General features: G+C 41.0%; 1 protein-coding gene across 1 annotated transcript; it reads left to right on the top strand.

Annotated features, from left to right (window-relative positions):
* The first annotated feature begins 3,800 nt into the window (after positions 1-3,800).
* zswim6 (zinc finger, SWIM-type containing 6) lies at positions 3,801-51,391 on the top strand. Its single transcript, XM_044096718.1, has 14 exons — positions 3,801-4,621; positions 31,511-31,867; positions 32,909-33,057; positions 33,728-33,878; positions 35,341-35,520; positions 36,714-36,890; positions 37,253-37,399; positions 37,623-37,763; positions 39,547-39,807; positions 42,784-42,919; positions 43,868-44,025; positions 45,213-45,376; positions 45,462-45,543; positions 48,531-51,391. The coding sequence occupies exons 1-14, from the start codon at positions 4,189-4,191 to the stop codon at positions 49,391-49,393; spliced, it is 3,399 nt and encodes a 1,132-aa protein (XP_043952653.1). The 5' UTR covers positions 3,801-4,188; the 3' UTR covers positions 49,394-51,391.
* The last annotated feature ends 12,486 nt before the right edge of the window (positions 51,392-63,877 follow it).

The following is a 63,877-nucleotide window of genomic DNA, read 5'->3' as shown; positions in this document are numbered from 1 at the left end:
AGTATCTGGGAGGCTTTGAGATTCGTTTTTAGTTTTTTAAATTTTTATTTCAATTCATAGTATTTAATTTTCCAATTGTATTGTGTATTGTTCCACGTTGCTGAATTCTAGTGGCATGCCACACAAAGTGGTATGCCACTTAAATTTGTGTGTTTTTGCCTTTTTGGTTTTGCAGCTGAGCTGCTGTAAGATAGTTCCACTGCAGATGAGCAACCCACATGTATTTCTACTGACATTTAAACTGGAATAAGGTTTTGCTCGACTTCCTTCAGCTTTATACCCCTCAGTCTCATGATATGCGGGTTTTTTAAACTTTGGGTATTATTTGCTTTCCTGTTTTGATCATTTCTGTGTTGCTATTGCCAATATACTTTGATCATACCATTTTACTTCATTCCTTCGTGTTAGCTTCTGTTATACATTTATTCTTACCATTTGCGCATTGGACTCATTTCCTTAGATTTGTGTTCGCTCTACTTATGTTAGTATCAGGTAAGAATACAAAGAGATAAAAAAAAACTGTAATGTGCATGCAAACAAATCAATTCAATTCCGATAATGAAAAAAAAACCAACATTGGAAACTCCTTGACAGGGAAATAAAGGTGATCCTGATGGAAAGACCAATTAATTGCACTGTTTAATGAAGGGTTACAAGACCAAGGTGACATCTGTGAAAGCATTCAGGAGCGAGAAAACAGAGATAGGAACGGAAAAGGCTGAAGATGGTATAGATGGTACGTAGGCAAGCGTGTACATGTAAAAATCGTAAAGATAGATCAGAATAATTAAGACTTTGAAATTAAAATCAAAGCGAGACAGAATCAAATGAAACGAATGATTAAAAACAGTAACACGTCAAAAAACCTTAATGAAACACTCACTTAGATGAGAATATCTTTCGCTAATTTTTAAATGAGTCCAGACTCTTCAAGTCAGTAATACAGAAAAATGTTTGACCTGGTATGACCCTGAAATCTACAGGCAAGGAGGAGATAAAGACATGAATAATCACCTCAGTTACTTTATCTATTCACTTTCCAAATTTGTTTTAGGCATTCAGACAGCTTCAAAACTGGTGAAAAGTAAATATATTGTGTATTAAAGTGATGGAGGATGTTATGACAGTTATTAATAGTCTGCCCAAGAGGGTGAATATATATAAAAGAGGAAGTGGGCCTACAGCATGGCCTTGTGGTACCCCACACATTAGAGCAGCAGATTCAGCAGAAACACTACAGTTTCTATTTTACAAGTTAAGATCTAAACCACAAAAACGGCTCTGGAGAACCTCACCAAGTTATGAAGTGTGTCACGTCACTGGACACTTTTAAGCAAAGCAGTTTCTGTTGAGCGCACTTTACAAAAAAAGATAAAATGAAATAAATTGCTTTTTATCAACAGTTTCATGTCGCTCCAGAAAAGAAATCAGTTGCTCGGCCTCAGCCTTTTAAAAGATTTTGGAAAATGAAAAGAAATGTGAAAATGACCCCCGTTTTATTTGGCCATGAGGAGTTCGCTGGATTTCTTAAAAAGAAGACTAAAGTACACAGGGTTTAAAGGGACAGTATTATGTAGAATCAACTTTTTTGAGCTTTACATCACTTTGTAACATTATTCCCTCATCAAAAGGCCTTGACTCCTTCATGCATGTTTAAGAAATCCTTAAATCTCCCGTGGCAACCGTTCAGCTGTGCAAAGCGCCTGGTGTGACCAAGCTCCGCCTTCGAGTCTCAGCTCCTCCTTGGAGCCTCGGCTTCCATGCTGCCGCCTCCCAGAGCTTTTCCACTCGGCTCCTTCAGACTAGCCAGAAGCAATTAGCAAACACTTGGTGGGACTGCACATCAGCTGAACTCATTACAGGAGCTACTTCTCAGTAGAAAGGCTGGTAAAAATGTTGCTAAAGTGTTAATAGAGGAGCCATGTTCTAATGACTTCCTGAAGGCGGAGTCTCTGGTAGGGCAGGAGTTTTTAAAGAGACAGAGGACCAATACCAAGGCGTTAAATTACAAAATCAAATTTCTTTTAAGTCATATTTTTACAGCTGAAGGTAACATAGTAACTTGCTTATGCTTTAAATTAGCCCCTTGTGCCTGGAAAACCCATAATACTGTCCCTTTAAAATGTCTCTTTGTTTCATCTAATTTCTACTTGATGCCAGCAGAAAGATTTTAAACCTTATTCTTGCAATGAACGACTGAATTTTAAACGTATCGCGGTACGAAACGGATCAATCCAAACGCCACAAAGTCAGAATTCGAAGGCTGCTTTTACCCGGGTTTGTGTGTCTGCTCTGCCGTCCAACTGTTCCCACCACGCTGAGTGAATAGGCTCAGTCATTACTGTGCTTCTTCCGAGCTGTCTGCAGGGCAAAATGAGACAGCAGTCAAGTTTTCCAACATGGGAGCCTAAATCGTTCACGCAGCATGGAGCAAGTGTGCCGAAATGGGGCTGGTGATGATGCTGTCCTGCAGCAGCAGCAGCAGGTGGTACTGTAAATGGAAGAGAAAACGACAAATAAACTCATTATGCTGGAGGAGAATGTTGTCTTTACGCGCGCTGGAACTGCTTGGAATTGTCTTTGGAAATGTTCCCCCGGCGCTGATAAAAAGGGGGTAAATACTTCTTTGAATAAAGGGAGTTTAATGGTTTTTGCTCGGAGCAGAGCACTGCTCCAGAAGGACAGGCTGGGGAAGGGCGTCGTGTTTACGGGAATGTATTATTTTTGTTTTTGCAAAGGGCTTTTGGGGTGGCATCTGCTGTGAATTGGCACTACTGAGCCGAATTGAATTGATGCTCATTTAAGTGGATTTGGGTTTGAATACTACAGGCTTCTGTCATGCTAAGCTGTTGGAGCTTAGCATGTTTAATAAGTTGTTTTTTTTTTTTTTTTTGCTTACTGCAGTTTTTTTAATGTCACAGACATTTAAAAAAATATATGTTCCTTTATGTTTCTTTTAAAATTTCATCATCTGAATTTTACTATTGTATTTTAACATCAAATTCATATTTTTCTTCAGTGCATTATTTGATATATTGATAGGATATGAAAAGACATCCAATAAATGTTCCATATTCAGTAAATTAGAAATTTAACAAAAAATTTATTTATTTCAGTAACTCAATTCACTAAGTGAGATATATTACATAGATTAATTGCATGCAGAATGATGTTTTCAAACTCTTATTTATGTTATTTAAAAGGTTATAAGTGTAATATAGAAGCATTGTATTTCATTGAAATGCAGTTTTTAACATAACAAACTCAATATGTAAACACAATTCCACACGAAATCCAAGTAAAGGCATTTTGAAAAAGATGTTGTGGCCTGTATTCAAAGTGAACAAGCAGGAAACTGGAAGACAGAAGAGGGGAAAACATGCAGTAAAGGTCTCAAGGTTAAAGCAAACCCTGCATTGAGGACTAATCGTCTGTTTATGAAGTATATACCAATCTCTGTCCTCAAATTTTACATTTAAATACAGTTTACATCATGCTCTGTAAAGCATGTTTTCTTTTCCACATTTTTAAATAGTTGAAAAATTCTGTTCTGTTTGCTTCTGACCAACTTATTATTATGGTTTGTACATTTTATCTATATTCTTCTCACTTGCAGTCATAATATAAATTCTTTTTTTTATTATTATTATTATTGGCACTAAAGGGCCTCCACGTTTCCCATAAAGATATGTATTTTCTTGAAACGTTTCACATTCCAGTGGAGCATAAATGTCACGGGGCGGTGCTACGTTCACTGCCCCCTCCCCCTTAAAAACCACGAGGCTCCAGTGTTGACAGGCCGATAACCTCCTACAGGCACTCAGCATCCAGCTCGCTGCCAGACAAAGACTGCTCTCTCTTCCGACCGGCTGAACTATCGCCTGAAAACTCCTCCTTTTTGACGTTAATAGCTTTTAAAAGCTTTATTTTAAAGTGTGTCGATCAAGATAAAGCGTCCGTTCGGACCTTGTCCCCCCCCTTGTAGTGCAGGACAAACCAACCAGACTCCGCCTTCGCTTAATTTGTCAACAAAGGGGTTTGACAAGCTCGGAAAGCCCTGCCCCCATGTTTCCATAAAAGGATGATTTGGGTTTACACGGCCAACAATCAAACCCTGGCTAACCTTTTCTTTTCACCATCCACTTCATATGGTGCGTTGACTTCCTCCGGCGCTGTGAAAGCGGAGCTATGATGGCGGAGCGCGTGCAGCAGCCCCCGGCCAAGCGGCTCTGCTGTCGGCCGGGCTTCGGTGCAACATGTAGGCAAGGCCAGCGGGCCGCTGGGGCTCTGTGCGGCGGCTCGGCTGCCTCCCAGGGCGAGTCGAGCCGAACCCAGAGCCCGGAGTCTCTCCTGGACATCGCGGCGAGGAGAGTCGCGGAGAAGTGGCCGTTTCAGCGTGTGGAGGAGCGCTTCGAGCGGATCCCGGAGCCCGTTCAGAGACGGATAGTGTACTGGTCCTTCCCGAGGAGCGAACGGGAAATCTGCATGTACTCGTCGTTCAACACCGGCGGCGGGGAGGAAGTCGGAAGTGGCTGCGAGAGTGGCGACGAGACGCGGCTGCCGTTCCGACGCGGCATCGCTCTGCTGGAGAGCGGCTGCGTTGACAACGTATTGCAAGTCGGTGAGTAGGGGAGACGAGACCGGGCGTAAAAGTGTTGGGAAATTAACACCCCTTACAAAAGGAAACAACAGAATGACCACAGCAGTGGTGACAAGGTGCAGATAAAGTGACAACAAAAGGGAGACAAAGGGGCTTTAAATCGGCTGGGCGCGTGAATGTGAATGTATGACTGGGGTATTTAAATCCTGTTTAGTTCAGGTCCGGTGGGAATTTAAAAAGCTTCCAAGGCTTCATTCTATTTCCCAGAACTTACTGTGAAACTTTGTCAGAATGACAAATAAATAAATAAATAAATCTCCGATTTACTGTAGGTGACACAAAACATGTTAAGCGATTCATAGCGAAAGCGTCCAGTGTGCTTCACTGTTTATTTTAGTTTCGTACACATTTCAGTCGGACGTGCGAAATCAGTTTTAGACAATTCTAACTATTGAGTAATAAGGGAAGTGTGTAGGGTGGGTCTCAACTGACGCGTTACATTTCAATGAGTTGTTCTGCGTGTTGTGGTAATTAAAAAAAATGCTTTGTTGCTCCGTCAGCACGGGAGGAGTTTGATCAACAGACACGGGGAGATACAGACCGGCGGAGAAGTCAAATATGCTCTGTTTGTGTTGCAAAATTAGATCCGGGGAAGTGCCTGGAATGTTTCTAGCTCTGAAGCAAACGTCCTCTTCTTCCTAAAAGGAGGGGGGAGATGAGAACAAGCCCCGGGGGTTATCATATGTCTGCTTGTTCATACCTCACTGACAGCGTGTGGAACAGGAACAGACACCTGTGTGCTTGTGTTTGACAACTGCAGGCGTTCAGTGGCATGAATCAGAGCGTTCTTTGTGTGTCACCTCCCCCCTCCTCCTCCTTAAAGAAACCGTGCAAGTTGTGTTTTTCTTTCTTTTTTTCTTTTCCCCCCCCCTCTCCACCAAATGATTAATGGTGACGATACAAACACGGCTCTGTCATGAAGCTGGGAGGATTTCACAAAAATGCAATTTTAAAAAGGGAATGAAACAAGAACTTAATTAGGTTTTCTGTTTATCTGGTTTGATGACATTACGAGAGATCGGCTAAGGCGAGCTGGCTAACTTTGAAAGATTTCAAAGATGCACCAACCAAATCAAAAGTCGTCCAGTTTTCTCCCATATCGCCTCCAATTAGCAGGTCAAATAATAATTTTTCCTGTCCATTAAGCGCACCAAGACCAAGAACTTTCTTGTTTTATTTATTTTTACTTTCCTTGCCACTGATAAAGCCAATCGGTGTCAAGGAAACTAAATGGCACTTCTGGATTGGCTGCTTTGCGAACGCCAGCCAATAAATAGCACAAGAAGTAGGATTTCAGCATCCCAAGCTGTCATTTAAAATATTTTTTACTAAGAATATTGCAACTGCATAGAAACTTTCTTTCTTTATTTATTTGTTCCTGCTGATAAATTTTCATTTTAATAACAATTTACAACAAAAAAGCTGACTGTATGCTGTTCTATAGGTGACAAAATGCAAAACAAAGTTTGTATACTTTTTTTTTAACATGTCCCTTTAAAGGAGACCTTCTGTTGGATTTTAACACACCGGCCTCTGAACATGTTAAGTGCAATGATTTTTTTATTATTATTTTTTTAAATTATGACTTTATTTTTTATTCCCCCACATTTATGTGTTTATTTGTGTATTTCAAGCTCCCTGTTGGCTCCAACCAAACAAAAGCAGCATTTCATTCTCTTTATAAGCAGAAACCATTTGGGTTAAGGAACTATTTTTTGTGAAGTTTGGGTCCTCCACTGCTCTTTCAATCGGGTCTCGATTCACACCAATCCCCCAATCACCAGTTGGTGAGTCAGAAATCGCCGCCATGCAGGGGCTGGAGCCGATGTCTAGAGCCGATGTCTAGAGCCGATGTCTAGAGCCGATGTCTAGAGCCGATGTCTAGAGCCGATGTCTAGAGCCGATGTCTAGAGCCGATGGAGACGGTTGTGGCTTCACAGCCGCTGTCCTGACGCTATCCGTCCTTGGGGGCTTTGACTGTGTCGCCATCGGTCACCGGTCACCAAGCCACCCGTGTGCTGTGGGAGTTTGATTCTAGTGGTTGGGTAACCTTGAGTAAAAATACAACAATTTAATGTATTAACATGAAGTAAAAAATGGAAAAGAAAATACTTTTATTTGAAATGGAAAAACCCCCCCAATAATTTCTGATGCTGCTATAATGATCCGAGGGATTGGTTATAACACTAATCCTACATGCTACTCTGTTATTTTGATTTTGATACGTAAACTTACGGATAGATGTCGAAAAGGCAGCTTTATTGCTTAACAGTTTTTAAGTAATAGTGAATATTACCTTTTTGTATAAATTGCACTATATCCAGTTCAATATTTAAACAATATATTTGAAAACAATTGTGTTTTCACAAACACAATAAAAGTTTACAGGGATGCACGATATATTGGCACCAACGGCGATATCAGCTGATATTTGTCAAATTTTAACATATCGGTCCAATCAAAACAAAAACTGGGCTGATATGAACAACCAATATTTATTTTTTATCTGATTCTGGTTTCTGGAAACAAAGGTTTCGAAATGTTAGTGAAATATATATAATATTGGTTACCAGCTATAATAGCAATATTAATATCAGATATCAATATTAGCCCCTTTTTTTTTTTTTGCATTGTTACATCCGTAAAAGTTTTATAAATTTCAAACTCTGTTATCAGTAACACGTGGGCGTCTCTTTGGGCTAGCCAGCAAACTGTCATTGTGACATCATAATTTCAAGCTCTACTTCCTGTCTTATTTCAAAGTAAGAGTTTCAAGCAACCTTGAAGCTCTTCATATCGGGACAATAACATTAGCTTGGACTAAAACTACTTCAGAAATCAGACTTCATTTGAACAATAAATGCCATTGATGTTTTAATGCTTTAGAGTTCCTTTCTTGATTCCGAGGGTATCGGCCAATCAGTATCAGTTACTAAACCGTATCAGGTATCGGTATCAGAAGTGACAAAAGTGGATCGGTTGATCCCTACGTCTGTGTTAATCGTAAAACGGCTGCCACTGTGCATGTCCATGAATACTGGCTTGTATTCAGGTGTTTGAATTATTAAAATGGGGAGTTTGAAGAGTTTCTAGAGGAAATCTCAAATATCCACAGTTTTCAGCTATTTCTTAAACCCTCGCAAATACTGGAAGTCCAGAGTATATTTGCAATCCCGGTAATGTCAGTATATTATCTCAGCAGGTTCAAGGACTCTCCCTGGCCTTGATTGCTACATGTACTTTAGATGTTAATGCCTGAGCCCACAGTGATTGGTCAGGACATCTGGATAATGGAAAGGAAAATAGAAGAGCGATGAAAATTGATCTCATCAACACAAATATTCCGCGGCAACATCACAACAGCATATATTTCCAAACACCGTGCCGCCAGTAGATAGAGCAGGGAAATGTGTGTGAAGGGTCTGAAACTAAATCTGGCCTCCATCCGTCTTCCGAAGAGGAACAACAGTAGTCCACAAACACAGGGAGGGTTTCTTGGCTTTATTGGACTCCAGCCTGGAATTTGCTAGAATAACAGAGCCGGGGAGTGATAAATAAAAGATGTAATCTCCCCACGTGTGGGCCGCACCGGAGGAGGGAGGTTTTTCTCACAGTAGACCTTGAGGAAATGAACTGGCACACACACACGTGCTGCAGGCCCCACCAGCTCCACCAGTCCCACAACAAACCCGCCCTGTGAAATCAGCGCTCAATCCCATTTTATTCCCCGGCGATAGCCGCCATGACAGTCTGCAAACCCTGTTATCCAACTGTGAGCAGGAAGTGTGCTGGTTTTTAAATGAACTTTGGCGGTTGCCTTCCCGTGCAATTCAACTCGAGAGAAATTCTCGAACGATGACGATACGTTGACTTCTGCGATGTTTTCAAATTGTAGTTTTAGAAATGGCGGAGGAAGTGAACAAAGCCGTTTTGGCTACAACTTTAAATCTTGGCTTAACATTTAACACCCACCTAGTTTGGCGTTTACGTAAAACCTAAACAGACCCCACTCCTTCGGGAAGCAATCATTTCTCCACAGCTGAGAGCCCAGACCCTCTGGGCGAAGCAAAGCGTAGAACAAGATTTACTTCTAAACCTTTGGGTAAAGAGGTTTTTGACGGCGAAGTTCCACAGTTCAGATGTTAGATGAAAACCTCTATTTTGGATAAAAAATATTCAGAAATTGCCCCATAAATAAGGTAATTATTGTATTATTCCCTTGTAAAAATTGTATTTGGTCTAAGATAAGAAGTTGTTTTTTGTCCTTTACAAACAAACTCAGCTGATGAGACGTCGTCGTCGCTGCCTGTGTTGGTTTCATGCTTTTTGTCTGATGCCGGTTGCATTCAGGGTCACAAACAAGAAACACATCCTGTGTTTTTTTTGGGTTTTTTTAGAGCATCACAGGGTAAAATCTGCAGCCAATCAAGCAGAGGGGATTCAGAACAACGACTTTCTGTGGCTCGACACGTTTATTCTAACTGTTCCAAACAAAGCGCCAGTGGTAAAAATATTCACACCTCTTGATCGTTTTCACATTCTTCTTTCAGCGCTTTTATTTGGATTCTGTGTGATGGGCCAACACAAAAACACAGAGCAGCAGCACACTGTTGTATTGTGACACGACAATTTAAAAGTCAAATCCTTTTACAGCTTTCATAAGACTAGTCAGTCTTATGAAAATAATGTTTATGTATACCGGTCTAAATAAAATATTCCTCCCTACCTCGGTTTATGGAAACTGTATCCAGTTTTTCTTTTGCCGTACATTTTAGAATCATAGTAAAATGAAATCATTCGAATTTTAAGCTCTGTGGAAGAAACCTTTTTTTTTGTTGAGAAATCGATGTTTCATCTAATGTGGGACAAATACGGCAATGAGAATGGAGTATTTCAAATATGTTGGAATATTTTGTTGTCTGGCAACTAATTCCAATAAAAAACATAACATTTTTCTTTGCAAAACATGTAAAGTTTAAGAGTTACTTTAAATTTTGATGGTTGTGGACAGGAAAGATCTCCTGTAGCAGCCTGTATTACAGTGCCTTTGAAGAAGCCTCTGACCTAAGACTTTTTAAAAAAATTATTATTTTTTTTTATTTCTCAACCTCAGTGACTGTGGTATTCTCCTTATATGTTCATTTACCTCCAGTGAAACACAACAGAGCACTCCCTGTTTTTCTATTGTTCTTTCATGGTTTAAAAAAAAAAAAAAAAGGAAATCTGAGAATTAGCAGAAGCAGTCATGTTTGTTTTGGCTATCATCGCACATCAGCTTAATGCAGTGGCCTTCTTTGGAAGCAAATAAAACTAAAAGCCCAGAATAACCTTTCACAAGTTAAAAACTGCACTACAAAAGCACAAAATCTTACCAAGTGTTTCAGGTTTTGTTTCTAGTGCAAATATCTTAGTACACTGAGAGACAAAACTGATTTACAAGTAACTTTTCAGTGAGAAATAAGAGCTCATTTTAAGACAAAAATTCTTTAAAATCAATGAAAAGTAAAACTTCCACTGGCAGATTATTTAACTTACAGCTAGTACAATTTCATCAACTCAAAAAAAAAAAATATTAAGCTCATATTTCTTGCTGAAACGTTACATTTCAGTTAGTTTAGTCTTACTTCATGTGTGCTAAGATATTTGGACTAGAAACTAGACCAAAATATGCTGAAATTTGGCCAACCTTTCCATCCACACCTTTCGCTGCTGTTCCTACACGAGTGTGTTGGTGTGTAGGCTTCGTCTGAATTACAGGTTTGAGCTGAAGTATAGGCTGCAGTGATTATAGAGGCCATGAACGTGGCTATTTTAGGAGGGGGGGAGAAAAAAGAAAAAGGAATGATGTAAACATAATGTTTACCTGGGCAGGACGGCGCACGGTTCCTGCATGCAGAAAAGAAAACATATGGCGTCATGTGTTTGCCACCCTGAGGTCACGTTTAAGCCGTTTGCACTTTACAGAAGGTCAAGGGTGTTCTCTGGCTGCCAGCGCCTCCCACTGATCCCTGCCGACTTGCTTCCATATGCTACAGAGGCGCGGGGTCGAAGGTTGCTGCAAAATGTCTGAAATGTCACCAGAGTGCACGGGAACTTTTAAACAGACGGTGTGATAGTAAATTGACTTTTTAAGGCTTTACATCATCTTGATCAACAACATACCTGAAGAGTTGCCTACGTTCTTTCATGCATGCTTGGCAAATCCTCTAATCTCCCATGGCGACCGTTCAGCTGTGCAAAACGCCTGGGTGGACCTAGCCCCGCCTTCAAGGACACAGCTCCTCCTCTGAACTGCACTTCCAAGCTTCTGCCTCACAGAGCAGCTTTTCCCTCCCCTTCAGACTAGCCAACAGCGATTAGCAAACCCCTGGTGGAACGGAGCATCTGCTGAACTCATTATAGGAGCTTCTTTTTATTACCCTAGTGAAAACTTTGTTAAAGGGTTAATAGAGGAGCCATGTTGTGATGACTTTCTGAAGGCGCAGTTTTTAAAGAGACAGAGACCCAATTTCAGGGAGTTAAAATACAAAGTAAAAATTCTTTCAAATCCTGAAGGTAACATTGTGCCATAAGATGATACTATGTGGCTGGAAAGTGCATAAGGTATATATAATATCATCTTTTCCTGCAATTCACATAAGGCAGACGTGCGGTCTTCAAAAGTTATGAAGTTGATTAAAAAAAGAAGCACCTAATCCTGGGCACACCTTTAGTATGAGAAATATTTTTTTAAAAGTCTATGAAACAACATGAACTGTGATAAACATGGCTAAAAGAGGAACCTTGTTTATCTCGCCATTGCATACAGTATAGGAAATCGTTGAAGTATGCGACGCTATCCAATGTGCAGAAATGTACTTAAACGTCATACGATGTCACATGGCAAAGCAGATACAGAATCTTGCGACTTTGTCAAACAATAGATTACGATAGGAAAAGACATTTCAATATAGAGGTTGGAGTTGGTTTGGGCCAAATTCTGCTGAGTCCCTTCAAGCAATCAGGTTTGGACCATCAGATAATAAAGATATATCATATATCTTTAAATGATATATTGATACTTTTACAACCTTCTATTTTTTTCAAAACTTCTCTTGAAACACTTTATTTTCTGTTCATTTGTTATTCAGGTGAATGTGGGGAGATACAGTGCTGACTTGAGCAGTTTAGAGCACACACACACACCCACACACACAGGCACTCAGCCCTATGTGAACGCTTAAAGATTCTGTGTGCACTGATTACTGCTTCTCATCTACAAGTTTATAAAGAATCGATGAATCGGCGTGCGCCTACTGAATCATGCAGAACTCCAAGTGTGTGCAGAGGGACGACCTCGCTCAGCCTGTCAGCTGGCTGGCTAGGATTAATGGTGTGTGTGTGTGTGTGTGTGTGTGTGTGTGTGCAGGACTTGCCACGCCGATGCTCCGCGAGATCAATTTTTATCATAGCAACATCAGGTGCGTGCTTTGAGAGCAGCTATTGGCAAAACCTGCCATTTTGAAAAATGGTTTTGCATTACTGCAAGCATACCTGCATAAAATTAAAAGAAAGAAAAGAAAGCCACCACCCTTTGCTGCCGGTCGGAGGTTCTGCCTAGTTGTTGTTTTTTTGTGTGTTTGTCGAAGCGGATGGAAGGTGACCTGCTCACTGCCGTTTGCTACCAGGTTTGTTTTTTTTTCGCGACGTTTTTATTTGCAATTTAGATAAAAAACCAGAATACAGGTTGGAGGGTCTTCGTGATTTCCTGAAGTCAAAATAAAAAACTTTTTTTTTTTTGACTTCATTCAGAATTGGAACGATATAAACGAGCTTGCAGCAGATCCTAAGAGGCCCGGCCTTTCGTGTACGTCTCCCTGTCCTGTGTTTATCTGCTGCTTCCCTTCATCATTAACCTTCAGCTGGGAGCGGAGCGGCGGACAGAGGAGGAGGAGGGGAGGAACTCATTTTCCATCGCTTTCCCTCGATTAGCTCAATAAATCCTGGTTTGTTCTTGAAGTTTCTCTCCTGGCCCAGAATGCCGCATGATGGCGGTCCTTGTTCCTCATTAAAAATCAAATCAGATATTTCCCATTTGGAGGGGGGAAAACAAACTAGTCAGTTTCTCTTGACGTTTCTTGTTTGTTTGTTTTTTTTCCCTCTCTTGCCTAGTGATGATGTGTCCATGTTTTTAACCTGAAGTGATTAATAGACGTTGTTTAGTCATGTTAAGATGTAGCTGAAATTAACGTGCAGAAACTCAGTCAATTAAACTAAAAGAGAAGTTTGGGTAAGTGGAAACCTTTGCAAAGTTTGGAGGGGAAAAAAAGCCCTCAAAAAAAGGGAAACAAATCCAGTCAACTGATTAGTTTCACTTACATTAAATTATTTTAGAGAACATTTAGCAGTTTGAATGTCTCATAAGATTTGTAATTGCTCCTCATATTTTTGAAATCTGCTTGTCATGTCAAGAACCAATTTATTCCAAGGTTTTATACAGTCCTCTTGGGACAAGCTGACGAGAGAAGACAATGCATGAGAGTTCATAAGATAAATAAATGCTTGTATTTTTACATTATTTTAGTAAAAACAAATTGGGTAGAAGGATTAAAGATTTTATTGTCCTTTAAAAAATCTGTAATGTTTGATACTTTCAAAGTTTATCCTAATACCAAAAAGCCACGGCTAAAGCTCTTTGTAGCTTTTGTTAATAGGTTAAAGATTTTATAAATCTCCAAGTGGATTTAATAAAACATCTGTTCAATCCAGAATGAACAAAGTCAGGTTTGACCAGCCTTTTAAATAGCCCAACTCATTAAAAAATAACATTGCTAGCCTTCTAACAGGAAACTATGAAGCAGATGCTAAGTTTAGCTTTGCTAGCAGCTAACGGTTAGCCAGTCACTGTTTTCTCGCACTGCTTCCAGAGCTCACGTCTTGACAGTAACGTTTTTTTGTTTCAATTTTTACATCCTTCATTGTTTCAAAACGTAATTATTTTAAAAGTAGCTAAAACATTTCTGCTGTTTTTGTAACTCAAGAGTTGTTAGCCACCCCGAAAAGAAGTCGTTAATGGTCTGTCTGAACAAGGCAACTCAAGTCTGTCTGAACAAGGCAACTCAAGATCTATTTACTTTCTTACACAAACATAATGTTTAAAGCTTAAACCAATCTCAGATTTTCAAACTCTTTTGTTTTTCACCAGACGAATCTCTTGCTCACACCAGCAAAATGAGGTGAGAATTATTCTGGCATTTTAACATTGTGCAGTCAGGTTACTCCCCTAACAGTTATGGTTTAATCATTGCTAGCATTCACTTCATACCATTGTTTGGGTGTAAAAGTTGTTTTAGTACCAATGCTGAAGAAAGTCCCACACCATAGAGTAAGGTAGCCAATGCCAGCTTGTAATACTAAAGAACGTAGCAGCTAAAAAGAATAGCGCTCTTCACAATGGACTCTGAATATCGTAGATTTTTTTTATTCTCAAAGTCTCAAGTCAGAACGATTCAGGAAGGTAATGCTTAACATTATCGTAGCTGTATTATGCAGTGTTTTATTTTGGCGACAGTTTGTTGAGTTTCTATTTTCAACAATAGTAATTAGACTTTATTGGAAAAAAAATTGCCTTAAAGCTGCAGTATGTAACTTTAATTTAAAAAAGTTTTTTAACATATTTGTTAAAATTAAAATTATGTCAAGACATTATAATGTAAAAACAGACATTATGTGAAAGCAACATAATAGTCAAACAACCAATCAGAGCCAGGAGAGTGGTCTTAGCGCTGTCAATCACTCTCGTGTACGCCCTCCTCACATTACTCCCCCTTTCTCTTGCTTGTGTTGCGCTGCAGCTGGTTCAGAACAACATAGCCTGCCACAAATGCTAAGGCTAGTTAGCATTTGATGGCAGATAAATGGTTTTTCTGGAACGGTGAGCTGTACATGATTGAGAGTGCTAAGCTCCTCCTGCCTCTGATAGGTTGTCTTTACATATTTGCAGACCACAATAGTAGTACTGGGAGGAAGAGGAGGAGCTAGATTTTGTTGTTGTTGTTCTGTCTATCTCATACCGTTCTGTCACAACATGGTGACAGTTTGAAAAAATATGAAAGAAAACACATTTATGTAAAAGTTACATACTGTTGCGTTAAATTTTTGTGTAACGTTGTGACTCAAGGCTATGATACTGTGAGAATTTCTTACTGACCTATATTTATCAGGAGCCTAATCTGAAAGCTAAAGTTAGCTGAAATTCTTTTCTTAGCTCAATTTCTGGAAGTGTCATTACTAAAACAGCTTGTGTCACTGGGTTTTCACTTTGTCCGCTGCCTCATCGCCTGCCACAGTGTGCAGAGGCGTCTACTCCTTGGCAGCGTATGGAGAGTTTTTCTCAACTTCGCAGCAAGTCAAAGCCTGTCTCCTTCCAGGCCTCAAGGGAACCCGGACACCCCCCACTCCAAACCCATCCCCCTTTAGTAAAGGACCCTCTGGACCTCCACCGCTCTGCAAACAGAGCAGTTTTGTTAATAACAGTTGAAGTGCTTTGAGTGTTTCAACCAAAGGTACCTTTTTTTTCTCTCTCTCTTTTTGCTCTTGATGTTTTTGTTCCCTCTGAAGGAGGCTGAGGAGCCCGTGGCGACTGATGCAGACTGAAGGAGAAGGCGGGGCTTTTGTCTTTGAAGAACAGGCGACTCGTCTCTCCCAAACCTGGGTGCTTATCAAAAGCTGCTTATGAGTAATGCTTACCTTATAATGGGAACTTAAAGGCTCCATCCATCAGAGGCAGTTACCTCAGCTCTCTGCAGAGCTTGCTAATAAAGAGCGATGCGCCCGTCTTTTCTGTTTCACTGCACCTGGATCCCTCCAATCCTGTTTTTCTTTCCCCTTTCTATCATAATTTCTGTTTATTTAACATTTGAACATAATCTGGAACAGTACAGTGTCATACAGTACTGTAACCTATCTTAGAACAGTACCTTAGAAAACAATTGAATGCATTTTATTTGTTTTTTTATGTTACCGACAAAGTGGTGCATAATGGTGAAAAGCTACGTGGTTCGCATTCTGTATTTTTATTCAACCAATACTTAGTTTAACCACCGGTTGGCTGGATGAAAGAAAGGCAGTACTTCACGAGCCATTATTGGCTGTGGCATTTAAAAGCAGCCAATCCAGGAGCGTCATTTCTCTTGTAAAAACCGATCCCTGGTTCTACGGTTCACTTTGTATCGAAGGTCTGGACCTTTGGCTATTGAGAAACTATTGCTTCCTGGAGGAATGGACTCTGTTGAAGTTTCAAATGATTGGATCAAATTTTAGCCAATCGCTAACATTTGGATGTGACATAGCGAGTGCTCCAGCTTCACAAGGCCTATCAGAAATTGTGTTTGCTGTTAACAAACTCGACCAAGACAGCTTTGCCAGCAATAAAGTGTCTTAAATGTTCCTCTTGCACAACTTTAATTGCTCAATATTTGGACGCATGGCCAACACGGCCTGAACATCTTCGTTCACTTCCTCGGCTGCCATTGCTAAAGATGCAGGCAGACTACAATTATAAAATAAATCGGTGTCATTGTTCAGAAATTCTTGTTCTGTTTTCTGATTGGCCCAATTGAAAATTCAGCCAGAGAAATTGAGCCCAATGGAAGAAATCCCAGATGGAGCTTTGAAGGGAAATGAGAAGGAAGTAGAATTACATATGGAAGCAACGGCTATGCTAAATGAACTCAGAGTGTAGATGAGAGACTGTGGATGCTAGCTTCTCCACCAGAGCTAAGACTCTAGATACTCTTTTCTCCTTGTCAGTTATTTTCAGGGTTTTTTGTTGTTTTGTAAAATTATTTTTGCTACTATTTTGGTTTTGCATGCTGGCCAAAAAAAAAAAAAATCCACTTTGATTTCATCTGACCAAGGCACATGAGGAACTGAAGTGTATACCTCAGCATACATGTTGCTTCCATGTGTTTGCTGTACATGTCCTGCAGCAAACATCACTTTTATGACCTTCTTTTTCTCAAATTTAGTTTTTTAGGGATTTTCTTAGGGGTATCAAGACTAAAGCAAAAAAGACAGATATGCACACCACACTTTATAGAGTCTAACTTGTAAACAACTGTGTAAACCACGTATCCTACACTACTTCAAAGGCATACTGCATAAAAGTTTGTGGTTGCGCTGTAAAGCGCTGCTGATGTCTACGTTGGCTCTGTGCTATCAGACGTTTGAATTATTTTTCGAATCAACCCAGACATTTAAAATATATTCTGCTGGTTTTCACTTTTAGGATTCCCGAGGTCCTCTTGTAACGTCTAGCAAGTTGGAATCGACTCACGGAGTAAAATAAAGCTTCCAGGGTTCACCACGAGCAGACAGTCAGACCTGAGCTTTTCGATAGTTTTAACAGAAACTGATATCACTGTCTGGCAAAAGCAGCCCTGAATTACACCAACTACAGCTTCTACCTCAGCATATACATTGCCTCCACAAATATCTCTAATATATTTCTCTATTTAATTTTTAAAACCATTTTCTAAGGTTAGTTCAGATGATATATTTGACCTAAAAGTGTGAAGAAGATAAATGAGCATATCGACATGCTTCCTTCCTGCCTGGGAACCTGCTCTTCCAGCAGATAACGCTCCTTGCCATCTGTTTTCAGTGTTTATCTCCCCACAGAGAGAGACGTTGCCGGCATGTTTGCGTTGTGTCACAAAGTTGCCCCACACGGGTTCTTCGTGACACAACGTTTAAACCTGCCGGCTGTCGTCACGGAGATCTGTAACCATCGGGCATTTCCTGTCTGCTTTCACTTTATTATTCTGCCTCTTTTGCATGCCCCACCCAGTGCACTTTTGTTCATATCTGCCATAAAAAAAACAAATAATCTCGTTCTCCTGGTCCAACCGTAGCTACAGGCCTTTTTCCTTTCTTTCCTGGCTTTTGTGAGTGTCTGACTCAGACGCTCCCAAGTGCCTTGGAGCTTCAACTGTGCGGCATGTCAAAATGAAGACGAGTAGGACGAGATTTTAAAGCTGATTCTGAATGTGTTGCTGTTCACTCAAGACCTACAGGCAAACTGCTGCTGGCGCAGGTTGAAACTTTCGTCTGAACTCTTATGATTTCGTAGTGGAGTTCAGCGACAGAAAGACATTCTGTGGGCTTAACGTTTTATCACAATATTTTGTGATGCTACTATGACAGCAATCTTGGTAACCAAGCTATTCGAACGAGAAATGACGATGTGTTTTCTCATTTTCATGTCTAAAATTATTAGACCATTGTATCTTTTTTATGTTCCAAACTTCTGAGATAAACGGGGGGGTTTACAATTTTGTGAAAACCTGAATGTCATCAGCGTCGCAGTAATCTGGCATATTGGTGACTGATCCCACAACATAATGGAAATGAGTAAAACACAAATGACGCCAAAATTACATGGCACGTTCTATGTTCCAGTCATGAGCTAATCTTTCAACTTGTTCTGGTAAATGATTTAAAAACAAAGACCGTTTTTGGGTAGCTCACTTTTAGCTTTTTGTCACCTTCCTAAAATAATTGCATGTCATTTTTTTAATATAATTTTTTGCCTTAAGGATCTTTTGGAAAGAAAGTGGTGGTGATTTATTTTTGGCAAAAAATTACTTCGGCTCTGATTTCAGGAAGGTGACAATATGTTTCTCAGGATTTCATTACGCAGCAAAAAAAAAAAAAAAGTCCAGGTGCAAATAATGTTTAACGCCGCTGGTTTGACTTGGTACTGACGGTTCAGCTGTGACCGTAACAATGCTGCGCTTTCTGTTTGACCCGGCGCAGCTTCTCTGAGTTCTGCTTCTTCCGTGTTAAAGCCAAACGGCTCAGCCGGCGATAAACCTGAAACCCTAATTACGTTCTGTGAATTAAGCTGACTGATTGATCGCAGTTAGCTCTGCGCACCACTTCAGGGATGACACAAGCTCTCACAAGCCCTGTAAGCTCATCCGGTATGCACGACCTGGGTATGCCTGGCATGCGCCTACAAGTTGAGTCACTGTTTTTATTGTTAGACGTGAGTCATCTCTGTACATATGATGGAAGGAGATTTTAAAAACGCATCTACTGAGCTTTAAAAAGCAGTGGAACCTGGGAGTGGCGGTGGGAGGAGCCATTATGGGGATTAAAGCGCCCGATTTCAGAATAAAACAGGAAATGTCAAATTATTTAGGTGACATAATTCGAATGTACCTGGTAGGTTTAGAAGTGCACTTAATGAAATAGGGTATTACAAACCCAATTACTATCAATGTCAATTTCAGCATGTCAGTGTTCTGCAGATGCCGCTAATGAGCCATCTTTTGATTCAGAACTAAAATATGCGGGGAACTTAATGCAAGTAGTAATGTAACTATGGACTCGTCTCTTGAGATAAGACTGTATCTAATTCTGGGTTCAGGAGGATGAGATCTGATGGGATTTCAACAATGCTTCTTGGGAAACTAAAAAATTCAAATTACCATGTTTTCCCAGTCTGGGCATTGTCTTCATACGCTACTCCGATTCTAATCTCTCTTCATTGCTCCATCTGGGATTTCTGTCATTCACTTGGATTCCTCTGCTAGAATTTCATCCATGCCAGTCAGCGAACAAAAAGAAGTTGAGAAAACGATGATGTCAATTTTCTGCTCCGTTTTAGAATTGTATTCCACCTGAATTAGCAATGACGGCGGCAGAAGTGAACGGAGCCGTTCAGTCCTTGTTGGCCTCTCTTCCAAATATTGAATTAGCTTTAACAGTCGACTCGTTCAGCTCTGCACTTCTGTCTTTGCAAAGGAGGCCGCTTGTTTGCAGCACACGCAATTTCTGGTAAGTTTCATAGTGCTGAACTGGCAGCCAAGCATTAGCGGTCGGGTCAAACGTTAGCCGCTCCAAGTGTTTCACACAGCTGAATGGTTGCCATGAAAGATTGAAGGGTTTGCTTCAAATAGTCAAGGTAACACTACGGGTATGTTTATGATGAGGGAATAACGTTATAACACGATGTAAAGTTTAAAAACAGTTGATTTTACATAAGTTGTACCAGCCAAAAAATACAAAAAAAAGTGCAACTCATGGTCCGGAACGTATGGCAAACGATTCACAAACCGTACTTTAAAGAATCTAATCTGTGTCGACTTTTCGAAATCAAGTTTGACTAGACCGTAGATTGTGGTGCATATTATTACCGTCTTGTGCAGACTAAACGTAAAAAAAAGAAACTGTAAATCTGTCCCCCTACAGACAAAGATTAAACAGAGGGCCTCTGTCTTGGGTTGGGACAGACAGAAAACTGCGAGTCATGTGGCTGCTGAACAGGAAGATGGGCCCCAGGTGGCAAAGGAGATGCTTAGCAGGTATTCAGACATGGAGCAGAGAGACGACATGAGACGAGAGAAACGCTGATCATTAGACTGTTGCGTTTATCTTCCAGCCGAGTCAGAAACGTGAAGCAAGCTGTTTGTTCTGTTTAGCCCAAACAGAATTGAGGCTCAGGGTATGATGTACTGCCATGATAAGGTGAGAAACCAGCATCCTGTTTTGGGACTAAGGAACCCTCACCCACCACCCCTCTTACCCACTCCGCATACCCACAAACACACACACCCTGCTGTGATGCCAAAGCAGAACATTCTTCCCTCTCGTACAGGCATGCCATATGACTGGCAGTTAAACAGACGAGAACAAGCCGAGCACGTTTTTAGGCTAGGCGATGCGCACACATGCCCATCCAAGTCATTTCCATGCACAGTTTCATTTAAGCAACCAAGAGTTATTTGTAAAGGCACAAGTAGAGCGTGACGTTGAAAAAACAAAACAAAAAACCGCACCTTGACGTGGCTTAAGTGTGTATTTGGAAGAAGAAACTCGACAAGACAACACATGCATGGAGTGTTTTCTAGAACAACATCCAACTGGAAAACTGACATGTTTAGACACCGGACGAAAACTCAGAAGTTGCAGTCAGAGGTTTTTACATACAACATTTTCAGGGATAGAATGATTTAGAACATTTGGAGGTTTTGATGATTTTGTTTTAACTGTTCATTTTCCAGGGTGATTGATGCCAAAGTGTGTGTGTATATATATATATATATATGTATATATTTATTTACTTATTTTTACCTACTCATCTACATCTAAGTCTCTCTATGGATGATCAGAGCATCTAATAATGGAGTCATGGTGCATAAAAACTTGTTGGATTAGTATGTGACTGGTCAATGGAAATATTCATATCTATTTTGTAAAAAATATTCAAAAACATCTCGTCTTTTTGGTTGATCACATAAAATCACAACAAAAGAACATTACAGTTTGGTGACAAAATATCCAAAAAAAAGGTTAAGGGTGTGAATACTTTTTCAATGGTCCGTATCAGCATCTCTTATTAACGTCTTCTTATTTCCAAGGTTTACAGCCCTAGAAAACTTCCAGATCAAAATGGACTTTTACGGTGTCACCGTACAACATACAATGTCATCTGCATATCATTTGTATCCACAGTAAAAATTTGCACTTCTTAACAGCTCCTCCTGTGTTAGACATTGAATTGCTGCTTTGTGTAGTTTTAATTTGTGGTCTGCTGCAAACAAATTGGCAATAATTTCGGGACACAAGGTCAAATAAAAACTTGAACCACCCAAGTTTTTATTTGGGTGGTTCAACACGTGTTAAAAAGCAAGTGAGTCAACATTCAAGCTAGCCCTAGGCAAAGTATGTGACAGTTACCATGACGAGGTACATTGGGGTTTATAAAAAACAAACATCCGTATGATGAGGCGGAAGAGAAATCTACGTTAAACGGAAAAAAACCGGAAGCAAGTAATAATAAATAATAACTTGAGTTCCAAAGCAAGTGAGTCAAGCAGGTGTATTTTTACTGAAAGTTATCATAATGTAATAGTCTTGTCCATTCCCAGCTCATGTTAGCCACGTTACTTAGGGTTCAGGCATGATTTAATAATGCAGAATGTGTCATTCAGTATTTCTATACTCCTTAATCAAGTCCAGACGACCCCAAAGAGCTCCACACAACATTCAGACATTCACCCATTCACGCACTCATTCACGGCGCTGATTTATGGCAGTATTATGTTTCATTCATGCAAACTAACTAACATCAGTATCGGCCGATTTCTAATTTTTTAAAACCTGGCCATTGGAAGGCTTGTCACAATAAATTGTCCCAGAAATTATTGCGATAAATGATAGTATTGTTGTTTTGGTACAAAGATAATGACATAATAATTTGAGTTTGCCAGGTCAAAGACTAATAAATTTCAGTTTTATGAAGAACATTTAAAACTGAAACTGGAAGACGTTTTAAATACCCCAAATAAATCACAACTAAATAAAAAGGAAATAAAAACCACACACACAATTGAAACTGTAAATGAAGTGTATCATGAAGTCTCTAGAAACAAATTAGGTCTTTAAAAATATTAATCATCAGAATGGAAATCACTGAGCTTATTTTAATTTATCACAGGTTGAACTGATTAATGGCTTTGTGCGACGGGCTTTGCTATTGGTAGGATAAATAAAACTGAGTCAATATTAACAACTGGTATTTATTTCCATCTTGGTGCCATTAGTTTCTGGGGTGGGAGTGCAGGAGGCTGGTCATGTGATGGTGATGCAGCAAAGCATTGTGGGGAGTTTACCTGAAGCAGTGAAGTCAGTGCAGTCCTGTTTTTTCAAGGTTAAAGGTTATCGCTCATAAGAGCAGTATTAATATCGGATATCAATATCGTTGCATCCCTACTTCCTATTTGTCCTCCAGAAGTTTCTACTCCTGGAGTTTAGACCGGCTCCTCGCTAACGTTTTGTTTTCGTAGCCAAACTTGGTTTCACAAAACTTTTACTGCTACTCTGCATGATTCAGACAATATCCATTGCTTGTGTCATGGAAATCTGTATTTAGAGTTAAGTACACTCGGATCAGAGTGTGTGCTAAAAGCTTTTATTTGATTTTGTGTCTTCATGGGACTCCAGGGCTCATTAGCAAGCAGGGCTGCAGCTCTGTGAGCAACTCTGCTGAGACGGACCGCATCTCCAGAGTAGGAACAAATGCATTTGGAGAGGAGAAGCTCCGGCTTGGCTTGCTGATAGTCCTCAGAGGCTAAACAAATGACTGCCGCTGAGCACACTGGGAACAGGCAGCACTCAAACAAATGCTTTTTAAATAGGAAAAGACAGCGAGGCGAAAATCCTCTTCTGCCCCTTTAGAAGCTGCTTCTCAAACCTCCAACGGCTGCTATTTTTCACCGGCGCGCATGAGCACTGACGTTAAAACCCCCGGTGAGCTTCAGGCTAGCTTGCGTCCAAGCCTCCATGGAGGAGCTGGTTTTTATCTTTGAGCTAACGTCAAATGTAAAATCATCTCTTTTTATTTTTAGCTTTACATCATATTGCGCTGTTATTCTCTCATCAAAAACATACTTGGAGTGTTGCTTTGTTTCTTTCATGCATGTTTGAGAAATCCTTTTAACTCCCGTGGCGACCATTCAGCTGTGCAAAACGCCTGGACCTAGCCCCGCCTCCAAGGATGGAGCTCCTCCTCCACTCAGTTCCTTCAGACTAGCCAGCAGCAATTAGCAAACACCTGGTAGAACTGAGCTCATTCTCAGTAGAAAGCTGGTATAAAAATGTTATTTAAGGGTTAATAGAGGTGAAGGTGGAGTTTCAGAAAGAGCAGGAGCTTCTTAAAGATACAGAAGCCCAATTTCAAGGTGCTAAATTAGAAAGTAGTTCTATATACAGTACAGACCAAAAGTTTGGACACCTTCTAATATATATATATATATATATATGTGTGTGTATATGTATATAGCATTTTTATAACAACTGAAGTTAACATACATTTACTTGATTGTGCTATATTATGCTATAAAATGGCACTAGGTGCCAGGAAAATGCATAATGCTGCCCCTTTAAGAAATGAGTCAATATCAGAACAGGATTTCATCAGTAAAGTGTCCAATAAACCAGTACACACTTGGCCATGTTGTAAATAAAACATCTAAATACCATCAGAGGACGTGTAATCCTTCCAGTGGATTCACTCAGCCCCTCTGGAGGAGAAGCAGAGCCACTGAAGTGGATTCGGTTATTCTAGACCTCATGTTAAATTACATGGAAGCTGTATCAAATCCTGCCTCTCTGAGGGCTTTCATAGTTGTTTGTCATTCTGATCCATTCATGGTCATTCTTGGCTCTGTTCTCTTCAGAAATGCCAAAGACATATTTCCTCATAGCCACACAAGCCTCGTCAGACTTGACTCGCAGCTAATCTGCTGCACAAAGTCAGGGTCTTCCAGTTTGCTGCTGTAAAGCAACATTAGTCGCCTTTTTGAATGTTTCCTGTCTCTGTTGTTTGGCCAGTGTTATTTATAAAGTGTTTTACAGAAACTGAAAATGTGATGTTGAAGATTAGAATATTTCATCAGCCCAATAAAACCCCTTTAAAAACAAAAATGTGGACTTAATGGAAAGTATTCTTAATGCCTGCTTAAAGGTTATTTTTAAAAGCTACATTTAATCTTCCTAATGAGCCTCATCAGAATGCATATTGTAGTTTTTTTTCATATGACTGTTTGATAAGGATGATTTCTTGTTGGGGATTTTTGCAGAATCCTGCTACAGTGTAAGACTGGAGCTCAGTTTCCGATGTTAAGTGTTTCTGTTGCAAAAGCAAAGGGATGCTACTGTGCTGGATTTGTAGGAAATGAAAGTGATAACTGTCCCCCAAAATCATTTGAGTCGGTGAAAGGCGACATCGACATTTTAAGTCCCGCCAGGCAGACTTTGAGCTAAGCGTTGATTAGCATGTCCGTTCTCTGAGCTGTAGGTGACTGCTTAAGAAGGACACGGATTGACCCAGGTCACTCAAATCCTCAGTGACCTCCTTTGAACTTGCGACAACATGCATCCATCAGCTTTGTCATAACCCCCAGACTAACCCCATCGCCTTATTTAACCGGGGCTCCCGAGCACAGCTGGTTGTTTGTTTGCTAATCCCTGAGCTCAATCTGCACACCTCCGTATTTATCGCTCAGTGACTATACATTAGAGACATTTAGATATATTTTATAGAAGAGTGAAACAAGAAGGAAAGCACAAAGAACTGCCTTTCATTTCCAGAAGTAGCTGCTGGTTTACAGACCATCTGTATTGCTGTTTGCTAACGTTGGCAGCAAACGGCAAATTAGCAAGTAAATCAGTTAGCTTGAGTTTCTTTCTTTTTTTCCTAAAAAAACAAAAAAAACAAAGGCGTATGTGGCAACATGTTTAACATTGCTGAGTTAAAAGCCTACAATTCCTGTTTTTTATATTGTTGAATGTAATAACTGGCAGGGTTATCAGTGTAAAGAAAAAAGATATGACAAGATTGTAAAAATGTAAAGATTCAAAAAGGCAAAAATCTCAGTCCTCCTTCGATTTAAATGTGTTCCACTGAGATGTCAAAGAAAGTGCAGAGTGATTGGAGCTTCCTCTCTCTGTAATAAACATAGACTAATGCAAAGCTACCCCTCCCCCACCTGTTGCTGCTAATTAGCTGGCAGGCGTCTACGCAGTTCAATTACTGTGCAGGCGAATTTGGTTGTTTGGAAATATTTCTGTTCACAAATAAGTCAGGCAGTCGTGGTGTGAAAACTAATGGAGGGCGCCCCCTCACTCTTATTGTTATGTTGTTTTTAATTCCCGTAACAATAACAACTGTGCCACTTCTCAAGCTACAAGAAGAGAACCCAACCATAAACCAGCTTATTATAAATAACTAGACTTGTGATAAACGTGGATTGAGGAAAGGAATCTACTGATTTTATTCAAGATTTTTGCAATAAATAATTTTTTTAAGTTTTATTATTCTAGACGCAGCAATAATAATTTTTTGCTTTTCAGTTTTAACCAAAGGCAATTAGGTGATTTTTATTTTGTCACCGTCCCAAAATAATTTTGGCAACAAAATGACTTGGGCCATTATTTTAGTAAAGTGACAATGTTTTCTCTTTAGATTTTTGCATAAATACCAAAATGCTATTTTTATTCACAAATATCAACACATGAAAATCTCTTCTAGCTTTTACCTGGTAAAACAAAGCCAAAACACTTAGCATCATTCTTTTGTCACAGTTTCTCCTGCTGTATTTGTCCTATATTATAATAAAACATGTATAATCAACTGTATTTCTTTCAAAGACACAGATGATATTATCACAGTTAGCTGTATTTTCAGCTACCAGCTGTGGAACGATTTCATCAATGGTCAGAAATATGTCAGAGCCCGCCCAATCAGCCAATATCTCATATACTTTCACTTTTGTCTAAATCCACCTGAAACCAGGCGCCTCGGTCAGATTGTGATTAGTCAGGCATCACTATTGATTGGTTGTTTACTGCTCCTTCTGCCAGCCCCAGAGACACCTGAGTGTCTCCACGGGCGAGAGATTAGCTTCCCCATTGTCACCAAAACAATAACACACAACACACACACACACACACACACACTTAAACACTCAGGAGAAGCCGTCTCTTCTGCCAGCCCTTCCAGCTTCTGAGACCTCTGGCATAACTGTAATTGAGATGTTAAACAAGCAGTGTTACTCTGTTTCTGTTGCATGGTGTGTTTAAATAAGAATCTGGAAAATAGTAGTTTAAAACCTCACTATAATTTGAACATACCTTTTTTTTTATTATTCCTCCCCCAAAAACAATTTTTCTATTTGTCATTTCTGAAGTTTCTTGTAAACATCCCCGTATAAAATTCCCAAAATACTAGTGGTAGCTACACCAAGTCTTTAGCGGTGCTTATGGAAACACACAAGGAACTGACAAGAAGGCCTGCAGCGAGTTGCAAGAAGCTGTGCCTTTTCTTTGTCTTTTCCAGTTCCCACTCAGACATAATTAGATATCCTTAGCCCCCATTGGGAAAATGGAAATGGTGGGAGTGGGGTGAAGAACGAGAAGGGAGGGGTAAAATGGGGAAACTAGTTGCTTGTATTAGTGTGGGGTTATCTAAGCTGTTTCAATAAACAACATTTTCTGAAGCCAAAACGGAACATTTTAGCCTGAGAGTCCGTTTGTAAAAACCTCTCCAGAGAGCTCAAAGTAAGGCAACCATCCATCCTCCAACATAGTCAAGAAAACAAAGAGATGGCTTCAGATTGAGGATCCCTTCTCAAGAAATATGTCTAGAAAAACCTAAAGCTAGCGGTCCACTGAATCTATTATGGAGAATTTATCCGTTCTCCATGCACAGTTCCTGATGGAGGAAGTTGAAGAAGAGTCAGGGAGTTGAATTCATGAATTACATTTATTAATACCAAAATACAGCTGGTCCATTTCTCATGCTAGCTTTAGAAGTTAGCAGGACAAAAGGGCAACAAGCAACAGTTGGTGACTTCCTTTGTTAGTCTGTGTCTAAGCTGCACCCTAGTGTGTCATATTCTTTAATCCTGCCTTTCATTTGCATTTCCTAACATGTCATTTCCTTTAGCTTTAGCAGCTAGCTAAAAGAGACAGAAGGAAAACACAGAATTATTTATTCTCAACACTATCTAGACAGAAGAACTCTAGTTCTTTGGTCCAGGTAGTCTGGTTTGTTTGGGAAGGAGTGAACACGCAATCAAACTCTGATGCAGAACAAAAAGGCAAACTCTAGTATGCCTTCAGTCCCAGGTCCCAGTTCGATTAACGTCTAGTGCCGTTCAAACGGATATCTGAATACCAAGCAGACGGGAGACCACGCAGGAAAGCAGATCATAGTGCAGGGGCTTCTGGGTAAACGCAACCAAAACAAACGCAGAAGTCTTGTGATAACTGGGAAAAATGACTCTGTGTTTTGCTACAGACAAAACAAAAGTCCTGCAACTGGTAAGATCTGGTAACGCTTCATTTTTTGTTAAATTTCGTGAAGAAAGTCATGTTGTGTTCTTCAGGGTTTCTTGATGCAGCGCCACCACAGGCGAGGAGGGGAACAGGTTTTTCAAAGGGTTTGGTTGTTATGACAGTGCAGTGTGAAAACAAATTGCACCAGCTGAAACTGTAAATGTTGCAACTTTGGTCCCCAATCTACTGGACCATCAGGTGTGAAAACACCCTTATACATGACATTTTGAAGACTTGAGGCTAGTAAAGACAGTTCATCAGTTCTCATTAACGAACTGATTAACTCATGTTTTAACCTTTTCAGTTTCTTCCTGAAAAATGTTTTTAAGACATTTAGCGACTTTTCAACGTGTGATATTTAGCGTGATTTTTATTTATTTATCTTTTAAGAAATCAAATGTACTTGTTTTAAGAGCAAGTTTTGAACATAAAGCACTTAGTAGTAGTATACGTGATGCCTCCAACTGAAAGCGTTATCGTGACATGCAAATGCCATACCGCGCCGGGTTTGTGTGGTGTCGGGCTGCAGCGGGGTGGAAGGTGTTAACTCCGGTCGCAACGCGGAGCGCACAGCTGAATTATGCAAGCTTTGAAGCGTAGACGGAGAGAAAGAAAGTGCATTACAAAATGCTGAGCTCAGGGGTTTGGCTCGGAGCCAGTTCTGACGCTCCTACATGTGCTCTCTCACACTCAGCTGAGGGCATAGCCATTTTTTTTTTTTAAATTTATTTACTTTTTCCAGCGGCGCTCCTGCCGAGTCGGTGTCTCTCTTTCTGTTACGTCAGAGGTTCAGCTGTGGGCCAGGCAAGACCGGGGCGGGGCCACGCCGCTGAGTTTGTCTCCGCGTTACAGGATGTGGACCCGGCGGTTGAGTAGAGTGTGGTCCGGTACTCGTGTGTGTGTGTGTGTATGCTCGGCAGGAAAAGCAGCTGTAAGAAGTGAAACAGTGTTTTCTCTATTTCTACACGGGGTTTCACTCTCAGATATCGACTCCTTCCGCTCTCGTTTGGTTTGGCTTTGGTGTGCGTCGTGTCTGCAGACAAAACACCCACTCTGCTTACTGCGATTCTTCCACAATACTGGGATGGATATGTGTCAGCTATGTGCAGGGTGTCACACACACACACGCACACACACAGGAGAAGCTGTGAGCAAAGTGGAAATTAGACCTGATGTTCCAGGTCAGGTTCTGGAGTTCATATGTATGTACAGTGTGTTTGTTTTAGTATAAGTAGTAATAATACCCATTACAGAATTCTGCAACAATCACCCAGTTTACTCATTAGGAAGATATGATATCATAAATGCAAGTCAAGTTTATATGTGTAGCAAACTTCAGCCGTTCAAAGTCCTCTCACACGATAAAACACCATAGAGTCAGCAACTATGAGACAAGCAATAAGCATTACAGTTTGTCAAAATCATCAGGCAAATACACATCAATCTTCCAGTTACTACTAATCAATGGAAACGATAAACAGGTGGGAGTCAACGTTTCAGCATTTTTGCAGTTTTCTGGATGTTTGATCCCGATTTGCAGATTTGTGAATAGATAAACACCACTGCTAACCTGGCTTAGAGCGGGCTAGCAGTAGTGTTTAGTTGATCTGTCCAATACTGCTCTTAGACCTGTTGACTTTCTGTTGTGGAAAGCCTTGCTAAGAGACATATGTCGCTTTAAACTTCTTCCATTTTGTTATTTATAACCACAAACCTTACTGTATTTAGCGGCATTTGATGAGATAGACCAATGCAAAGGGTAGAACATTGGAAAGTGGATGGAAGCTGATGCACGGCATACAAGTGTTATTAGATTTGTATTAATCTGAGTATCAACTCACAGATTTTTATTTTCTATAACATTTTAAATTCAAATGACAATTGGATGGGAACACCGTTATAGTCAATGAGAGACTAATTGGTCCACTACAACCTAAACAGGACAGTCAGATTGATGTGAAGCTTTTTTACAAGCTATTATCCAGTATGCTACTTGCTCTAAATCCCTCTCCGAATGTCTACTATCATGAGTTAGACATCCTGAATTTGAAGTCCCTTACTCCCAGAAATGAAGCAACAATCAATATTTCTGAGGTATCAATCAGTAAAGACTCAGAGAAGGGTAATATTCTCAGTAGATCCCACTAAAGTACTGCTGTAAGACCAGCCTGTCTGAGTTTCACATTCTCAAGACACAGCAGAGGTTCTCGCCTGCGAGAACAGCAGTTGTGTTATTTAAACCTCCCCCGTAGACCGACTTGACAGAAGGTCGAGTCTTTGACGCAGCTTTCCATTTTCTTTGGCTCAGACGGCCACCTAATAAAGCCGCCTGTCAGCTGTCACAGTCTTGGCTTTGTAGCTTATCAGCCTCTCGTTTGGCCGCACAACAGCGGGGAGCGAGAAGCACATCATGCTCCTGCGTTTCAAGTGACCGTTGCAGCAAGCCCAACGACTCTTCTGCCCAACGAGAAGCACACGCTTCTTGTTTTGTTGAACGAACCTGTTGGTCTTCGCCATGGTGTGAACCTGAGACGGTCATGCCAGAAGGCCAGAACCAGCCAGGACAGGCTGGTTGTGGACGATGAGACCATCTGTCAACCCAAGAACCCTGTCAAGTTGTCTATTTCAGGGTTTGCTTATGAAAGTGCTTGTTGTGTTGGTGTTCTTTGCCAACACCAGTCCATCTGCTGTGTCTTTCCAAGCTTAATATTTCAATCTAATTTTCGCTTGCTACTCGGTTGAAGTGAAAACTGATGCCCTGGTCAGGTTTACGGTACATTCCCGACTGAAACCCAAATATACAGGATTTGAGAAGTCGGTTTAGTCCCTCCTCCACGTGAATGTTCTTCACAAACACTTCTATAGGTTCTGTGTTGAGCGGGCCAGAGGTTGACAGTTTAATAGCAGGACTTTGTGCCGGTGGTGAAATGATCCTGTCGGTGCTGACAGAGGAAAGAGGCGATTAGGGGAAGGCAAGCATTAGAGGTGTTGTGAAAGGGAAATGAAAAGGAAATGAGAGTGTATGTGTTTCTGTGGCACCCTTTCACCTGGCCGGCGCGTCTCTGAACGAGTGACAGACAGGGGACCGGTGAAGTGAGGGTATGATCATTGAATAATGAATGAAATATCATATTAGCAATATTCAGTGCGAGTCTAAATCTTATTGGCTCTTCGAATTTCTCAGTAAATACATTTTTTATGATACTTCTGCTGAGGAGGAAGTAAATATTGGTCCACTATTCCTATGCAGTTTACACAGTTTGGCCCCAGACTAAGTCGGGTTGCAGCAGAGTTTTGGGGCAGTTTCACAAATGTATTTCTTCACAAGCTCCAAATCTCTGAGATGCCTTATACATATATTAACGTTAGCGCTAAAATTATGTAGCAACAACCCATCTCATGCTATGCAGACCCTTTGTCTGTGCCGATGAAGAGTTAACTCACCTTCGGGTGCTAAATGATTGGAATATTTCCAGCTGGCACCAGCTGTGTTTTCATTACAAATGTGTGCAAAACTTTGTTGATTTTCTGCTAATGTAAAAAAAAAAACCCACACAATTTCACAATAGCAGTTTTACCATAAAATTAGAAAGGCAATTAAAATCACTATAAGGTCATTAAAAACATGCGTCGTCATCATCCTCTTAACACTTTGTCGCTTTCTTTGTCTTTTTCGCCAGTAGTAACATCCAATTTTTTTGTAATCGGGGTGTTTCCATTACGCAAATTTATTTTCGTAATCCCAATTTGTGCAATTTTATGGTCAATGGAAACACACCTGCTCTGGTCTATGTTTAGCATTTCCTGTGTTCCTTTGAGCTCGGAAAAGTTGGGTAAACCCAAAAAAGTACAACATGAATGATCAACATTTTTAAGTTCCAGTTAACTCCATAATAACAATAGCTGAAAGTTAAAAACTTTATTTCATTCCCGCTGATTGACGGCGAACATGTTTCTGTGCAGGTTTCCACCTCAGCGGGACGGTCCGGGAACCGGCCACGTCCTCCGAGCCGGAGCTGCTGTGCAACGTCAGCGTCAGCTTCGACCGCTGCAAGATCACGTCGGTGACGTGCAGCTGCGGCAACAAGGACATCTTCTACTGCGCCCATGTGGTGGCGCTCTCGCTCTACCGGGTACGGAAGCCAGAGCAGGTCAAGCTGCGCCTGCCCATCTCGGAGACGTTGTTCCAAATGAACAGGGACCAGCTGCAGAAGTTCGTCCAGTACCTGATCACAGTGCATCACACGGACGTGCTGCCGACGGCACAGAAGCTGGCCGACGAAATACTGTCGCAGAACTCCGAGATCAACCAGGTGCATGGTGAGTGGAGGGCCCGTTTGGGGCCTCGGGGCCAAAAACAGGCTGAATTATTAACATGCGTGCAAACACGCCCTCAAGCAGACATAGGTATTTGTTTTCATGTTTGCACTGTTTCGTACCAGTCGAGGCCCAGCTGGTGACGTTGTGAGAACCCCTGCTTTTGGTTTTCTCGACAGAACATGCAGATCAGCTTCTTATCTGCTTACCACAGAAGTTGGGATAATGGCCTGAACCTGAAATGAAACTGGAATTTTCTAAACAAATAATTTATGTCTGAGTTTTTGTCTCCGTTTTTATAATAAGCTATAAAGTAAAATCATAGTGCAGCTCATTCGCAAGCTTCTCGCCAAAGTAATAACTATTTAGCCGCTTGAATCAATTTTTATAGACTGAAAACATGAGGCTGTTTGTAAGCTTGCAGCTTCCTGATTGTCTCGGACACTTAAGGTTTCAGTTTCTCACTTCATATTTTTGCCTAACTACTTTCACTCTCTCTGTGGTCGAACCGTTTTATAGCGTTCGGTTCTCCCAAGAGACACTTGTTAAGTCTTCCAAAAGTTGCTCTTCTGGGTTGGCTGCAGTCGCAGGGTTAATGCTATTGATCAGGGTTGAAGCTGACCGAGCACACTTTAATGCATTCTGTTTGACCGGAGCACACACAAAAAAAAGCGGTTTAAATGAAAAATGTCTGTATATAATCTGTACTCTTAAGTCGGTATTTCACATTTCCCTAAAAAAAACAAAAAACAAAACCAAAACAAACCCAGCTGGGCAGATTCCGCTCTTCGGCTTTTCACTTGTCCAGATATAAAAATCCACTACATGTCCAGCCTGGTCAAGTGAGGAGAAAGCTAGAGATACTCCACCTGCTTAAGATACCTGGAGGGATTCTGAAGTCATGTGATAGATAGATAGCAAGCTATCAATCTAGCTTACTTAGTTTGACGGCTACAGAGATGGCTAGATAGATAGCTACGTTGCTAGATAGATGGATAGATAGATGATAGATTTTTTTTTTTCTTTTCTCTTCACTCATTGCAGGAGCTCCAGATCCGACGGCGGGGGCGAGTGTGGACGACGAGAACTGTTGGCATTTGGATGAGGAACAGGTCCAGGAACAGGTCAAGCTTTTCCTCTCCCAGGGCGGGTACCACGGCTCGGGAAAGCAGCTCAACCTGCTGTTCAGCAAGGTACCAACCTTTCAGCCACATTAGGGCTCTGCTCTCTGTGTGCTTTTCTTTTTTGTAATGGAGCTACAGAGAGCTGGGATACCACAAGGATGTGTGTCGGTGTCTTTGCTTCTTCTATAACTCGTGATGTGCGTTGTGATGCAAAAGACAATATCCTGTTTCTGTCAAATTTAATCAATGATTAAAGTTTTGTTTTCTAACCTTTTTTAAAAACGTTTTAATGCTTTTCTTTCCCTTCCAGTATTTCTATTTGTCGGTACTTATTTTAGGTCTTTTTATAAGTTTTTACTTAAGCTATTTTTATTTTCAGTAGCCTGATGGAGAATCAGTGCAACCAAATATCATTCTCATGTGTGTTAACTGGCGAATGTTTTATGAATGATGTCTGTTGTATTCTATTTTAAGTAAGATTGTTATCATGTGTGATATATTTTACAAACTTTCTGGCCCAACCACTCCTTACTAAAACATCCATACTCATCCGGTTTCTATTTTTCTTTCATATTGGTGATTCATTAACTTAAGCCATGCAGATTCTTCCTCTATTTACACTCCTGTTTCCATATCTTACTGGGTTTTTTTTGTAAAATTAGATTTTTCGCCAATAGGAAAAAAAAAAAAAAGGACACTACATGTCTACATGTAACCTGAACTCTCCTGTGCCCTCCAGGTGAGAGAGATGCTGAGGATGAGGGACTCCAACGGCGCTCGCATGTTGACGCTGATCACAGAGCAGTTCATGGGCGACCCCCGACTGGCACTGTGGAGGCAACAGGGGACCACCATGACTGACAAGTACAGGCAGCTGTGGGACGAACTAGGTACGATGATGAAATGCAGCCGCGCCCAGACATTGAAGCCAGATTGGCAGCTGCTGTGAAACGTTACAGCTTGTTCTGCGTCACTAATCGATTCGATAAGACCAATCAATGCGCATTTTGGTGCGTTCCATGGAGCTTGTTAATTTATTTTACTGCATAATCGAAAAAACTTTCTGTCGTAGCATCCATTTGTAACAAGATGCTTTGTGGGGTATGTAGACATAAAGTGGTGTGAGGTATTCCTGTACGCCTTCAGGCCTTAGCGCAGCGATCCTCTGCAGTAAAACCACGAGGCATTAATGAGATGAGATCAGACTCATGCTTTCCTTATTTGATGGGGTTTTAAGCTGGGCTCACTTTAACTCTGAACACCAGCTGATTTGGCTTCACATGAACCATTTTATTCCCACAAAAGCATTTCTCTTTAGTGGAAGGTCTTATACGTGTTCGTCTGAAACTGACACAAACTTGCAGCAGAGATACAACGGAGTACTGGGGCCCGGCTAAGAAAAGGTTTTATTTTAATTACGAGAATAAGGTCGTAATATTATGACAGTAAAACCTCAAGGATTCCATAATGAAGTTGTAATGAGACAGAAATAGTTGTACGACATTACGAGAATAATAAAATATTGCTTATTTTAATTTTTATTTGTTTTTCTGGTAGCAGCTCTTCTAAAATTACCTCTTCAATCTCCTGGTATTACAACTATATTCTGGCTATAAATTATGACTTTATTGTCATACGATTTTATTCTGGAGTCTTTACGACTTTATTCTCGTATCATCACAACTTTGTTTTCAGAAATGTTCTACTTCTGAAATGTTGAAGTTCTTTTTAGAAAATTTCTGAGACTAATGTCAAAAGTTCTCATTTTTTTCTCGCAAATCTATTTATGTCCACGATTATTTTTCTAGAAGATTTTGAGAGTTTTGGCAGAAATTTAGTATATTTAAAAAATATTTATTTTTTAACTACATTAGCACTTGTACGGCGTCTTTTTTCCATCTCATATCTGCATTATATTAACTTAAGAAGCAACATCACTGTGACATCGACACAATAATAACAATTCCTTTTGCTTTTATTTATTATTTTATTTATTTTTCCCCTCCAGGGGGTCTTTTTGTGGGCTCTAGTGTCCCTTATATGACAGTAATATGACAGTAGGCTGACAGAAAAGGCGGAGAGAGAGGGGGGAAGACATGCGGCAAATGTCGCCGGGTCCGGGAATCAAACCCGCAAAGGCCGTGTCGAGAACTCAAGGCCTCCAAATGTGGGTCGCGCTATCCCCTACGCCACCGCAGCACGCCCTCCTTGTGCTTTTATACATCACAATCTTTGCTTTTCATTCGGGCTTCCTCCGATACGTTGTTGTGTTTGTCCGACTCTCCTTCAGCGGTCTGCATCTTGGAGCAGAGTGTGTGATCTCAGGTCGTGGGTGTGTGTGTGTGTGTGCAGGCGCCCTGTGGATGTGCATCGTCCTGAACCCGCACTGTAAGCCTGAGCAGAAGTCTGCGTGGCTCCGGCAGCTCCGCAGGTGGAACGGCGTGGACGTGTGTCCCTTGGAGGACGGTAACCATGGCAGCGAGCTGATCAATCTGACCAACGCTCTGCCCCAGGGGCCTCCCGGCAATCCAGGTGAGAGGAGCGCGGCCTTTCCTCTGTTTTATCTCCACGCTCTCTCTCTCTCTCTGCCCATCACCTTATCACTCCGCTCCCTTCACTCTGCTGCCGTAGTAACGCCATTGAGCCCTCCCCTTTCCTCCACCTCTCTTTTAATCAAGTCTCCATGCTTCAGTCTCAGTGCCTGTGAGCCTTATTACCCTTTCAGCGTGGCAAAAGGAATGAGCCTAATAACACAGTGGAGGTCCTGCAGTTTTTTCCTATTTCACTCGCTTTCACTACATCAGAGAAATTCCCTTTTTCCCAGGTAGCAAAATAATGTTTGTAAGAAGGAAAGAGGGATTTCTATTGCTGCTGGTGTTTTTATCCAGACAGTCTCTGCAGCTCTGGGTCATTCTAACATTTTGCTGTTGTGTTCCTATTAGTGCGTCTCCTTTTTACTTCCAATACGATACCGATATTAACCCGATACGATATCAGCACGAATCATGCGTGCTTTTATTGCTTATTTCGTAACGGGGTTCGTACAGCTGCTTAAAATCCTTGAAAATACTTGCATTTCATTTAGCTGTTTTCAAGGTTTGGAAAGTGCTTGAAATTCAAATGGCACAGTTTTGAAAACGAAGTGCAATCTAAGGTTTAGAAAAAGTTATTTACATTTGAGACTGGATATTTTCGTACGCCTAACAAAAAGACAGTTTTTTTTCCTCACTGTCTGAAGTTAAATCAGATCAAATTTTTCTTTTCTTGGGTCTGATGGAATCATCAAAATTATTCCTATTTGATAAAAGCTAGAAAACATAGCTTTCTTTGCATATTTAAGCAGGAAGGTCATTTACCTTAACATGACTAGTTTGGATTGTTTCAGTGTGATGAATATTTAATATTTTTAATTATTGATTATTCTATATTTTATACACTAAGCAACATTATTGAAACTGCTGGATTTATTTATTTTTTATTAGTGTTTTGTTCTTGAACCAGTCGCTTCAAAACATAACCGATTTCCTATATCTGTTTAGCTTCTTCTGGCCCTTCATTTATCCTTGTTTCAGCAAATTAGCACCATTATTTGTGCCAGTTGTGGTCTTGACACTTCCTGTTTTACTTGTGATATGAAAAAAGTGCTAACTTCCTGTCGCCACATGGTCGAGTTGTGACTGAAGTCCTTCGGGTTTGACGAACTGTTCCAACTCCCCGTTCCGCAGACGCTCTGACGCGCCCTCACCGGACCGTCTTCACCCGCGCCATCGAGGCCTGCGACCTGCACTGGCAGGACCCCCACCTGCAGCACATCATCACTGAGGACCACTACAACAACTACTGTTACCACGACAACCTCAACGGCTCCCTCTTCGACTCCAGAGGGTGGCCCCTGTGGCACGGTGAGAGAGCTGGAGGACTGAAATGCTCCATGAAATGAAAAGTATGCTCGGTCAATAATTCCTTAATATGGATGGAAAAACACAAGTTCCACTGGCAGATTATTTCACTGACAACATGGGAGAAATGTCTTGTTATGAGTGAAATAATCTGCCAATGGAACTAGGACTTTTCATCAATATTAAGGAATCATTTACCTAAAACAAGCTCCTATATTTTTGCTGAAAAGCTACTTTTGTCTAACATCAAGCATATGAAGACATTTGCTCTAGAAACTAGACAAAATTACTGGTGTTTTTTTTATTCTTTTTTTTCAAAGTAAAAACGTCTCCTCTTGCTGCTTTTTTTTTTTTTTTTGAATCAGAACACGTTCCCACGGCGTGCGCCCGAGTGGACGCCCTGCGGTCACACGGTTACCCCAAAGAGGCGCTGCGGCTGGCCATCGCCATCGTCAACACGCTGCGGCGGCGGCAGCAGAAGCAGCTGGAGCTTTTCCGCGGTCACAGAAAAGGTCGGTCGGTCTTTCTTTGCTAAAGTGGAGTTTTGTTTGAGGCGACGCTTTTCGCAGAAACTCAAACCTCTGCAGGTTTCGTTCTGTAGATTTTGTATCTTAGGTGACAAATTAACAAGGTAAAAGTTGCCTACTTGTTCGGTACACAGTTTATACCTAATCCTGATCTGATACCTGGTTTTCCATGGTACTAACTCAGCTGTCCGTGTTCTCGGTCCCTCAGAGCTGCTCCACAGGGGCGTAACATCCATCACCAACCTGGAGGGCTGGGTGGGCCACCCTTTGGACCCCATAGGGACTTTGTTTGCCACCCTTATGGAGACAGGACGGGGGAGCGACGATGGAACCACTGCCAATTTCCCAGGTAGATGCTCACGGATTAACAGCAGCTGCGATTCGATGAAGCACAGAATAACGCAAATTGAAATTCCGAAAACAAATTTGCTCAGTGGAAACGTGGCAATTGTGAAAAAAAACCAAACACTCACGTTCTTCTACAAAAGATGTTTTTTGCGCTAGGGTGAGGTGTTTTTGTTTTTTTTGTCCTCAAACGCATCATCCCGCTGCAGCGATTGCGTCGTTCCCGTCAGACCTGCATGGCCTCAGGTCGTAATCAGCAGAGATGACACACACGTGCTGATTGGCCTGCAGTCATCCTCCAATACCGCCTCATGAATAAGAGATGCGGCAGGAAAAACACTCCAATTAAAACACATTAATTATGCAGACAGAGGAATTTCAACATGCCACAGTCAGACAGGACGTCACAACAGCCCTCCGCTTTCTCCCTGCTATAAAGTACAATTAATTCACAAAGCGCCCCCTGCACTCAAGACACCCTGGAATTATTAGGCAGTTTAGAGTTTGTTTCCACTCGTCGGAACTGAGCTTTAAGATGTTGTGTTAGGAGAAAAATCTCTACCTCTCCATTTCAGAGAGGGCTTTTATATTTTCCAAGTTGATCAAGACTCTACAGGGTTTCAACACTTGAATTCAGGTCATTTGGACAGACTTTCAGATTGACCATCTGAGGTCTTCAACCTTAGAGATTGTTCTTTAGCTTTTCCACTGAAGAATGTTAGTTTATTTTATCTATTTAACTTTCATTTCTACAGGTTGTCCCATCGAGATCCAGGATCTCATTTACAAAATGAGTATTATTTCCTCGCTCATTTCACTTTCTTACATTAAAGCTCCTACCAATGTACTTCAGAACAGAAAATGTTCATTTATTTTTGTGGATTCTTATGATTGTGGCTTACAACCAAATTTTTGATTCCCATAAAGCTCGGCGTAAAAGACCGATTAAAATGAAACTTTACTTAATGAACGATATAATCATGTGCTGACTGGACATCCTAAGACCCACTAAAGGTTATTGATAATTAAATCTGGGTCTTCAGAGGGCTTTACCCAAAAATTGTCATGGAAAGTTGAGTGGGAGAAATATTTCTTTTTAAATTTCTGCAAAAAAAAAAAAAAAAAAAAGAAACTCAGAAATTTCCGAGTTTTTTATTTGGAAAATTTTTTAGATTAATTACCCAATTTAAAACTTTTTTTTTTCTTTGCCAGAAATTTACTCAAACTTTTTTTTCTTTTCTACTTGCAGTGACCCTAATACGCCATCATAAAAGTCATTTCCTACAAGTTTTTTTTTTTTTTTTTTTTTGAAAAGTCAGAAACAATTCATCACAAGCTACTGAGGCAATTTGATTTTTCAAGCACTTTGTTGACTACATTATGCAGATTTTTTTTTTTCTTATTTTTTGTAATGAATCATTGAGTAGATGGTTAAAAATAGAAACATGCAATCAGTTTGAAATAAAACCTGCAACGCAACGAAGAGTCATTTGCCTCCGAATAGTTTCGGCCTCTCAGTGCCGACGTAGCTGTGAAGGTTTTCAATTAAAGCCGTTGTTTTTATCGGTGTAAGTGTGTGTGAGAGAGTGTGTTTTCTTCAGGGAGCGTGGGTTCTCCTGGGACTAACGGTGAGGTCTGCCTAGACATCATTAAAGCTCTGAAACGCATGATCACTGCTCCCAGGAGGAGGCGCACAGCGCAGGGAGAAAAGGAATCAATAGATTTATCAATACGCAGCTCGGTTCACAACCCAGAGGGGACGTTTATTTTTCCTCCCTCCCCACTAGGCTCCCTGGGTCCCTGCAGGAGGCCGGAGAACACTGCTTACACGCCGCTGCCTCTCCTGGAGGAAGGCGAGACGTTCGCGGCGCTGGCTGTGGAGACGGCGCTGATGGGTCTGGGCCAGCAGAGGGCGATGCCGGACGGCCTCTACGCCCAGGAGAAGGTGTGTCGCAACGAAGAGCAGCTACTGGCCAAGCTCCAGGAAATAGACCTGGACGAGGCGCTGGTGAAGATCCTCCGGAAGCAGGCCGCGCTTCTGCTGGAGGGTGAGTGAGGCAGCCGCAGCGTCGCCACTACAGCCGGGTTTCATTTATCTTTAAACACCTCTCAATTTTTTACATTTTTCATTTCGTGTGGCCAAACATCTGCAATTCAAGAATGACGCAGGTTGGACTTATGTATATATAGAGACTTTATTTGAAATCGGGGTACGATTATTACCCACCTGATTTTCTGACAATGGAAAATGTTAAGTACAACACAAGGTATTCGTCTCTTTATAACCAAGCTTTTAGAATAAGTACAACGTTGTTTATCCAGAGATTTTTGCTGGAAAGTCAATTTTGCTGCACCGAAATCAGCTTTTATGCAATCTAATAAACTTGGCTAAATATTAGCGAGCATTTTGTAAAATAGCAACCGCAACTCCATTTTCATGCTGAAAATAAATTTGTTCAATCAATTAATGTCTTTCTTTTGACATAGCAAACGTGCAAATGACTTCTGAAGTTTTGGATCTATGGTGAATAACACCCATTTTCCTACAAAAAAAGAATAGCTGTAGTCCAGTTTCAGTCGACAAAAAAAAATCCGTAAAGTTTTAGTCAAGCACCACGGCATCTGTTGTCGGTCTCCTGCAACCGTATCAGCAGCGCTCATTAAGGCCCGGCCGTCAAAGAAATCATTTTATTGTTAATGAAAACGTCGCTAGTAGGCTGCACTGACTTTTATTTAGAGGTAACAGAAAAAGGGGGGGGGATGTGTATAAATGCAAACCACACTTTATTGGTTTTTATTTGCAGAAAAAAAGATCAAAACCATAACCATGTTACCAGAGTTTTGTATTTTCCAGACACATGGGGCCATTTTATAGCACAATCCAGTAACTATGTTATCTTCAGTTGCTATAAAATGGTGTATATATCAAATAGAAGTAATTTGATGTCTTTAAATTTTACCTGTCTCTTTAAGAAACTCCTGCTCTTTCTGTAAATCTGCCTTCCGAAAATCATGACTACATGGCTCCTGTATTAACCTTTTAACAAGATTTTTTTTCCAGCAGTTCCCCCAGGTGTTTGCTAATTGCTTCTGGCTAGTCTGAAGGGGCTGAGTGGGGAGTGACAGGGAGGGGCTGCTCTGTAACTTCTGGTGCTGTAAGGAGGAGCTTCGTCCTCTAAGGCGGCAGTAGGTGAAACAAGTAGTTTTGGACAGCTGAGTGGTTGCCATGGAGATCAAAAGATTTCTTAAACTTTCTTAAAAAAAAAAGAAAAGAAATTAAGGCAACACTTCAGGCATGTTTTTGATGAGGGAATAACATTATAGCATGATGTAACGCTCAAAACTGTTTATTTCTACAGAACACTGCCCCTTAAAGTCACAAAAAGTGCATATAAAACTCAGTCACGTTGCTGCTACGCTAAGCTAACTTTGATCCTACTGTACTGCACACACGTTAGCATGATACCAACCTTCGCTAACATGTCGTTTGCTCCGTAAGCTGCTAATCTGCACCGCGAGCATCTGTTTGTGCCTAAACACTGTGTACCTTAGCATGAACTCAGTGCTCCCTTCGTTTATTTATTTACACTCTCTAGTGTTTGCGATGCTAATTTACACGTGTCTGTATTGTTTGCTCCTCCGGGGCCGGCTGCCGTTGTCGTGTACATATCAGTGTGTGTGTGTGTGTGTGTGTGTGTGTGTGTGCGTGTGCGCGTGTGCGCGCGCGTGTGCAGCGATGGCTAAAAAAAGCTTGCGGCTCGTCACGGTTCAAGCCTCCTTTGCTCTCTGTCCCACTAATGATAGAGGTGGTCAGCATGAGGCTCGGTTATCCCCGGTTGGTTGTGATTACGAAGGAGACGCTCACAGGAAGTGACTGCTCATACATTAACGAGGGAAGGATGAAGACATAATGCATTTCTCTTACTTTTAGACAATGGCTGGTAAAGGAAGTGGGTTTTTTTTCATTCACACAAAACCCACTAACAAGTATTGTGTGTTGACCCCAAGCTTGACCTTTCTTCTTGTTGTTCCACAGTCCAAAAGCAGGTGAAGATTCACAAGACAATGGATTTTGCCTCATTATGAACTTTATACTTGATTCTGCTTGTAATGAAGCCCATAAACAATGATGGTGGAAAAGACAGTTTTAGGGTTTTATGCAGCAGTTCAAACTTCAATTGAAAAATATTTTATTGATCCCAACGGGAAATTAAAATGCAAATAACTAAACCAAAAATGGTTAGATTTTGTGTGTATGTGGTGTGAAATGTTTAAAATTCAAATTTGATTTGCAGAGAAAGGACAGTTTCTCCTGTCTCCTCTAATTGAAGATTTTCTGCTGAGTCAGCAAAGAAAAGCAGGCAGGAAAGTAAGGGTGACATAAAAAAAAAATCATTAAAGAAATCACATATTAGCAGCAGCTAAATGTAGGAACCAACACTGCAAAAACACAAAATCTCACCAAGTATTTTTTTTGGTTTGGTTTCTGGTGCAAATATCTTATTAAACTTGAAGTAAAACCAAAATAATTTACTTTTCAGCAACATATCGGATCTTGTTATAAGTCAATAAGTCCTTAACAATTTTTTTTAAAGTACTATCTATAAGTAAAGTAATCTGCCAGTTGAACTAGTGCGTTTTTTAGTACTTAGCAGTGAACTATTTAACTCTTTCAATTTCAATATTCAGCAGTTTCTGAAAACGACAACTTCCTGGTCGTTAAGAAAACATGCTCTTAAAGAGACAGTCTGTATTGTTCACAAAAATAAGAAAGTAACGTGCTGCTGCTTTTGGCCTGTGTTGATTGTACTTTCATATCTTTGAGCACATATGTGCACCTGTCTGCATGAACAGACATTAAAATATCATGTCTCAGAGTTAGGACATACTCTGATGTTCGTCTGAGACGCGTTCCCCCGATAACGGACTTGTTGACACCGTCTGCGCGCTAAGCGTCCCGTCGGCGGCTCCTGTCTGCTCCGGGCTGTGACCGTTCCCCCCTCTGTTTGTCTCCTTTCTTCCAGCCGGTCCTTACAGCGGTCTGGGGGAAGTCCTCTACAGAGAGAGCGTCCCCATGCACACGTTTGCCAAGTATCTCTTCACCTCCCTGCTACCTCACGACGTCGAGCTGGCGTACAGCATTGCACTCAGGGCCATGAGGTGAGTCGTACGCCTGCTAGCAGCTAACGGACGCGAGGAAATAAGACAGTGGCTCTGAACAGTGAACATGAAGTTTGGCTTCTTTTCTTTCCAACTCTTAGAGAAATAAAACGAGGCTTAGACAAGCAGGCAGTGGAAATTATTATTAATATTTATATATTGGTTATTGTCATTTGCAGACCCAGTTACAGAAGCAGACATCAAAAACGATGTTGTCAGTTCTGTGAAAATCCTCTCTAAACTCAACTCCCCCCCACCCCCAACCTTTGGTTTTAAAGAGTCATTGTCATCAGTTGTTGCTTTGTGACTCCACCCTGCTGGAATTGCATCACTAACAGCCCAAACTGACGATGAGTTCATGTAAAGCTGTGAGGTTGTGACGTGAAGACGGCGTCCCGCTGTGACTCGGCTCTCCTCCCACCCCCCCGCACCTCCAGGCCTCCTCTGCTCCGACGCTGCGGCTGATTTAGAAGCTGGCTGAGACCTTGTTTAATGACAAAACCTCCTTTTGCTGGAATATTCACTGAATAATTGAACACTGCAGAGAGGCACTTTTACAAAAGCGTGTGAATAATAAATAAATGCCGCTGGTGTTCTCACCGACCGCTTCTCTGGCCTATATTAAACTGCACTGATGCTTTGTTTTTCTGTAATGAAAAAAAAAAGAAAAAAAGCCAAATGATTGAACTCCAGCAGCTTCAGCTGTGATTTGGGCTGCAGAAAAATGTAATTGTTCTATTTAAGCCCATCCACTTTTCAGAGCTCGCAGCCTGAAGCTCAGACCTGAGCTCAGGTGTGCAGGTGCACAAAGAAAAGCTATCGATTGATCTTCTGAAGGGAGCTTTACACTCTGATAACTTCTTTATCTTCACAAAATGTTGTCGTTAGTGGAGAAATTATGTTTTGATCTAAGGAAGAACTACAATAAAAGTTTTCCTTTTCTCTCAGGTTGCCGGTACTCGAGTCCACGCCCCCTTCAACTGACTTGTCCCGCCCTCAGCACATAGTGTCGGTGGTGCCCAATCGCTACCCTCGCTGGTTCACCCTGAGCCACATAGAGAGCCAGCAGTGTGAGCTGGCCTCCACTATGCTCACAGCTGCCAAAGGTACACACAGACACAAAAACACCAAAACCTCCATTTCTCTACGGTTTAGACCAGAGGTGGGCACCGCTACCTAAAAAGCTAGCTGTGCTAAGCATAGATCTAAACACTAAAGCGCTATGCCAGTGGTGAATGCTATAGCGCTAATAACAAACAGTAGTTGTGCTAATGCTAAAATGCTACACTAACACTGTACTTGGTGGAAGCTAATGTGCTAAAGCACTAATAATAAACACTGGTTCGGCTAAAGTGCTACATCAACACAATGCTTAGTGGAAGCTAGTGCGCTAAAGTGCTAATCATAAACATTATTTCCACTAACTCTAAAGCGTTACACAAGGGCTAAGATATAAAGCTGAGGAGAATTCAAGCCAGGGTTGACCTTGAACATCTCACAGAACTCTGTTCAGTCCATTATGGCATCCCAAAATTGCTCTTTAATTTAAAAATGTCTATTTTTTTCCCAACTATTTAGCTTTATCTGAATCAAAGGCAAAAAAAAAATAAAAAATGGCTCTAAGCGTTCTAAAGGTTTGCGTTTGAACAGCCCAGTAAAAGTGCAGACTTAAATCCAACTGAGAGTCTTTGGTAGCTGATGTTTGCAGATGCTCTCCATCCAACCCGACTGAACTTGGGCTGATTTGTAAAGAAGAAAAGTGCAAACACTTCAGTTTATGGATCTGCACAGGCGTCAAAGACGAGCGCCAAGAGACCCGCAGCTGTAATCGCGTATCGTTATGTTTCTACTTTACTGCTTTGTCACACAAAGTCACAATAAAACACACATTAACAGGATGTCCACCTTGTATGACACTCCTACAGAACGAGCCCCCTCATCTTCTTCAAGCTGTAAACTTAGTGACTTAAATGGTGAGTTCACTGCGTTGCTTTTAGCCGCTCCTCAACAAGAACCTCTGTGTTATTAGTCAGTGGAAAGTTTGGGTGCAAAGACTAAACGTTGCCGTTCAGCCGCGACCCAACTCTCCACACCACAGCGACAGGAAAACCAGACGTCTGTGTCAGACTGTGGGTGTGAAGATGCTGAGAAAAATGCAGCGATGGGTTGTGAAAGTGGGCAGGCGGGGGACGATAGTATAAGGATGCTATTTCAGAAGGAAGGTTTGGCAACCACCTTTCACTTGGATGTAACACACCTACCATGTTCGTGTTGGCTTTGCCGTGTTACTCAGGTGACGCCTGCAAGCTCCACACAGTGTTAGAGTCCATCCAGAAGAACATCCACTCTTCCTCTCACATCTTCAAACTGGCTCAGGACGCCTTCAAGATCGCCACGCTGATGGACAGCCTGCCAGACCTCACGCTGCTCAAGGTTTCCCTGGAGCTGGGCCTCCAGGTAAGCGGCGCTCAGGCAGAGAACCCCGCGTGCACGCGGGCGCTCCGCCGCGCCGACTCTCTGCTGAACCTCTCGTGTCCCGCAGGTGATGAGGTTGACCCTGTCCACGCTGAACTGGCGGCGGAGAGAGATGGTGCGCTGGCTCGTCACGTGCGCCACTGAAGTCGGTGAGTTTGGTTTCTGCTACCGAAAGAAATCCTTAAAGGAGGAAGTCGGTGGCTGCGTTTTCATTGGCCATATAATTCCGCAATTTGACGTTTTGAAAATAAACTTGCAAATTAAAAAAAAATTTAAAATAGATTCACGAAAAAGTTTTAGTGCAAGGAGAAGGTTTTTTTTTTTCTTCTTCTGAAAGAAGAAGAAAAAAAACTGCTCTGCAGTTTTACAAACTGCTCTGTTGCAGTTTGTAAAACTGCAACGGAGCACAGCACGAGTTATATGATCAACAACCGGACGTTGCCATTGGCGCAAACCACAAAGACGACGACAGGAAGTAGCTAAAGGAACATGGTGCGACTTATTGCGTGAACAAACTCAGTCACGTGTGATTTTAATCACCTTTCTTATTTAATGGAAACGCTGCAATTGCAAAATAATGTTGTTTCTCCCAACATTGGTAGAATATCAACAAAGTTTTGGGAATGCATCTATAGATCATGAGGGAGGAGGTTAGAAGGGAAGATTCACTCTTCAATTACTTTTTCTGATGTCATCGAAATGTGGCGTGTGAAACGTAAAGCAGAAATTACAAAAAGGGAAATATTTTCATGACACCGTGTTAAATTAGAAGGACTAGAAAAGTGAGGAAAAGTCCAGCCACTCAGCATAAGCGTGTTTTTTGTTAAAATTATTCAACTTCGCCACTTAATTTCATATTTTTCAGACATTGGAAACTATATTTTAAATTGATAATATACATTTAGATGACAGCTGTATTGAAATACTCAAACACAGACAGAAGACACATGGAAAAGACCAGTAAAAATACATTTTCTAGCTGAGAAACTTAAACCAAAACTACACAACATTTGAATTCTTGATTGTCATTTATAAGTGAGTTAAATGTCTTAATACCAAACTGTAAGATGTAAGTTTGCCCGTTTCGTAGTCGTACATGCAGGTATGATGACTTCTGCTCTATTTTGGCTTTTCATACGAGTCTTGCTGCTGCTGCTGTTTGATGGAAACCACTGGAAAGAAAAACCCAACAAGCCCGCTGTGCCCTCTGGCTGCTGACAGATGGGAAAAGCAAACATCTTGTTAGAAATAATTCAGGGTGTTTGTGTCCTCACATGCTTGGTGATGAGAGCTACTTTCAAGAACCGGCAGGCCGGACCCTGCGCCACATTACAAGCTGGGCTCAGGGGGGTTCTTGGCGAGGGCTGAGGAGTGACCAGCACAGCGGTAATTACGGAACATTGTCGGCTGATTAAGTGGGTCTTTATGTTTGGACTCGGAATTCCTTGAAGCAGGCAGGAAGTTGTGTCCGGAGGGAAGCCCTCCTCCCAGATGATTTCATGTGAACGTAAAGGGAGTGACAAGGAGTCCCTGTTTGGGCCGGGGCCGGTTCAATGGAAGCATTGAGAACATTCCAGTTGGGGATACGGAGTGGAGACACGTCAGAAAATTACAGACAGAAAACCAGATTACTATAAGGTAAAAAAAATAATAATAATAATTCTCTAGGAAACTGATTTAAAACCAACAAGGTTTTTGTTCATTCTCTATTTTTTGATGCTCATTAATTAGACTTGGGCCTTTTTGGAATAATAAAGATTTCTTTATTTTGCTTCTTGGAATTTTTCCAGAAATTTCTTTTCACTGTAAGACGCCTGTGTGGGTGCTTTGTTGTTGAAGTTACTGCTTTGCATTAAAATTTGATAAGCGTGTTTTTTTGGGGAGTTTTTTTCACTTGGAGTTTCCGTTGGTTTGTATTTGACCTCAGTTCAGTGTAATTGACTTTTGGGAAGCCAACAACATAATCTACAAATTCTACTTTTCTAAAGTTTATTATATACCTTCTTCCAGTAATGAAAATTGAGCACTATTAACACTTTAGATCCAAGTGGATTTTTGAGCAAGAAAAATAAAACCAGAGACTGCTTTCGGACATTTTTGAGATTGTCAAAACAACAAGATTATGCTGTATGATTTGCTGACTGAGTCATCATCCAAAACAGAATATAATAAAAGACAAAAATCTTTTAATTGGGTACAGTAAGCTGGATCACTATCCAGAAGTTGGTCAGCTAAAGTTGGGTCCCTTTAAGAAATGTTCATGTACCCGGAGAAAAGTCAACCATGAATGTGGTGGACATACAAACCTTCACACAGAAAGGCCCTTTGATTTGAAACCAGGACCATTTATAAGTGAGCCAAAAGTGAAATCTATTCCTCCACCTTATAGTCATGTATTCCCAGTTCATAAGAAAAATGTTGGAAAATGGGGGGAAAAAAGGGAAAGACCAAAAATTATAACTTGAGGAACACCACAAGGAATGGTAAAAACACTTTATTTTGTCAAATTTTGCTCCATGACATTGTTGAATGCTAATGAGTCTGAGGATGCATTCACACCAGCCCCGTTTAGTTCGCTTTAGTCAAATTTCAGCTCGTTAGCCTAGAAAGTCTGGTTCATTTGGGAAGGTTTGAATGCATAATCAAACTCTGATGTGGACCAAAAAAGCTCACTTTGATCCGCTTACAAACCTCGGTCCGCACTTGGTTCAAGAGAACTCTGTTACAATTCAAATGCAGATGTGAATGTCCAATGGGCCGGAAACCGTTCCAAAGCAGGAAGCAGGGCATTCTGGGTAAATACCACCAAAACAAATGCTTGTGTTATAGAAATGGCTCGTGGTCAGACATAGAATGCAGAGGATGACCTACAACTTCTAAAATCTGATGCCACTCCATTTCATGAGGAAGAAATTTGCACCAACAGCCATGTTGGTGCCATGATGCACCAACATGGCTGTTAGTGTATCACCATCACAGGCAAGGGGGTAAACAAGTTTGTCTTACAAATGCAGTGTAAACACAAAACGCACCAGTTGAAAATGGTTCAATTGGGGACTAAAATTGTAACATTTGCTCCGAGTCTTTTGAGTCTACTATTAAGTCAAAGCTTGTGTTTCTCTTCCTCTGTTTGTAGGTGTGTTTGCTCTGGACAACATCATGCAGAACTGGTTCACACTCTTCACGCCGACGGAGGCGACCAGCGTGGTGGCCAGCACCATCATGTCCAACAGCACCATCGTCCGGCTGCATCTGGACTGCAACCAGCAGGAAAAACTGTCCAACTCCGCTCGCACCCTGGCGCTACAGTGCGCCATGAAGGACCCTCAAAACTGTGCCCTGTCCGCCCTGACGCTCTGCGAGAAGGACCACATTGCCTTCGAGACAGCCTATCAAATTGTACTGGACGCCGCCGCCACAGGAATGAACTACACCCAGCTGTTTACAATAGCACGCTACATGGAGCACCGCGGCTATCCCATGAGGGCATACAAACTAGCAACGTTAGCCATGACGCACCTTAACCTCAGTTACAACCAGGACACGCACCCGGCCATCAACGACGTGCTCTGGGCGTGCGCCCTTAGCCACTCGCTGGGGAAGAATGAGCTGGCGGCCGTCATCCCCCTGGTGGTGAAGAGCGTGAAGTGCGCCACCGTGTTGTCGGACATCTTGAGGCGGTGCACGCTGACGACGCCGGGCATGGTGGCGCTGCACAGCCGCAGGAACTCTGGGAAGCTGATGTCTTTGGACAAGGCTCCGCTCAGGCAGCTATTGGACGCCACCATCGGGGCCTACATCAACACGACACACTCTCGGTTGACGCACATCAGCCCGCGCCACTACAGCGAGTTCATCGAGTTCCTCAGCAAGGCTAGGGAGACGTTTCTGATGGCGCATGACGGACACATCCAGTTCACGCAGTTCATAGACAACCTGAAACAGATCTACAAAGGCAAGAAGAAGCTCATGATGCTCGTACGAGAGAGGTTTGGTTGAATGACCGAATTTCGTCCTGGGAAAATTGTCATGGAAATCTTACTGCTGTGATTCAGGACTGATGGCTCTAGTATAAGGAACAATGTCTTGAGGCCAAAAGAAAACTGGGATGTTAAAGTGTACTGAGCACGAGACGAGACATTTTGGCATCGGAATGACCGAAAGTATTGAAGATAAAAGAGGAATTTTCAATCAATAACAACCTTAAAGCAACACCAAGGGGCAGATGTATGAAACTGTGTGTAATGGGTAGTAACAATATTACGTTCCTCCTCCCTGGGTAGTTACAAAATAATAAACGACAGTATGGCTACTTTGTAGCAACTTTCGGAAATGTTAAACTCAGTAAAGGCAAAGTTTAAGTCTTAGATTATGAGTTTTCCTGTAGTGAGCCATGATATATTGGCAATAACATCGGTATTGGCCCATGTTAGTAATTTTTGAACATATCGGTGTTGGTCCGATAATTAGAAGTGGACTGACGTTAACAACTGATGATGATTTCCATCCTGTTTCTGTTTGTGTTTCTGGGAGGAGAGAAGAAGAGGTTCGTCGTGTGGCATTTGCTTGGTCATGTGACAGTGATAAGGATGCAGCGCAGGATTATGGGTATTCAACTGAAGCAGAGAAACAATGTAGGTGACGTGATAACTTTAACACAGTGTCGAAAGTGGCGTAAAATATTTGTATTATATATAATTATTGTGTATCGCAGCAGTATTAATATCAGATATCGGCTAAATCCAAAAATTTTATTAGTGCATTCCTGTGATTCCCATTACTGATTGTCAAAACATTGACGTCACTGGGATGAGCTAGCGTGAATGAAAATATTTAAACATCTTGCCGATACTTAAGTCAAATAACTTTCTTGCCGAGTTTTGCTCACTGAGGATGGCAAGGAATGAACATTTTTGTCAGGACGATTGTTATCTAGTTTGTGTTGAGTGCACCTACTCAACACAAGAGAATCCGAATCCCAGTTTATATCTCAGATGAGTTTTCTCAATAGATAATTGGAAAACATTATGCAAATTTAACTTTGTATATTCCGGAATTGTCAACAAAATCATGAAAAATACCAGTCCGCTAACATGCTAATTGTGAAGCTAACTTTTTGGCTTAGTCCTTTAGCATTTTTGCTAACTTTGAAAAAGTTTAGCGCACTTAACTTCCCCTTAATACATTTTTCTGGTTCAGTTCTAAAGCGCTAATTTAATTGGCTGTTGTGTAAACTTTAAAGTTTTACGTTAAGTTAAACATCTATGTTGAAGTTTTGGTTATTAACATTTATATTCATGCTCTTATTTTGAAACAAGTGAAGACTGTTTATACAGCAGGTCTGTTATTGACACCTGGTGTGTATCACCATGGCTGAATTTATCGCGTCAGTGGATTAGCGTTAGCTTCTGCTACATACCGTGGTGGTATAGTGGATTAGCATCAGTGGAACTAATGTTTTAGTGTTAGCACAACTAACTTTTTAGCTTGTGGTCTCCACCACTGAAAATTACCAACCAGCACCTCCCCGGTGTAAAAAGTGATGAGTACATTTAGATGTAAGAACATCCAAATCAAAATTTGTGGATTAATCAACTTCGTGATTTGACCTAAAACTGAACAATTTTGATTCGATGTTGGTGGCATTTCAACCATATGAGAAGGAGTAGAGGTAGCTTTAGTACACACAGCGTTCCTGCATCTGATCCCTGGTGTGGACGTGTAAGGCGCTGAATTTTTGAAGAAGTATCAGTAGTACCGTGATGTTCTGTTCTTTCCCCTTATGTGAAAGCGAGAGCTGCTGAAACGTCTGCCTTTGCACTCCTCTGACTCCCCTCATCCAACGCCCACGGCCTCAACGAACGGCTTTAAACCAAATGGTGCAACGCCATCTGAAAAGACGAGTACCTCTTGTTTAAAAAAACAAAATCCAGCTTTACTCCTTTACTTCCCCCCTTCCATGAGGAAATGCCGAATCGGAGTTCATTTTGCCGCCCCCCCCCCCCTCCCCCCTCCCGGCTTCGCGGCGTGTCCTACGTTCTGACTGCTGTCGTGAACACATTGGTCGCCATGGTGACGACGCTCACTCATGCAGAAGCTGTCATACATTCTCAGGGATTTCTCTCCAAAAGCAGACAGAAAAAGAGAACGTAAGCATTTTATGTGTCCTGTATATATGAAAGCTGATTATTGGAAGAAAAAAAAAACCCATGTACATTAACTAATTTATGACAAAATATTCTATGTAAGGCACAATACTTGAAGCTGCATTACTTTGGATTTATTTCTTTTGCTTTGTTTTGTTTTTTGAAATGACAACAACAAAATAAAGAAACATATCAGTGCGACTTGACGTCGGGCTTGCGTCGCGTCAGGAATTGCGACGCTTCGCCACGCAGACACGGACTGAGCTGCGGGAACGCGGGGAACGGCTCTCCCGAACACAGAGGCGCATTGAGGTATTTCTGAAGTTGGACAAAGGGAGGCCTGTGGAGGCAGAGCGGCCTCTTCGGTCCACGCCTCTTCTTCTCTCACGTCGACTTTGTGCGCGACAGAGAGTTGCTCTCTGCGGTGGTTCTCGACTGTTCCTCCGCTTTCATTTCTGCGCCTCTTCTCACCAGACCTGCTTTTTTTTCTTTCTTTCTCTCTAGTATTCCTCCCCTCACAGGAACAGCCTTGTATCTCGCCTTGTCTTAATGCTTTAAACGAACCAAATGTGGAGCGGTCTGGCGGCACCAAACTGTTTCCCTCGGCCGACGGACTTGTGTCACAGCCTGTTTGATTTGTAGCTGGACTGGCTCGGTGCTGTGTTGCTTTAAGAAGCTCATCTCATCCGTTTCCGGTGTCGTCTGTTTTGTAGCGCCTTCGTTTAGAAACGAATATCGTTTAGAAATGAATATCGTTTAGAAACGAATATCGTTCCCTCGTTTTGTTTTTTGTTTTTTATTTATTACGTCAGGTAAATGATTGTACGACCATGTCAACATGCTCATGAATATGAAGGTTTGATACACTGATCAATTTATTTATGTAACTAAATCACTGTTTTATAAACTTGTTAAAGAATCAACATTTTGTCCTGATTAAATTAGTTTTTTGAGAGGATTTTTGTGTCGTGTTAAATGATTATTTCTACTAGTGTAGGAAGACGACGTCACAAACGCACTTGAAAACGTACCCAGGACACGAAATTTGTCATATTAAACCACAATCTGTGGTGTATAATCTCTTTGTAGAATCATCTTTCACTGTGGTTGCAAATCTTCTGTGGTTTTCCACATATCCTAATATAAGTCTGATGTATTATTATTATTATTATTATTATTATTATTATTATTATTATTATTATTTGTAGGCTGAATTCTGGCACCATTTCTGCTTTGCAAAGAAAGTCCGACTGGACATCAGTTTCAAAGTTGTACCAGATTTTCAACTAATATATTGTTAATATATTATATTTGGAAAAAGGCATAAGGGTTTTAAAAAGATCTGCAAAGCAATCTGATTAATCGTCCAAATTATATAATAATTGATTTACTAAAATAATCGTCAGTTGCAGCCCAATAAAATACTCTTGATGTTTCCGGTTATAATGGGACAAAATGTAAAAATAATAAGGGTCAAAAAAATGACTCCTGCGTGAAGTCATAAAGCTTTATGAGTGGCTCTTTTCATGCTCCTCCAGCAACCCAGTTGCATCTGTCTGTCAGCTGGCCTCAATCTCTCACACACACACACACACACACACACACACTCACACACCTCGCGTTCCCTTGTGGACTCGGCCCCAAACACGAGGAAAGGCTTTCTGAGTCAGTCAAGACATCGTGGGACCAGCTGAAGCCACATCAGTGGACGAGGCCCCTCAGAGAAATCTGATCAAACACATCGGATGTCTGAATCTGGAAAAAAGAAAAAAAGAAAAAAAGCATGGCTGAAATATGACAACACAGGGCTGTTTGTGGAGATATCTGCTGATCTAATAATTCTTCTTTCATGCTCAACACCGTCATGTTTACACCTCCATCAGGCTACTGTTGAGAAAAAATTCACTTTTCTTTTTCCTTTGAAGGCTACATCGAGCATACACCTATCTTCTGTAAAGAAAAATTGTGACATTGTGATGAAACGTGTCTGTTTTTGGCATACCAGCCATTGAGCTTGTTAACCCAGCTGTCACAGCGCTCCCTGGTGGAACTCCGTGAAACGGCAGTGCAGGGAGCATCAGACCACCAAATGGTGGATGAATTTGGTGGTTTGTTTCCATATTGGACTTTGTTTAGGCCGAGTAGTTTTATGATTCATGCCCCTGGCAAACTGAATTGTTTATTGTTTTAAATTGAACCACCTGGTGACCCCAGCAGGATTCTGATGGAGAATCTGTGGCGGCACTAATGGCTGAGCTCATCACCAACACTGGATTATAGAAGCAATTAAAATAAATAAATGAATAACTGGTCAGGAATAATAGAAATAAAATAACTCATTTACACTAATTATTGAGAAGCACATCATTTCTGCCATGTTGTCTTTCAGAAACGTAAATTAAACTTTTTTTATTCTCAAAACTAAAAATATGTATGCCTTATTTTTTAATGTTTTGAGAGATAACTCTTGTTTTCTGAAAATTTCTGGGTTATTTTTTTTCTAGTATTTTTTTTACTTTTTAAGCTGGGATATTTCCAGGTATTTCCTAGAACATTTTAAGATTAATATCAAAATTATTTGGCGGAAATGTACTTTTTCTGTTTTTTTTGTTTTGTTTTGTCTACAATGGCCGTAAATGCCATCGTTCACCAGCGTATGCTTGTACTTTTGGTTTGCTAATACAGTCAGAGGTGCGGTAGGCCTATAAAGAAGAGACATAGTTCAAAATAAAAGATATTTGTTTTCATAAGTTATTGTGTGAAGCACCAGCTTGCTAAATACTCGCATCGGTACCTGGAACCAGTGAGCCTTTGACCCCTGCTGGTGACAGTCTGACATGGCAGCCTCGTTTCGTTCCCGTTCGTCAAACCGCAGACAGTCCACACAGCGAGACAAGCGTCGGAGAGAACAGAGAAAGCCATGAGTGTTGGGTAAGTTGCTTTCAACATGAAACTGCCTACACTAAAAGATAACATTAGGGTGACTATCTGAATGACATTTAGAGTAATGCGTGTGATTCTATGAATTACTTTTTAATGACGCACTTGAGTCTGTCATGAAAGAAACACAAGCTGACTTCCCATTACAAATGTCTGCAAAACTATGTAGAAATTCCGCTAATGTAAAAGAAAAAACACCCAACAACAACAACAAAACACAATTTCGCAATTGTGATGATTCCATTAAATAAGAAACGCAATTAAAATCGCACGTGAGTGTGTTTCTTCACGCAATGCCATTAAAAAACATGCAGCGCCATTATCCTCTCACCACTTCCTGTCGTCTTCTTCGTCTTTTCCGTCAGTGGCAACGTCTGGTTGTTCATCATCTGACAAGGGTGATGCGGAAAACGTTTCCATTGCAGTTTTGAGAAATATTAAAAAACTACCCCATCAGTGCTTTTTGTTATTAGTTTTTTTCAAAATTAAGCAAATGTATTTTCGTAATTCTAATTTGTGCCATTTTGTGGTTAATGGCAACACAATCACTATCAGATTGTTTTTTTGACAAGGGATTTATAGCTGAATTTATTTATTTTTTATCTTGTGAAATTTTGTTTATGAATGTTGTTTTGGCTTTAAATTTGCCATCGAAAATTTGCCTTCAAACAATTTCCTACAATAATTTGTGTTTTAAATTCAAGATATATATAAAAAAATAGTTTGCTTTTAACATCTGAAATGTCCGCGACTCCTCTGGCTGTAATTTTGAACACCTCACTGATGCGGATCCCTTAATTCTCCTAACAGTTAATTACCTGGTGAAACATCAACTCCCTAACATTGAGATAACAGACTGAGCCTTGTTAAAGCACATTAATTATCTGTTCCTTACCCTATAATGCAATCATAAAGGTAATAGATGCCCAAAGTGAAATCCTATTGTTAACAAAGGCATATAAATGAAATTTAATATATTAATTTCCTTAATTATTTTTTTAATCATAAATCTCACAGGGGAATACATTACACTGCTACATGCGGTGGTATAAGAAAATATTCCAGGAAGGTTAGACGCAATCAAGTGAGGCAGTTTTCATAATACAAGTCTCTTGCTTCTTTGGATTTGATTAAAATATATACATATATATTTAATGAAATCAGGATTTGTTGGATTTTTTTTTTTTAAAAGCAGGTAAAAAAATGGGAGTCATTAGTCCAGAGATAGGGATGATGTAGGAGACGTTGCTACTGTGCTTAAGCTCTTCAGGTATTAATTAGCGTTTTAATTAACAACCTGGTCATAAATTTCAGGGAAATGTCTCAGTTAGCTATGTGAGTGAGGAAAGTGGCTAAACCAGAACCTGAGATGAGGCCGACAAGAAAACTCACACTGGATCAGAGTTTTCCTTTTTGGTTTTGAAAATTAAAATATTTGATGAAAAATAAATTTAACAGCTGATTAAAAATAAGGATAAAAAGTAAAATAATAAATAGGGATTCTCCAACGAAAGAGGAAATAAGTGGATCACAAAGAAATGGAGAAAATGACTTCGTCAATGAGTCATTTTCTCATTGAATTATAATAATCATTATTGTATAATTATTGTATTTTCTCTCACACTTCTTGTAATTTTGATCTAATCTGAATTTTTTTCTCTTTTTGTTATCCTTTTAACATCCTTCCACATCATATTCCCTAAATATTCTTCAATTTGGTAGCATAACTTATTTTAGCACACTGACAACAACATAGTAGCTAATGTTGAAGCAGCAAGATAAATACATGGATATTACCCTTTCTCACCATTTAGTAAACAAGAATCTGTAAAGATTCTGTATCTGCCGACATCCAGCAGATCACCGTATACCATAATTAGTTTCAGATTTACGGGTTTCCAGGAGGACTCCGTTCTCGAGAAGGAAAAGCTAATTCTTGCATACAAGTTGGCTGGAAATACCTCTTCCATTGTTTTGGGCGACATCTTGGTGGAGCCAGGCTTGTAGCTCAGAACCGCTGGACTGCATGAACATGTGAGGCGCATTTTCATAAGTTTGCAAGCAGCCGACAGGCAGCCTGAGGCAACACATTTGATCCCAGCTAGCCCTTCGGCCCAGCCTGGAGCTGAGCTAGCTAACCTAGCATCTCATCTTGTAAAATTCAGTATTGTTTGTTTTTCATCTTCTCTTTCTAACCCGAGCGAACGTACAAGACTGTTGTAAGGTATTTGTCTAAATTGATGACTACATTAAAAAAAAAAGAATCCATTCAGCTGTATATAGAAAAATATTTGCAAGAGCTAAATTGTGTTTCGACTTATTCATATTTTTCGTGAATCCATCTTTACTCTTAAGGACTTAGCTGTTCTTGGATGCACCTTGGTATCCAAGTGTTTTTGGCAAACAATGACACACTGGGTTACAAAAAACTATTTTTGGCAAGTTGTCTATGCTTTTTCAACTGAATTATGACTATTTTGCACTGCAGAATCTAAAAATGACATCCATTTTTCTCAATAAGGTCAGGTTTTTATTCTATTTTGATTTGGAGAAATGCAATCTTCTGACTAAATTGATGACATATTTGTGACTCTATCAGTAAATTTCCATCAATATTTCTCATCCATAAAAGGTTATAGGAGGAAAAGAATGTTTTCGAACAAGTTCGTTAGTTAAATGTTACAAACTTGGATTTCTATAAATTGAATAAACACTAATAAGGGTAAGTACATGTGAATTGAAAGTTACGTCTTCCTTGTGCTAAATTCTCCGTCTCTTTTCTGTCCTGATGGAGTCTCTCCTCCTGCTCATCACTCACTGATCCCAGGTTCTCCATGTGAGAACAAGTCCTGCATGTTGATGCTCATGTTGCATCCATAGTTCAGAAAGTTGACCTGATGGAGCAAAACCAATGTGATTTTTTGATTCACCACATCAAAATTACCCTCAAACAGTCGAAAAACCCCATACAGTTATTTTGGCGGTTATCAGTCAATAATCAATTAAGCTGCACTTTTGGAAAAACTACCCACAGAAAGATTTGTTTTTAGTATGGGATAATTCTTAGTCTTGTTAGAAATAAAGCAAACGTTGCAGTTCAGCCCGAGGTGGTCTGGATGGACAAGCCCAAAATGTAATTAATGCACAGCACTTTGTGATAAAGACACAACCCAAGGTGATAAACGGTGGTGGCATCATCATGCTGTGGGCACATTGCGTTTTAAAAGGAGACTTGAAGCTGATCGTAATGATTGCCAGGTGTCAAAATGTCTCTAAACTGGCTCCAAAGATTCAGACAGAATGGTTTAGCTCGTAGCAAATTCACGTGTTTGAGTAGTCCTGTCAAAGTCCAGACCTCAAACCAATTTAGAATATTGAAAACAGAAAATTTGAAAAAAACATTTATCAGTCACAATAATATTGGTAGTTCTCTCTGTTTTGTTTTATTACACAAATGTTTGTGGTTGCATTGTGATAAAATGTGGAAAAGGATACTAACGCAATGCACTGTGTTTCTGTACCAAGTTAGCATTCCTTTTATTATACAAAGCCATAATTTTCTTTTCCAATCTAATGTTGCAACACTACAATTGAACAAACTTTGGTTGTTGGGTATCTCATCCATCACCCTGTACCTAGATTAGGACCCTTCAAATCCAGCTCTTGACCATCCGTGTCCTGCAACCCAATGACATTCCCTAGAGTCATTAGCAGGACTCTAGGGAATGTCACTGCATACTGATGAGGTGATTGAATTATTTAATTCAGGTGTTTTGGACCAGGAGTATATCTAAATGTTGCAGGACACCGGCCTTTAAGGCCTGGCCTAGATTCAGAGTATTCATTTTCCATTCTGTGAAAATGACAATCCATGTCTTCATACTCGATAAAACCTTCACTTTCTAAATCAGTAAATGCTAATCAGGCGAGTGTATTACATTTATTTACTTTTCTTAAGAAGGGAAGAATAAAAAATATCCTAAAACAGCGACAGGAAGTTGATCAAACGTTAGATCGGACAACCCTGACACGGAGATCAGCTCAACAGTTTCTTTTCCGCCGTGCGTCATTAACCAGGATCTCTGTTGTGAGGAATTGGCCTTTTCCAGAAGCACCTAATTGCTATTGGCTGCTTCGCTTGCTGTGACATTTATGAAAGCTTTATGGACAGCAATCCCTCCAGCTTGTGACATTTTGGATTCCCTTCAAAGCGAAGAATACGACTGCTTTCTGTGACTCAAAGCGCAAACGCCAGCTTCTTGTCTCTTCGGACCACATGAAAGAGAGTTGGTGGGAAAGCGGCTTGACGGTTTCCTCCTGAAGGAAAAGGTCATTAATATGATGGATCCTGATGGAGGCAGAAGGTCTTGTCCGGTTTAAAAAGGGGTTGCATGAGGGGTGGTAGAAGACTTGGGGTAATTAAAATGATGAAACAGATGGACTGGGTCTAATGATCATTATTGGCAAAAGTTGGAAGGGTGGGCAGACTTGAAAGCAAGAGCAACAGCTGGTTACAGAGAGCAGCAGTAGGAAGTAGGTGTGGGTGAGTTTCCAGTAGTGTGTTAGGCTGCTGTTTTATAAAGATAGTTTTAAAAACATTCCATCAGTATCTTCCTGCAGTTCCCAATCCTTTCAATAACCCTGAAAGAAAACATTTTTAAAAAGTGTATTACTCTGAAAAACTTTAATGGCTGTATTATTTGATAGCTTTTGGGAAATCCTCATTTAATGTCTAATGTCTAATGTTTTATTCTCATACTCAGTGGCACAACTGAAACACAAACCTGACCACGCACACACAAACACATGTTTGGGTGGCTATCTTTTTGGGAACTTTTCATTGACTTAATTCATTTGTGAAGCCTAACCAAAACTCAATTCACACCGTAGTCCTTAATCTAACCCCTGACCCAAAAACAGCGTTTCCTCTTGTGGGGACCGAAGCCCGGTCCCCACATAGAGCAGTGGGTCACCACAAAGTAGTATGTGTCAAGAAAATTGTCCCCACAAGATATTACAAACAAACGCACACACACATACAAGACTTAGTTACCTTTCTGTCTCAAATGTCAGAGCTGTAGCCTAGACACTGAACCCCGCCAGGATGGTTGTGCCACTTACAGATGTACAACCCTTTGACTGAGTGTGCTGCTGTGGCCTTTTATAGGTGTCTTTTGAGACGTGACATTGACAAACCTACCAGGAGTAATTGGGCCATTATGACTCGCTGAGATGGTATTGATTTTACTGTTTTAGTAGCAGGTGGGTAATGGGCGTCTAGACACAACGAGCAGCAGTATTAACTAGAGTAACTCCAGTTTTTCATCATACCAGAGTTGACGAAAAACTCAACTCTGGTAGCAATCTAAGTTGTTGTCGGTAGCTTAGATTGCTGGAAATGGCTGAGTAGAGGGGCCAAGGGTTATGTTTTAATGCTGTATCCAACCAAAGCAAGAGTTGTGCCGTCATTCTTTGTATAAAGTTATGGGTTGGTCTCCACCAGAGCTGCTTCTGGTCTCTGGTTGTGTTTGTGGTGTTCATGAACAGGATAATAAGGTCTAGAGCCTGGAGGGGAGAGTGTCAGGTTTGGGAAGCATAGGGCGGCATCTTTGGCTTTTGCAGTCAACGTGGTTCTGTTGGCATCTTCTGTCTAATCACAGCTTCTCTAAGACTCTAAGTCTTAGAGAAGTCTTAGAGTCAACTTCTCTAAGACTGAAGCCATGGTTTGTGGAAAAAGGTGCATTGCTTCTTCTGATTTTGGAGATTTGCCTCAAGCTGAGGAGTTAAAGTGTCTTATTCATGAGTGCTGATAGACTGTCCTACTCTGGTATGTCTAATTTTCAACCTTACCTATGGTCATGAAATCTAGTTAATGACTTAAGGAACAAGATCTGGGACGTAGGAAGCTGAATCACTATTCCTCTGCATCAAAAGAAGGTGGTTAACATAGTTTAAGTCTCCAATGCAGATTCCTCTTATGAAGATTTGCAGAGCAGTCTCTATACTGCCACACCCCACCGTAGAAGATGCACTCAATATGGAGAGAGGAAAATAGCATAATGATGGAGCCCACAGTTTCCCAGTTCAATTATCACCCGAAGTCAAAAATAAACCTTTGCAGCTCCAAGAGTCAATTGTAATCTGCTACTGGCGCCTTCCAACTCCAAGAAACCCATCAAACGAAGAGGAGAAAGCCGGCAATCTGAGGAGCCTTTCTACCGATCAAAGATCAAATCAAATATAGCTGGAAGCAGGTTTCCATAGCAATGATGCACTGCCCCCTCCATGACATCTGGGGGTTCAGGTGCGAAGAAGGCACGCTGCCTCCCTCCCTCCGTCTACCTCCTGCCTCCCTACTCCCAACATGAGCAGAGTAGATGAGTAAGCAGCATCTCAGTGACCTTTTCACCTTGTGTGAATTTTCAGAGTTGTGTACACAGCTCTCCCTTGGGCTGTGCAGGGGAGACATTTTGCCTTGTGCTCCAAACACACACACACACACACACTCACACACACACTGCACTGTATGTCAGTGTGGGTCCATAGAGAAATGCTGAAGCTGTCGATTGCTTTCTCCAAAGAGCCACATATGCAACCTGTGAACCTACGAAATGTCACTGGATATGAAGGGTGTGAAGAACTTTGGATCCAATGACTCAATACTGCAAAGCTTGGCTAAAGGTCACACAGCACGATAAAATAACTGAACGATCCTGTAGGATAATGTGGTAATAAGGTTGATCACAGTTCAGTTGTGCAACCTGGCTTTTTGTAGGTATTTGCCTTATCCACGTTGCTTTTCTGTGTTTGTCCTTCTGGTTGTGGTACTGCATGTCCCTGTGGTCAATTCAGAAAGCAAAGTTTCTCCCTTATGCCTTTACTTACCAAATCCACCCTCATCCACCTTCTGCCTGCAGTATTCACATGGGGAAATAATATGATTCTTATCAGAGCACATCTTCAGTCACGTCAAAGCTTCGTCTGTTGGATGAGAGCATGACGGTGTCTTGTGTATAATGGTATTACATACCATTGCTGGTGTAATGGTATATTTGCTGGGGTTAGCAACCACAACCACCCACACCGTGCTGAAATCCTCGAGTACTTTAGACCCTGTTAGGTGGAACTACGTCACCTACTCAAATTGACGGACACTGGACGTGAGGGATGGGAGTATTGTCTGCAAGATGTTTTTACTAGTATTGCCATGGCTTATACTTGTTCAAGTCGAGCTAATTTGTCTGTGGAAGTAGCAAATCTAGTTGGGGCTCATAGACAGTGGGCTCCTATGTAGCCTGATATCAGCCCCTTGTTCTGCTCTTCGCTTTGGTCTCTTGGAAAATGAGACACAATTGCTTTCTGGAGGCGTGGACTGTGTTGACGTTTAAAAATTTACCGAATCTCTAACTTCTGGCTAGACATCTGTAATGCGTCAATTCTTTGCTTCGAAACTTACTGAAAATTGGTTGTGCTGTAAACCACCGTCCACCGCAAGAGAAAAGTGCCAAACTGAAAAAGGTGGCTGTTGATGTTAATCCAATATTTACGAGGATGGCCAACACCGACTTCCTAGGCTGCTACTTCTAATTCTACAGGTGAACTTTAATTCTAAAACGGTGCGGAAAATCAGCGTCATGGTTCACAACTTCTCCTTCTGTTCACTGATTGGCCTGGTTGAAATTCTACCAGAGGGAATCCAGGTGAATGGGAGAAAGCCCAGACTGTCTGTGAAGTGAGATTTTAATCGAGCGGAATAGCACAGGAAGCCAACGGTCAATGAAGCTCTGTGTAAGTTAGAGCCAGATTCCACAGAAAAATCAGCAAATAGGTGAATCTATGAAAAATGAACCACCACCTGTCGGGGTCCACTGTAAAGCTGTGCCAGGATCTGTGTGCTGATGGTCCAACTTTGATGCTCTGTGGATTTCTGAAAAATTGGTTCTCCACTCCTCCCTCTGTAAATTTGCAGAGTGTGTGTGTGTATGTGTGTGCGCGCGTGTGTGTGTGTGTGTTTAAGATCGGCACAAATAGAAAAACAGGAGAGCCTCATTCTGTCTAGTGGAATGTCTCGTCATACTCTTCCGTTTTGGAGGCAGGGTCCACTGATCACTGTAGTAAAACATGTAGAAAAGCACACACACACACACACACACACACACACACACACACACACACACACACACACACACACACACACACTGTGTAGCACACAGCACCGCTTGAAGGTTAAACAAGGCAACTGCAGTCAAATGCATTCAGCTGAAACCTAATCTTGAGTGTTAACAAGAATAATAATACTTTGAATGATCGTTATTCCAGAGGAGCTGACTCATTTTTAGTTGTCTGAAAAGAAAAGAAAAAAAAACAAACATCTTTTCATTCACAAATCAAGAAATATCTGTTTGGTTAAAGTATGCAGAGTCATTATTAATCTATATATTTTTAAGCATCGTGTTAAGATTGAATGGCTTCAGCGGCGAAGAGGCTTTAGCACAACGTTTTTCTTTCGTTACCCTCAGACTGAAAAAGACAGAAAAAGCTGCTCGTGCCTGAGAACAAACCCTCCGCTCTCCACTTTATATTTAACATCATGCGCGATGCGGGAAACAAAGTGCATCTCAATGAAGACGGAGCAGCCCTGGAGGAGACTCCTCGCTTTGATTTCCGCCTAATCAAACAGAAGTTTGGCTGGCTGCACGGAGATTCACAGGCAGAGCAACGCATCCATTTTTCATAAAAGATGGATCATAGGAAGCAATTCAGAGTGGGACGGCGATGACATATTTTCTGCTGAATACACCATGCATATTTCATGATGAAAAATGTTTTCTCTCCAGCAGCTTTGTCGTGGCGAAGGGCTCTGAGGGCGCAGGCTGGAGTGAGCACAGTTTCTTCACTTGGCACAGTGAGAAAGCAAAGGACTCTGTAGTAATAATAGTAATAATAATAATAATAGCAGTTCACCTAAATTACACTTATGTTTAATCATGAGGATGGATTTAGAGGCTGATTATTGGCGGGGGGATTTCTAGGTAATGAAACGCACATTTTCTGCAGTCAGACATTGTTACACAAACAGAACTTGCCAAAGGGAAAATAATGGAAACTACAGAGGCAGTGGAAGGGAGATTAAGGCCCAAATGTAAAACCTGGAGAGGAGAGAGAAAATAAAAGGTGCAGAAAGAAATCGATTCTGTAAAAAGAAATTGCAATTCCTAGTGTTGGGAACGCTAAATCAATTTAAAAATGTGATGAAGTTGTACATCTTTTCTGCTTCCATTTGGAAAAAAAAAAGAGAAAAAAATCACAATCCAACTTTTTCTAATAGGCATGGGAAAATGTTGAACTTGAAGAATTTGGCCCTCATATAAAAAAGTTTGGACTCCTCCAGCCTGGA

This window comes from Gambusia affinis, linkage group LG17 (genome assembly GCF_019740435.1).
Source record: "Gambusia affinis linkage group LG17, SWU_Gaff_1.0, whole genome shotgun sequence".
Taxonomy (NCBI): domain Eukaryota; kingdom Metazoa; phylum Chordata; class Actinopteri; order Cyprinodontiformes; family Poeciliidae; genus Gambusia; species Gambusia affinis.
The sequence above is the reverse complement of the archived record's forward strand: the minus strand, read 5'-3'. Positions and strand labels throughout refer to the sequence as shown.

Coding starts and splice junctions, on each gene's coding strand:
- zswim6 (XM_044096718.1), top strand. CDS start 4,189: ATGATGGCGGAGCGCGTGCAGCAGCCCCCGGCCAAGCGGCTCTGCTGT. Junction 36,891..37,252: donor AGGGTGGCCCCTGTGGCACG/GTGAGAGAGCTG, acceptor TTTTTGAATCAG/AACACGTTCCCACGGCGTGC. Junction 37,400..37,622: donor TTTCCGCGGTCACAGAAAAG/GTCGGTCGGTCT, acceptor TCGGTCCCTCAG/AGCTGCTCCACAGGGGCGTA.